Genomic DNA, 72,089 nt, shown 5'->3' on the forward strand with positions numbered 1-72,089 from the left:
TGTCACAAAGTCAAAGACTTTTTGACATATTTTAATCTTTAACTTTTTTCTAAGAGTTAGAATAGGATATAGTGAAAAATCAATTTTAAGATGGGACATTTTCATATTACAGAGACTCGGGTCAATCAAGTGTGCTAGCATGGCACAAAGTTATAAATTCCTTATATGAAAAACATTCTTTCTTTGATTCCTTCTTTTATAATGTGACAATACACTTTACTACACTTGTTCAAAAAGTAAATATTGCATAATTATAAATTCTGGGTCCCATAGTAAATTCTTTAGAAAATGTTTTTTAACCCTTTGTCAATTTTAAGGACACATTTTGAGGTAGTAAGGTGGGGCTGTAAGAGAAATTCCATTCTCAGGAGTTGTTAAAATTCCATTCTCAATAGTTGTTAAAATTTCGGGGAATTTTTGAACAACATTTATAACTAAGGATACAAGGGTGATAAAGATGATATTTCTAAAATGATTACTTGAGGCTGTCAATTGCCTGATTAAATCTTTTCATTTTTTTCAAGAATAAAGTTCAGATTTTGCATATTCTAGAAGATTGATCTGCTTTCTATTGATATTTCACCACCATCTTTTTCTGGTAAGCATTAAGTCAAGCTATATTCAATATCTCAAGTGATTCATATTCATTTATCCCACCAGTCACTCCACTTGCAAACCTATGATAACATTTCCCTGCAGACCTGGGGCTTCTTGCTGTCTAGGATGGAAACATTTGCTAGTTCAGAACAGAGTCATTTTTAAGAGTAAAGAAATTCTTTGGGAGGTAAACCTTCCTGAAGAGACAAGCAGACCTGAGAAGCTGAGAAATTCAAGGAGAAAGAACATTTGAGCAACTGGATCTGGCCATACTTAAAGTCAAAACTATACCATCTGACTTCCCACATACAAATGACAAATAATTTCTTTCACTTGTGCCTATACTTTTATATACTTACTTATATTTTCATTTTTCTAATTATCCCCTACATTTTCTTAAGATAGGGATTCTAAATTTAGTGTGCATAAGAATCCCTGGAGAAGTTAGTGACAGATTTATGGCTTTTCTTTTAGAATTCCTGTTTTAACCATTTGGGGAAAGAACCCAGGAATTTACATTTTTTAGCCAATATTTCATGTGTTTCTTATATATCTGAGATTTTCATACTTTAAGGAAAATTGGTTTTAAGGATTAAGAAATTATGTGTTTTGATAGTACTTGAAAAACATCAGCCACAAATATCAATAACATTGTCTGGTACAAATATTAAGTATTCTTCTTATCTCTCCAAGTATATATACAATGAATAGCACTTGCTTTACTCAATCAGATAACTGAAAATAAGAATCAATGACTGTATCCTTAGAGAGGCATCCTTCTGATCAATAGCCATTGGCTGTTTTTACCTAACACTCAACACCAGGCACACTAACAAATAATCATTGAAATTAATGACTTTATATTGTCCTAGGTTCAGGACAGCTGTTTCAGAATCTTCTAATATGAACTGATACTTTTCACTGCTGATGGCAACCATGGCCCATGCTATCATGCCATCTGCTCAGCTCTCACTCACCAGCAGCTGCTGCTCTTGCTTTGGCACCATCTGCCTGGCTATCTCTGCCTCCCATCTGTACTACTCCTTGGCAATGCTAAAATTACAACACATTTCACCCCCACTCCTAAAGAGAGGAATTCCTTAGTCATTTCTCCTTTTACATATAGGGAAGCCCTTTGTGAAACCTCTATAGGGCTCACTCTCCTTTCTTCTCAGACATAACAATTTCATAGTATCAATGATTTCTTAAATTGTGGGAGAAACAGTCTTATTTGTCACAGCAGAAATGCAGATACAAGTATAATAACATTTAGAGTTTAGATAATGTTTGTGCTTAGAAAATACTAATAATAATAAAATAATTTTTAAGAACTAAAATATTTTACTAGTTATAAAGAAGCAAATGAACTCTTAGAGATTTTTGCAATGTAAATATATTTGCTATATGTATATATAAACAAATGTGTTGACTATAAGCTTATCATATATTTGATTAACAAACAAATATGAAAACAGTAGTATACTACTATCAGTGAAAAATATGAAATTTTAGAAACATTAACCCAGTTTGGGAAATATGTAGAAATGATTGTAATATAAGATATAGAAAGATCAATTAAGTCTTTGGAAGAGGAATTTATCTGGTTGTCCAGTGGTTACAGCTTCACCTTCCAATGCAGGGGATGTGGGTTCAATCCTTGGTCGAGGAGCTGAGATCCCACATACATCACAACCAAAAACCCAAAACATAAAACAGAAGCAATACTGTAATATATTCAATAAAGACTTAGGGGGGAAAAAAGTATTTAGAAGAGTTAATCTCTGAAACACGTCTCCAGTACCCTCCTTTATTTCTAAAGGCAGATGACTCCTTTACAACAGAAAATAGAAGATTTATAAATTAAAGAAATTAAATAAGAAGAGTTTTGGATTCAGGGGTATGAAATGAAGCACAAGGCAAAGATGAAATATATGGAAAAATTAAAAGAAGATATTTCATAATAATATCTATATATGGAATCAGAATTCTAAGTTCTAATCTTCCTCCAAACAGGTAATTTAATAACTATCCATAAACTTTAAATTCAAAGGTTATTTTCCCCTTTGGTGGTGGCAAAGGAAAACCTCCACATTTTTATATTTGAGGTGTTTAAAGAAATTTTTAAGAGAGAAAATCATGATAACCTTATTACATCAAACAGAAAATAATCCAGAATTAGTAAAGACAGACTTTTGACTGAAAGACTATTGCAAGGGAGGGGGAAAGGCTATTGCCTGGAGAAGAGACCAGAACTAAGTATGAGGGCTGTAGGATTTCTAATGGCTGGGTGAGCTAGACAAAAAGTTGGAGAAGATTGGGAGGTGGTCAAATGCTACCTGTGTTTGTGAACTGGTTTTATCCAAAGGAGAAATAAACTTCTCCTATCTTTAGGACAGGAGGTAGTTTTATAGCTCAGAGCAAGGCATCCCATCACAGAGTCCCACCTTCCATAGAAACAGAGAAAGAGTAATGCCATTTTTAAAGAAATATTAATAATTGAAAATAATGCTGATAAGACTAGGAATTTTATCTAGGCACATTCTGTAGAAGGTAAAGAATAATCTTTTCTACTGTAGAGGAAGACGTTCATCCTTTAAACAAAGAAGCAAGCTGGGACTCAGCAAACTTTGACAAACAGTGATTTCACTGTCTAGAATAAACTGATACCTGAAGATAAAATTATTCTATTTCTCCTTGGGAAAAAAATAACATACAGATGTATTTCTCTGTCACTGTTTTTCCTTGTATAGACTTTACTAGTGATAATAGTTGTAACTTTTTCTTTCATTTTTTCAGATTTATTAATTTTTATATATTTAACAAAATACAGATGTTACTATGTTCTGGGACATTGATCTAAATGCTTAACAGATATTAATTCATTCAATCATAACAACCTCCCTAAATAGGTTTTATTAGTACCTCCCTTTATAAACAAGGAAATTAAGACACAGAAAGGTTTAGTTGTTCAGGATACGTTGATGAATGGCAGGGCACAGACTATGCTATTTTGATGAAAGAACTAAAAACTATTTAAGTCACACAACATGGAGCAACAAAACTGAAAATGGAACCCAGAGATTTCTATGCTTTGTTTCCTATTTGATTAAGTTTTGCCTTTAAAACTACCTTTTGTTGGAAGAAAATCTGACCAACAAACTCAGAAACAAAACATGCCTACCCTTTAGAAATGATAGCACCAGATTAAGACAGAAAGTTAATTATGAAAGGAAGAATAAATGTGGGAAAACCAGAGTAGCTTTCTTCAAGTAGATTCATTCTTGTGTCTTCTTAGGTGCAGCCCACCCCACTCCAGCAGAAAAGAAAACAAACAAAAAGCAACCTTTAAAGGGATTGTGTCTATGGCTGGATTCACTTAGAAATTTTATTTTCTTATAACTTAAGTGCAATAAAATGTGTTTTTCTAAAAAAAAAAACAAAACAAAAAAAAACAGGAAGTTGAGCAATACAGACAAAAGATAAAAACATAAAATCTAAAGGTTTCCCAAGTGGTTCAGTGGTAAAGAATCCACCTGCTAGTGCAGAAGATATAGGTTCGATCCCTGATCCAGGAAGATCCCACATGCCACGGAGCAACTAAAGCCATGTACTATAACTATTGAGCCTGTGCTCTAGAACCTGGGACTCACAGCTACTGAGATGTGTGTGCTGCAACTGCTGGACCTGTGTGCCCTAGAGCTCACGCTCTGCAACAAAAGAAGGCACCCCAATGAGAAGCCGCGAGTAACTCCTGCTCATGTCAACTAGAGAAAAATCCCAGCACAGCCAAAATTAATAAACAAATAAATGTTTAAAATAAAAATTAAAAAGTAGGATTTCTTCCATACATAAGGAAGATCTACATCTGTAACTAACCTAATAAGAAACACTGTTTATAAATTACTTTTTGTGTGTAGAACATTTGTTTATTTTTGTTAATTTTTATTGAAGAATAATAAAAATGGTACTTTACAATTCTGTGTTAGTTTCTGCTGTCCAGCAAAGACAGAATCTACTATACATATACATATATTCCATATTTTCCTTGGATTTCCTCCCCAATTAGGTCACTACAGAGCATTGAGTAGAGTTCTCTGTGCTGTAACTCTTAATCAAAATTACCTAAATCCTTTGTAACGAGAAAAACATGAAAGGTGGAAAGATAAGAATTGACAGGCAAACACAAACGTTTGAAGAAATTAATTGAATGGCAATGTGGAACTGTATCTGAATTCTATGTTCCTAGAAAGTAGCAACTATCAAGAGATCCCCAAGCATGTGCTGATTCCAAGAAAAGATTAGCCACAAAGGACTATCCTACTCTTACATATTCAGAAACATGGCACTTTCCCTCCTTCCTCCTGACTCTCATACACTTGTGTATGATTCCTTTGTTTACTTGACTCTGTAAAACTCCAGACTCCCTTTCTTTCAGGTGATCTTCTCCTGTTTCCCTATCACAGGAGGCTGAATTCAGTTATCTCCTTAACTGTCCTATATGCCTTTGTCTTTCACACAGCACAACTTTCTACAGCTGTGTACATCCCTTTTACAACAATTAACTAGCAATTTCTGGACGTAGGAAAACATTTTATACTGACACAAGGAAAGTCAGGGTTTTCTTAACTGTAGACACACTAGCTCCCAGGCAGACAAATGCGTGAGAGCTTATAGCTTCAGTTCTACAACCTCAGCCACAAATCACAAGTAAACAGACACAAAAGCCTTGCACATTCCTTCCCAGCAGGCATAAACTTTATTTCTTTGAGCTGGCAACCAGAAATATCATTGAAAATGACTAACAAACTGCATTCTCCATCATCTCACATCTAGTGAAGATCAGATTAATACCATTGATCAACCAAGAACACCAAATGGTCAGATGATAAAACTGAATTATCAATGATTGCTTCCACCCACCAATGGGGAATCACTTAGTGGCTGTGATGAATGAGAAATAAAAATGAAAACACGGAATCAGAAGAGAGGAGGGGAAAAAGAGTAAACGAGGGTCATAGGCTTTAAAACTTCATTGTCATTTGGAATTCACTTTAGGAGCAAAGAAAACCATGCCTGTGGTTAAGAATCCCAGTAAGGACTCTTCTACATCAGTGCACTTTACCAGACTGACAGGTAAATCCATGGGTATCTTGGGGTCATCTCTAAAAGAAAAGCTACATTGATGTTTGATTCCTCTATGGTCAAGTCTACCTGCTGCTAAGTCTACCCTCACAGATTGAGCTTCCCAGTGAGCGTCTGTAGTGTTGTTTCACTCTTAAATATAAGCTGACTGTCATAGATCAGCAAATATTTTGAGCATAAGAATAAAAGATATCAAAGCCAACAAACAAGGAAAGTCATTATAAAGTAAAAAGAGCCAATTCAGTTTACAGGTTTTTAAAAAGGGAGAAAAAAAATGATTTTGCATATTATACAAATATGTTCATTGTGCTATCTTATCCACCCCTACCAGAAGCAGCTATCAAATGATTTACTCAACAAACAAATGCAGAGCTTTCCAAATGAAGACTAAATGGTTAAGAAAGCAAGTGAGAACAAAGAAGTAGGTAGGATCACCTTTTGAGGGAAGTGATTTGTTAACTAATAATATGAAATATATCCCCAAAGCTATATAGAATTGTTGAGGAATTCTGGATTTGATAGTGTATTCAGTACTTTCACAAATATTTGACATTATTGAAATATAGCACATTAGAGATTTATTTCAGGCTTTTCTACTGTTCATCCTAACAGAGAATCTAAATACTTAAAATAAGTCACAAATTATTTGCTTCTAGAAGTTAGAGGTCATATTTTCATTCATATTCTAAATTTAAGATCTAGAAGTACTGAATAGTATGCTATATAACCCATGTAGGATAGTTCTCCATTTCCCAGGGTTAGAGGAGGCTGCTGAAAGAGAGGCAATTGGGGAAGTAAATAGGAGTGATGTGTTATGCTACCTCCAGTTCGGTGAGTTATCTGCTCTGGCTACACATCTAGAGAGAAAGATTAATCTTTCTACTAACTATTGAGAAGCTGGGGAGCCCACCTCTGCATTCAAATATTTTGTGCACCAATAATATACAAAACTTAGGGATTTACTTAGTGGAGGCTTAAGGAGTTTTGTTTCTTTTTTGCATTTTTGAATTTAACATTTTCTAATTTCTCTACCTCTCTCTTTCTTTTTTCCTGATTCTCTAAGTGACCTGTACCTTTCTTCTGTTGTCTTGTCTTTAAGTATTTCCTACCCAATATTCCTTGAAAATAATTGTATCCTCTTGTTCTTTTTCCTTTTTTACTCTGCCAGTGCAAGCCTCCTCTTAATGCTGAATATAAAAGAAATCTTTCTCTCCCTGGACTTTTGTCAGGTCTGAAGTTGGGAGGGATAAATTCTGCTCCTGTAGGAAAGTGAAAAAGTGAAAGTGTTAGGTGCTCAGTCGTGTTCAACTCTTAACTCTTTGGGACTGCATGGGCTGTAGCTTGCCAGGCTCCTCTGTCCATGGAATTCTCCAGGCAAGAATACTGGAGTGGGTAGCCATTCCCTTCTCCAGGGAATCTTCCCAACTCAGGGATCTAATCCAGGTCTCCTACATTGAAGGCAGATTCTTTATTGTCTGAGCCACCAGGGAAGCTCCAGGGAAGCACCAAGAAAGCTCCCATAGGAAGATGATGACATTTTCAATGTTAATCTAACCCCATGCATTCTTAGTTCACCTTAATTCAATTCTCTGATGTCTCCTTAAAATGAAGACTTCACAAACTCTCACCTGGAGTATAAAACAATGAAGAAGAACTGATGGAGAATAATAAGAGACATAGTGGAAAAGAAAAATTTCACCTAACATTTGCTAAAAATATCAAGGAAAACTGTATTTAAGACTGTTGCAGTAAGGGTCAAGATTATATTGCAAGAGAAAAGAAAGATTGGACTCGATTCTGTTAAAACAAAAGACAGAGGATTTTAAATGCTGGCGTGAACTAATGGAAAAGTACTAGAGGACATGAGGGGGTAGGTCAGTTAATGTGATTAGTAATTTACAACAGTGTGTTTACTAATTGTTGCTTATTGAAATTGGGCATCTATCCTCCCACAGGGACCCATAGGCAGTGGCTCTATTTTCCTTGATGGTTACATTTCAAAGTATGGTTCCAAGGTATTTGAGAAAGAGATTCCTGGGTACTAAAGGTTTCACAGTCAAAGAGGAGAAAAAGAATTTACAATTGCAAGTTTTCTAAAGTAAATGCTCTAATAAAAGGGAACATGTCTTGCTTTGTGTGAGAGCAGATATAAGCACAGTTATAAGAATATAAAAAAGGAAAAAAAAAGAATATAAAAAAGGAATGGCAACCCATTCCAGTACTCTTGCCTGGAGAATTCCACAGACAGAAGAGCTGAGTAGGCTACAGTCCACGGGATCACAAAGAGTTAGACACGACTGTGCAACTAACTTTCCAAAAAGAATGATAAAAGAAAAGAAAATGTTATCTACCCAAGAACTGGAACAGAAAAGGAGGCTTCTTGAGCAGAGAACATCAATCATTAACCTAATCCAAACATGGGACACCAAGTCTAATTTTTTTGTTATGTTCTTCTAACCATTACTTTGCTAACAAAGGTCCATCTAGTCAAGGCTATGGTTTTTCCAGCAGTCATGTATGGATGTGAGAGTTGGACTGTGAAGAAGGCTGAGCGCCGAAGAATTGATGTTTTTGAACTGTGGTGTTGGAGAAGACTCTTGAGAGTCCCTTGGACTGCAAGGAGAGCCAACCAGTCCATTCTGAAGGAGATCAGCCCTGGGATTTCTTTGGAAGGAATGATGCTAAAGCTGAAACTCCAGTACTTTGGCCACCTCATGCGAAGAGTTGACTCATTGGAAAAGACTCTGATGCTGGGAGGGATTGCGGGCAGGAGGAGAAGGGGACGACAGAGGATGAGATGGCTGGATGGCATCACTGACTCGATGGACATGAGTCTGAGTGAACTCCGGGAGTTGGTGATGGACAGGAAGGCCTGGCGTGCTGCGATTCATGGGGTTGCAAAGAGTCAGACACGACTGAGTGACTGAACTGACTGAACCATGAAATATATGGTTTTGTAGTTTATTTATTATATATTTCATGAATGTGGGCACATCTAACAAACTGAGCAGTACTAAATTGAGTTACCAACACTCCAGATTTTTCAGTCCAGTGTTTCATCACAGATTTATTCCTTTGTGCAAAAGGCCTTTCTAGTCTGTTCAAGTATTATTGAATCCATTGTATGGCATTGATGACCAGTTTATGAATTAGCTAGAAATAGCACTCTCACTAAAAATATGTCAGGAAGAAATGGTTTTTTTATTTTTGGTTTTTGGTTTCATTATATTTATCTGTTTTAAAATTATTGTGCTTTCTGAAATTTTTGGTAGCCAATTATTAAGTAAACAATTGATGTTTTTAAATTTTTTAAGATGCATATGTTTTAACAAACATGATGTGCTTGCTTATAAACATATTAGTCTTCATCTATCTCCCAAAGATTTTATGTGATAAATCGAATTCTATTCTGTTCTATCATTTTGTTATATCATATGTTAGACCAATGTGTCTCGATTTTCTGTTTTAGGAAAAAAAAAAGTCATGGCAGATTATTTCATACTATGTTAAGAAGCTTAAACAGAAAAAGGACAATGTATGAAAATAAGAAAGATGTGAATGAAGCAGCCAACTGGCATCCATACATGGGACTCATATGCAAATCAAGTTATTCTGTGCTTTCCAACACGTCCCAAATTCTTTTAAAACCATATTTTAAGCTGGATAGCAACTCTTTATGAAGACATCAGTGACAAAAATACAGACAGCATTGTGTTGGGTAGAGCAATGCCAGGAGTTGACAGGACCAACAGATAAAACCAAAGCAATTAAGTTTCCATAAACACTTGACTTGGTGTTGAATCAACACTCTTCTTTCTAAACAGCAGTGTAGCAAGACATAAATGACAAATCATACATTTCCAATCTATAAACCATGCTGGTTTGATGAAGTAACAGAATTCTTTTTCCGGCTCTTCTTTTTACAATGTGAAAGAAAAATAAATGCTCAATAATTTGTGAGTTTTACTTCAGAGATGTGAATTTCTCCGTCTACAAAATATTAGAAGAATTATAGAAAAGCTTTGGCATGTTTCCAACTTACTACCATCCATCTCCAGCAACAACAACAAATTCTTATGGCTAGAGGTGAGCAAGTTTTGAATGACATTTAGTCATTCTTTCTCGCAAACTGTTTTCCAGGCGTTCATTATCAACTCTTTGGCAAAGTGAGAATGCTGTCTCAAGAGCCTTCCATATCCCTGTTCTTTTTTATTTCATTTCCCCCACCTCAACACATAACACAAAATAACTCAAGACTATATACACTATCTACCTTATCTCCCTTACTTTGTTCCCTTGTAGATATTCAACTGACCTTGTTCAGAAAGAGCTAAGGAATATATTTTTATTAAACAATAATGTTTTCTTTCTTCCAAAGAAGAAAGTGATAATAAACTTCCAATATAAATGGAAGTGTATAATATATAGACAGACTTCCATTTACATAATACTATATAGAGACTTCAATATAAGTGGCAAGATGCTCAGGTAAACAAACATTTTCCAAGTTTTCAGAACAATAAAACAAAAGCATCTGATTATACCTAGTTTCAGACTGATTTTATACACTCCCATATAATTTCTGTCTGTGTAGCAATGTCCTTCTTTGCTTTAAAAGTCTTATGTATTTGTCCTTATCTGGCTCATATGCAGTATTTAATACTTTAGTATTTAATATTTCCAGACATTTCAAGGCAGTTAATCCATGTCATGTCTGACAAATGACATGGACATTTTTTATTAGACAAAATTTTATTAGAACGCTCTCATATTGTAGGTAGCTTTCCTGTTGTACAAGATGTTCCTTAGGAAAACTGATTGCTTCTCTTTTCATTCCCAGAATTTCAAATTGTCTGGCATTTATAGTGCAGTTGCCATGAATGCATTGTATGTACTTTATACCAGGTGATAGATTGCAAACTTCAGGAGATTGTGAGCAGTTTATGTATTTGATTATTCTAGGTTTCTGTATGTCTAGAGGAAGGCATGGCACATATTAACATCTTAGTAAATATTTAAATAAATATTTATTTACTAAGATGCAAGCATGCAAAGAAAGCCGATAAGTTGCTTCTCTTTTCTGGGCCATGCGGTCATTTTGAGTGTCCTGCTATCTATACTGGCTCCGCTAAATCATGCAGCTAATCTCTGCAGTTTGTTCCAAGTGTGGCAGTTTAAGACTGGTGAGGTTCATAGATGACGTTATCTGGATTACAAATGAGAAATGCATCCACAATTGTGACTTGTAGTTTTCACAGGCTCTAGATTAGTTCTGATTATTATGTGTTCATGCCACTTGTCTACTGTAAATTTCTGACTCTCTTGTAAACATTTTCACTGAGCTGACTTTCTCATAGAGCAAATCTCTCATGTGGAGTTCTGTGTAAAGGCAATATACTGTACAGCCAAATATCTGGTTCTCATCATAACACTGACAAACTGTGTGAACTGGGGTAAGTTATGTATGTCTTTAAGTGTCGGTTTAATTATCTGACAAGTGAGATTAATGATACATGACTACTTAATAGCATCGTCATAATGTTAAATAAGAGATTCTGTACAGCCTTATCTTAACAACATTCATCGTAATATAAATGTTAGTTGGAGAACAGACTTGTGATTGCTAAAGAGGAAGGGGAGTGGGGGAGGTATAGAGACGAAGTTTGGTGTGAAAAGATGCAAACTAGTACATATAGAATGAATAAACAACAAGAGCCTATTGTTAGCACAGGGAGCTATATTCAATATCCTGTGATAAACTATCATGGAAAAGAATATAAAAAAGAATGTACATATATATATAACTGAATCACTTTGCTGTATAAACAGAAATCAACACAACATTGTAAATTAGCTATACTTCAATTAAAAAGTTTAAAAAAATATGGTATAACCACTTTGGGGAAAAGAAAATTAAGTATTAGTTATTTCCATGCTTTTAATAAACTTAGACATACTATACAAGTGTAATATTACTTATTCAGATCATTCTCCAGAATTTCTTGTAGCAAGACTAAGAAGAAATTAATTTTCATGTAGGGCCAAACACCACGTGGTTATACACATCTTAAAGCGCCAAGGCAGGCATCTTTTATTTCAGGAACTGTGATACGGCTTCCAAAGCAACCAGCCCGTCATAAGGCAGTGGCCCTCTGGCTCTTTTATAACTGAAGGCAGGCTAGTTTCATATTTTACCTGAGGAGTAAACAGGCATGGATTTAAAACAGTTAAACCATAAAACACATTAACAGTTTATGCAATCCTGTTTACATATCCCATTATATTACACTGGTCCATTTATCTAGGGTGGTGCCATTAGTGGGATTCCCAGTTGTCTCAGTGGTAAAGAATCTACCTGCCAATGCAGGAGGCAAAAGAGATACAGGTTCAATCACTGGGTTGGGAAGATCCACTGGAGAAGGAAATGGCAACCCATTTCCCAGACTAAGAGAAAAGATTTACAGTATGTATATTTGACAAATACTTTATATCAAGAATATGTAGAGAATTCTTACAAATCAATAAGAAAAATGCAGCCAACCTAATTATAACAGAGTGAAAAGTCTGACAGACACTTCACAGAAGATAATATGGAAGTGGCTGACAATTATATAAAAATGTGTTCCATATCATTAGTAAGTAGACAAATACAAATTAAAAACCATGATGAAACATAAACGTAATGAGTATTTTTTTTTAATAATACCAAGTATGGGTGAGGATATGAAGCTGGTAGAAGCATAAAAGTACATATTTCTACAACCCCTTTGGAAAAATATTTGATAGTACTTGATGAAGGAAAACATATGTATATAGTATAACCCAATAATTCCATTTCTATGTCCCCAAAAAGTAAATAATAATATGTACCAGAAGGCATACAGAAAAGTGTCCATAGAAATTTTATTTGTAATAGCTCTAAACTGAAAACAAACCAAATGTTAGTTAATAATAAATAATTCTAATTCCTGCATACTACCTAGTTATTAGCAAAAATAAACTTCTTTACATGCAACATGGATGGATTTCATAGGCATAATATTAAGTGAAAATGTTTATATGCTAACTATATTCTGTCTATGTAAGCTTATAAAGTTGATTAAATTATGGAAATCAGAATGATTCTTACTCTTGGGAGTTACTCGAAAGAATTAGGCATTTTCTTGAGTGCTGAAACTATTATATGAATATTACTTTTGGTGGTGGCTATTATTTTTAAATTCACAAATTCACTGAGGTAAAGAAAATAAAAAGGACTGGTGACCTAATTTGGTAGAGTTCATTCTTATGAACTCTTCGGTTGAAGGAAGGAAGAGACTGTTCTTGTAAGTACTTTCTGAGCAGGACATGGTCTAGCAATTTAATCTATATATGAGAATGAATTCCCAAGGGCATGCCAGAGGGCAGGACTTGGTTCTCCTTAGTGTTTTCCTTCATTTTTGATCTTTCCTCCTACCAAATTAAGTGACAAATAGCCAAGTTCTGTTTATTTGTTAATAAGACCTACAATCTGAAACAGAAATGTAGGGAAAATTAATTTTTTAAAGTGTATCAAGTTTCTAATATCAGAAGAGACTTTAAGAGTTTGGGCTTAAAATTGTCTATTGCTTATGAAATAATTGTGTTAAGGAGGGACTGAAGCTAAAGTTAGTGAGGTGATATGTCAGCTGCTTCTGTAATACTTCTGTTCAGAAAAAAACTGCCTTTACCTAAGTAAAGGAAATGGAATTTCATAGTTACAATGGCCTTGTTATACGTAGATTTTCAGACCTCCAGTCAATAGAGAATCATTTAGATCATTCTGGAGGTTTGGCCCTGGTCCTGAAACTTTTCCTGTATTAATTCTCCAGTGGATAAGTCTCAGTGGGTCCCTAGAGTCTCTTACCCTAGGTCCACTTATTTTTTCCACCCCTACAACCTCTACTCAACCTCTGAGTCATGCTCTCCAGTTCTATTTATTTCTGCACATTGATCATTTTGCCAGAATCTCTGCTTGCCAAAATCTCCACCTGATGCCTGTTGCTTTCTAGTACCTTAACCCAAGCATCAGACTCTAAGGGCTACTCCAGAGCCCAAAATCAGTACATTCATAAAAATTTCAGGCCAACAAGGATACATGTATAATTACCTGAATCCAATCCTCATTCTAAAATTCTTACTATATCACTGATGCCCAAGTGTTAACCTTTATCTTTCTGTTTTGACTGTTTCTCCAAATGAATATTTGAACTTTAAGTAAAGGTAGCCTCCCATTTTCCTGGTACCCTTGATCTCTGAGGAGCTTTATGTTGAATGCACACATTCTACTTATTCATAGACCCAAGCCAAAACTTAGGCTCAAAAATTTGCATGTCCCTTTAGCTTAGTTGCCCTTAACATCAACCAAAGTTCTTTGGAGGAGCCTAACATGTTAAGGTAACAATAATCCCAGATCACACTGACTATCCCCTAAACAGTCTCAAGAGGTCATGATAAGCTTCTTTATAAGTTGTTTTCAGTTCTTGTACAGGATATAATATCTAGCATTAAATCATCAATTGTATCAAATTCCTTATGTGTCATTATAAACCAATAATTTTTTACCTACTTATGACAGAAGATACTACATCTGTATATAAAATATCCAGGTTCTATTTATCTATTTTCAATAATATGGGGGATACTGTATGTCTTCAAAAGCTATCTATCAGAATTATAACCCTTTTGTATAATATGGCATGGCTTTTAAGTTTGGATTATAAAGTCCACCGAGCAAATTGCAGCATTCCAAAAATAACAGTAGTAGTTAACTCTCAAGAGTTGGTTGTCTCTTGTACTCTATAAATTTGAAAGCCATCTATATCTCCAACATGTTGGATTTCATTCTAAGCAAAAACAAATTGATTTTCAGAGAATTTGTGGATTTATTGGTGTTAGAGCTAATAAGAGAACCAAGGACAAATCATTAGTATTTAAACTCCAGGATCAGTATGACTTTTATTATATCACATTTATTAATTAACAGATTGTGTGTGTCTGAAATAGGCAATTATTTCAACTGTACAAAATATAATTTATTTAATAAATATTTATTGAGCACTTATTATGTATCAGGTTTACTTAGATTAATATTAATTTTGAATAATGTCAAAAGAAAAAAGTGCAAGAATTTCAATCAATTTCAAATTCTGAAGCTCAAATCCTATGATAATTTATGAAAAATATCCTAAAAATGGCAGGATATTTGTTTTAAAATATTTATAATAACATAACAGTACTTGTAGAGAAAAATATTAAAGCTTAAAATCAGACTTAGTCAAAATCTTAAGCTAATTACAGGTTATTCACATTATCAAAACAATGATCATAAGGAATATATAATAATAGAAATTCTGGGGGAAACAGGATACAATTTTTGTATGTATTATGGATATTATGGATAAATCTGAATATTGAATTTATACATAAGAAAAAAGACTTGAAAGACAAAATCTGAATTATCAATTCCAATTGTTTGATTGGTGTGAAATAATTTTTTTGGTCTTTCTTAAACTTTTATGACAGTTTTTTGAGGTACATGCGAGTATATATCTGCAAAATTATCATAACAATTAAGATAATGAGCATTCACAACACCCCCCTAAAATTTTCCCCTAGGAAAAGATGTAGAGATATAGTGTAAGGGATATAAATGCTAACTTGTGTGTATATATCAACGTACTATAGTTCAGAAGATTTTTATTCTATTTTTTTCTTCAGTTAACTTGGAAAAAAAATTGCTTTATTGGATTGTTGAGAATTAAGTAACAGAATAAGTTTTATATTTCATCTGTGTTACTGTGTATTTTAGGGTTTGAGGGTTTGTAACATTTTGGAGGCAGAAACAGAGGAAGGGAAAGAAAGATATGAGAAAAAGCAGTAAAGGACAGATCGCTTATGTGCGTATGTTCCCTGAAAGAACTGATTTACAAATTCCTCTCATACAAACATGTTTGGCAGTGTGTAAGGAAAGTTTAACAGCAATGGCAAACTTCATTGTTTGTATTATTCTGCACAAATCATCTAACGTGCTCTTTGAAAGTCTTCTTTAAAATGAGAACCAAACAGCCCCTTCTGCTTCCCACTCAGCAGGATTGATTCAGAACTAAACTTGGAAGACTGTAAAAAGAAGGTATCAACCAAATTTAATAACCTATATTTATTAATATACTAGCATCAGCAAACCGTATTAGACAGAAATAAAATAGAGAGTATATTCACTATGATTTGCTCCACTCACAATGACAACCATTCTTGACAGAGTGATCAGACTTTACAGAATATCTCTAAATCATGTATGTAAATCATTTGCACGAACATCACACCCCCTTGCTATCAGCTCAGTTCACTTCAGTCGCTCAGTTGTGTCCGACTCTTTGCGACCCCATGAACCGCAGCACACCAGGCCTCCCTGTCCATCACCAACTCCCGGAGTCCACCCAAACCCATGTCCATTGAGTCGGTGATGCCATCCAACCATCTCCTCCTTTGTCGTCCCCTTCTCTTCCTGCCCTCAATCTTTCCCAGCAACAGGGTCTTTTCCAATGAGTCAGCTCTGCACATGGGTGGCCAAAGTATGCTATAGGCAATAGAAAATTCAAATCTAATCTTGCTGTATTTATATTAGTTTCCTGTTGCTACTGTAACAAATTCCTATAAGCTCAGAATCTTAAAACAGTACACATTTACTATTTGTATAGTCTGGAGCTCAGGAGTCCAAATGGGTCTCATTGAGCTAAAATCAAGATTCAGCAAGAAGAATTCAAGGGAGAATTTATTTCCTTGCTTTCGCCTACTTTCAACAGGTTGTCCATATTCTTTGGCTCATAGTCCTTCCTTCTGTCTTCAAAATCAGTCGTGGCTAACTGAGCCTTCCTCATCGTCCATCACTGATACTGCCTCTCTCTTTCACATCTGCTTCCCAGGTGGCACTAGTGGTAAAGAACCCACCTGCTAATGCAGGAGGACATAAGAGACATGGGTTCAATCCCTGAGTCGGGAAGATCCCTGGAGGAGAGCATGGCAACTCACTCCAATATTGTTGTCTGGAGGACCCTATGGACAGAGGAGCCTGCTGCCTATAGTCCAGAGGGTCACAGAGTTGGGCACAACTGAAGCAAATTAGCAAACATTCTCGGGATTACATTGAATTCACATAGATAAGCCAGGACACTATCCCAACTCTAAAGTCAACTGATAAGCAATTTGAACTTTATCCGATACCTTAATTCTCTTTTGTCACACAAAGTAACATATTCAGAGACTCCAGGAATTAACATTAACTTCTGTTATTCTCCCAATCATAGTTCTCTCTTCCTCTCTTGGTACCAATGACTAGCATATTAAAACCTTGCTCTGATCCTGCAGGTCTCTTTTTGCAAAAAAAAATTAAAAACACAGATGCATGTAAAAGCGTTTCCCAAAAAGACTAATGACAAAACATTATCCCCACAAGTCGGCAACAGTCTAAAATTATGTTACTTTTCTTACAGGGATGACAATGAAATGCTTCTTGTTTCTGGCCATTGCTGCTGGCTGCCTGCCTGTTTTGATTATAAAAGTATGTGAGGATTGTATATTTTATGATTACTTTTGAGAGGAGGATAAGAGCTAACTCTGTGCTAGAACTTATTTTGTTGCAGGCACTATTGTGAGGATGCTATGCCCAGTTGGCAGCTAAAGTCCACAGGGTCGCAAAGAGTCAGACACGACTAAAGCAGCTGAGCACACAGAGGCACATGCCAGGTATTCACCTAGTTCTCACCATAGCTCTATTAGGCAAGTACTATTCTTAATCTCATATTACAGAGAAAGAAACCAAACATAAGAGGTTAAGTCATGTGTCCAAGGTCAGGTAACTTGGAAGTGGCAGAGCCTGAAGGTAAATCTAAGCAGTTTTACTTCATAAGCCCATGCCTATATCATTAAACTTCTCTGAATAATTCAAAAAGCTAAAAATGTAGAGTGGGAATTACTTCTTTACAACTGATCCATGCATTTTCCATGACAAAGTGGGAAAAATATTGTTTTTTAGTTTTTATCCAGAAAAGGTAAGTATTTAATCAATGTCCCAACTGAGCTTTCTGATTTATGACTATAACAAGAATTTAACACATCCAAATTAAATATAAAATGAAAAGTGCCAGGACTTTCATCAAAGTCCAGTGGTTTGGAGTCCACATTTCCACTGCAGGGGGCTTTGGTTCTGCCCCTGTCTGGAAATTAAGATCCCACAAGCCTTGCATCACAACCAAAAATAAAAATTGAAATATGCCAACAGCAAGGAGAGAAACGTGAGGAGCTGTTAGCAATCGAGTCTAAATGGAGTCTTGAATCTCACTACTTATTAAAAACAAGAGTTTCAACATTCACAGAACAGAAATTAAACATTTAATGGTATATAAGAAGAAATAAATTCTGAGTATTTTACAAGTCATTCAGTAATATGTACCTGTAAAAAATCTCAGTGATATAAGGAAAATATTACATTGCAATGTACTGAAAATATTTTTTATGATGAACTGGTTAATAGTTTTGGTATAGAACATGAGTGGTTTTTATAATTTCACATGCTAGATAAAGTCAAAAGTGGAAAAAAGTGAAAGCCGCTTAATTCAATAAATGAAAGAAAATCCACATACATTAGATTATTGGGGTGCTGGTGTGGATCTTATCACTTACACTTCTTTCCCCATGAGAAATCAGATGGAGCTCTTGCATGATACCCAACAATCCTCTGGTAAGTTAAAAGTACTGCATTTTGAAGTGATCATCAGATATAGGCTGCAACCTTTATGGTAGAAAACTAAAAGCCTCAGAAGAGAAGTTTAAGAGACTAAAGTTCAAGGGCCCAGGATATGAGATGGTTGAGTCATCCATGTGAATGCTGATGTCACTCCTGTTGACTGCAGAATTTGGGGTAGACAAGATGAATTGTTTCAGGAGACCCAATTTGTATCAATGAGAGGAATTCACAGGAAAATCACTATAGGAAAGTAAATGTTTGGAGGTGAGATAGCTAGAGCTAAATGACATGAATTTCACTGAAGCAGCATATTTTAAGAGGAGCAGGGAGAGTTATCATATAGAACTTAAGGAAATTCTTGTGGGTTCCCAGTTCAGTTCAGTTCAGTCACTCAGTCGTGTCCAACTCTTTGTACTGCAGCCTGCCCAGCTTCTGTGTCCATCACCAACTCCAAGAGCTTGCTCAAACTCATGCCCATTAAGTCAATGATGCCATCTGACCATCTCATCCTCAGTCATCCCCTTCTCCCTCTGCCTTCAATCTTTCCCAGCATCAGGGTCTTTTTGAATGAGTCAGTTCTTCTCATCAGGTGCCCAAAATATTGGAGCTTCAGCTTCAGCTTCAGTTCTTCCAATTGAAAGGTTGTTCCTGAGCCATGAAAGACACAGGGATTCCTGGCCTCCAGAAGAGAGGAATTCAATCCAGGGCCAGTGACGAGGCTTGATCACTCAGAGCTTTTGTGTAATCAAGTTTTATTAAAGTAAAAAAGAGAAAGAGAAAGCTTCTGACATAGACATCAGAAGGGGGCAGAAAGAGTGCTCCCTTGCTAGTCTCTAGCAGGATGTTATATAGCTGCTAGCAGGCTGCTAATTAGAGAAAGGAAATGTCTCAAAACTCAGAGTGGCACCAGGCTCCTCACCCACAACATGAATTTTGAGATAATATTGGCACAAGGTGAGTCACCCCAGGGCCATAAGATGATTGACATGATTCTTGAAGAAAGGCAAGTTTCCAAGCAAATATATGGTTTCATTAACATAGATTAGGAGAACAATGGTATGAGTAATAACATACTGGTTTGTCAAGTCAGTTCTGAGTCTTAGATGGAATCAATTTGAAGACAGAGTCTAGGGTAAATATGTAGTTCATTAACATAGCTTAAGAAAAACATTTCCATAAGAAAAACCGCATTGGTTAGCTCAAGGTTTGAGAAAAGTTAAGTTTAGGTGGAACCAGGTGTCATCATGGGATCAGAGAATTTTAAGAGAAACCTCCTTTTAATTTTGTATGCTGCTGCTAAGTTGCTTTTGTCGTGTCCGGCTCTGTGCGATCCCTGAGACAGCAGCCCACCAGGCTCCCCGTCCCTGGGATTCTCCAGGCAAGAACACTGGAGTGGGTTGCCATTTCCTTCTCCAGTGCATGAACGTGAAAAGGGAAAGTGAAGTCGCTCAGTCATGTCCGACTCTTTGCAACCCCATGGACTACAGCCCATTGGGCTCCTCCGTCCATGGGGTTTTCCAGGCAAGAGTACTGGAGTGGGGTGCCATCGCCCTCTCCGTTAATTTTGTATAGAGTAGGGAAAAAAATCTGACACTTGTAGTTTGTTTCCTCCTGCCACTTCAAGAGAGAGAAAAAACATCTGACACTTGAAGCCTATTTCCTCCACTTGGAGACCCCTAGCCTTGGAGATCCAACCAGTCTATCCTAAATGAAATCAGTCCTGTGGCATCCGGTCCCATCACTTCATGGCAAATAGACTAGGAAGCAATGGAAACAGTGACAGACTTTATTTTGGGGATCTCCAAAATAACTGCAGATGGTGACTGCAGCCATGAAATTAAAAGATGTTTGCTCCTTGGAAAAAAAGCTATGACCAACCTAGACAGCATATTAAAAAGCAGAGACATTACTTTGCCAACAAAGGTCCGTCTAGTCAAAGCTATGGTTTTTCCAATAGTCATGTACGGATGTGAGAGTCGGACTATAAAGAAAGCTGAGGGCCAAAGAATTGATGCTTTTGAACTGTGCTTTGAAGAAGACTCTTGAGAATCCCTTGGACAGCAAAGAGATCCAACCAGTCCATCCTAAAGGAGATCAATCCTGAGTATTCATTGGAAGGATTGATACTGAAGCTGAAACTCCAATATGTTGGCCACCTGATGCGAAGAACTGACTCATTAGAAAAGACCCTGATGCTGGGAAAGATTGAAGGCGGGAGGAGTGGGAAAGATTAAGGCGGGAGGAGAAGGAGACGACAGAGGATGAGATGTTTGGATGGCATCACCAACTCAATGGACATGAGTTTGAATAAGCTCCAGGAGTTGGTGATGGACAGGGAAGCCTGGCGGGCTGCAGTCCATGGGGTTGTAAAGAGTCGGACACAACTGAGCAACTGAACTGAACTGAACTGAACCTTCCTGCCTGTTATTCTCTCACAATGAATATTTAAGACCGATTTCCTTTAGGACTTAGTTTGATCTCCTTGCTGTCCAACAGACTCTCTAGAGTTTTCACCAACACCACAGTTCAAAAACATCAATTTTTCGGCCCTCAGCTTTCTTTATGGTCCAACTCTCACATCCATACATGACTATTGGAAAAACCATAGCTTGACTAGATGGACCTTTGTTGGCAAAGTAATGTCTCTGCTTTTTACTATGCTGTCTAGCTTGGTCATGATTTCTCTCTCAAGGAGCAAATGTCTTTTAATTTCATAGCTGCAGTCATCATCTGCAGAGATTTTGGAGCCCAAGAAATAAAGCCTGTCACTGTTTCTATTGTTTCTTAATCTGTTTGCCATGAAGTGATGGGATCGAATCCCATGATCTTAGTTTTTTGAATGCTGAGTTTTAAGCCAGCTTTTTCACTCTCCTCTTTCACCTTCATCACAAGACTCTTTAGTTCCTCTTTGCTTTGGTGTCATCTGTACATCTGAGGTTACTGATATTTTCCCCAGCAATCTTTATTCAAGCTTGTGCTTTATCCAGCCTGACATTTCACAGGATGTACTTTGCACATACATTAAATAAGCAGGGTGACAATATACAGCCTTGACGTCCTCCTTTCCCAATTTGGAACCAGTTTGTTGTTCCATGTCCGGTTCTAATATTTTTTCTGGACCTGCATGCAGGTTTCTCAGAAGGCAGGTAAGGTGGTCTGGTATTCCCATATCTTTAAGAATTTTCCACAGTTTGTTGTAATCCACATAGTCAAAGGCTTTAGGGTAGTCAATGAAGCAGAAGTAAATGATTTTCTGGAATTCTCTTGCTTATTCTATCATCCACCGGATATTGGCAGTTTGACCCCTCTAATCTAGCTCAGGATACCTGCAGTATGACAGGAAAATAGCACCTTATGAGTGTGTTTTTGAAGAAATGACATCCACAGGGGACAGTTTCTAGAGAAGTATAATGATTTTATAGTTTTGTCTTCTCCCAATATCCTTAAATTTTTAAACAAAATATAAGATAAGAACTACTATATTTGAGCAAAGTATGGCTGAATCCTATCCATTCAGAAACTGTTGATAGTCCTGTGGTAGTTGAGAAATACATAGATACCACTCAAATTATGCCACATAAGTTTTTCACTTTAAAAAAATAGTATAAAATACATGTGAATCACACACACGCATAAAAGAAGATGTTCTTTACACAAACTAATACTAACCTAAAATATTAAAGCCATTAATTGTTCTCCTTAGTGTGCTACAGGATAAAAGGTAAACAAATGAAACATTTTAGTTTGTAGTTGACTTGAATTCTATATTGTGTGTACATATGCTGATACAAATATCAATGTTTTCTCATATGAATCAGACAAAGATGCACAATCTGGGCTGAAGGTTTTGTCCTCAGTGATGAATATTTAGATTCTCCCAGACACATACCTTTAAACAATATTCAAGTATGAGTGGTTTATTTGGGATGCAAAGAGAACACTTGCAGGAGGTGGGGTGGAGAATGCACCAAGGAAGGGAAGTCAGGCAGTAAAAGGTATAATAGTATCAAAACATTTTCCACTATGGTTCGTATTGCCCAATAAAAGTGCCTCAATATGGTCCAAAATACCAATTATAAATCTGAAAAACAATCCTATCATAGTGCACTGTTCTGTAGACTTGTGTAATGTCAGATCGATATTCAAAAGTCCTCAAAACTAATACTGGAGCAACGGAAACTAGCTTACTGAGATGTCTTAGAGTGAAAAGTGCTGTAGAGCATTGTTTATTCAACATAAACTATAAATTTATCTCACAAAGTCTACAAGTAATATACTATGTATTACAAATTCCACTTAAAAGAAGCAAGATTAATTAGTAATTTTCTGGTCACAGACAAAACCAGCCAAAGTTCCATATGATACACTCCTTACAGAACTGGAGGCTGTCCAAGAAGAAATTGTTACTGCACATAACATCCTCAGGAGAGGAGTGTCTCCACCAGCCAGCAACATGCTGAAAATGGTAAGATTAATTAAACAGCAACCATGATGATGCCAATGATAGTAATGGTGTTTACTGAGATTTTATTAAGTTCTATTTGGTTTCCATATACTAAAAGTCTGGTCTTCACAAATAAACCTATAATGCAGCAGAAGAAGAAACAGAGGCTCAGAGGAGGTAAGTAGCTTTCCCAAACTCACAGAATTAGTAAGTGACAGAGCCACATCCATCGCAGGAAGTGTAATTTCATTCTTAATGGGCCCTAGGACAGTGTTTCTCAAACTCTAGTATGCTTGAGTCAGCTAAAGAATTTAATGAAGCTCAGGACCCTGGGCCCCACACTCTGAGGTCTGATTCAGGAGGTCTGAGATGGATACCATTCCAAGCTTCCAGATAATGCTGATGCTGCCAGTCAGTATCATCAGTATGGCAGATGCTACAGGTGCTTTAACAATGCATTTGGAGAGGCATCGCATAGCTGTCTTCATTGGGCAGTGGCCCAGAGGCTAAGATGCTCTGAGAATCAAGATGCCCATGTTCTAACCTGGTGGTGCTGCTAGATGAGCAAATATTGGCAAATCTGTTTCCTTGTTTCAAACACTAGTGGTAAAGAATTCTCTTGCAAATGCAGGAGACTTAAGAGACCTGAGTTCGATCCCTGGGTTGAAAAGATCCCCTGGAGTAGGAAATGGCAACCCACTCCAATATTCTTGCCTGAAAACTACAATGGACAGAGAAGCCTAGTGGGCTACAGGCCAAAGGGTCACAAAGAGTCAGACATGACTAAAGCAACTTAGCATATAAGAAAAGAGAAATTGTCTTTCCTCTGTAAACCTGTGGTGTGAGCAAAGTGTTATCAAACAAACAAATGTAGGGACTGTTCAGATGTATTAGGTGACTAGCCTCACCTATATTATATCCCAGAAGTATCACTCCGGTTTGGGGGATCCTAAACTTGGTTGTTTAGCCCCAGACTAGCCTAGAATAACAAGGGTTAGAAAGAACGCAGGCACTGGGAACTGAGTCTAGGGAACAGTTTTCTCAGGCAAATGACAAAAAAAAGAGGAAAAGAGTAAGTGGAAAAATGACCTTGAAATATATCTCTTGGTCATCTTAGAACCCAAAATAATAAAAGCCAGCATCTAGCATAGGCATTTTTGCATTGTGAGTATTGTAACTGACAGCATATTATACTTACTATAGTTTGAAAGGCATTCTTCTAGAATCTTATGGCATTCAGTTCAGTTCAGTCACTCAGTCGTGTCTGACTTTTTGCAACCGCATGAACCACAGCACGCCAGGCCTCCCTGTTCATCACCAACTCCTGGAGTCCACCCAAACTCATGTCCATCGAGTCGGTGATGCCATCCAACCATCTCTTCCTCTGTCATCCCCTTCTCCTCCTGCCCTCAATCTTTCCCAGCATCAGGGTCTTTTCAAATGAGTCAACTCTTCGTATCAGGTGGCCAAAGTATTGGAGTTTCAGCTTCAACATCAGTCCTTCCAATGAACACCCAGGACTGATGTCCTTTAGGATGGACTGGTTGGATCTCCTTGCAGTCCAAGGGACTCTCAAGAGTCTTCTCCAACACCACAGTTTAAAAGCATCAATTCTTTGGTGCTCAGCTTTCTCTGTAGTCCAACTCTCACATCCATACATGACCACTGGAAAAACCATAGCCTTGATTAGATGGACATTTGTTGGAAAAGTAATGTCTCTGCTTTTTAATATGCTGTTTAGGATGGTCATAACTTTCCTTCCAAGGAGTAAGCAGTTTTTAATTTCATGGCTGCAATCACCATCTGCAGTGATTTTGCAGCTCAGAAAAATAAAGTCAGCCACTGTTTCCCCATCTATTTCCCATGAAGTGATGGGACCAGATGCCATGATCTTAGCTTTCTGAATGTTGAGCTTTAAGCCAACTTTTTCACTCTCCTCTTTCACTTTCATCAACTGGCTCTTTAGTTCTTCTTCACTTTCGGGCATAAGGGTGGTGTCATCTGCATATCTGAGGTTATTGATATCTATCCCAGCAATCTTGATTCCATCTTGTGCTTCCTCCAGCCCAGCGTTTCTCACGATGTACTCTGCATATAAGTTAAATAAGCAGGGTGACAATATACAGCCTTGACGTACTCCTTTTCCTATTTGGAACCAGTCTGTTTTTCCATGTTCAGTTCTAACTGTTGCTTCCTGACCTGCATATAGGTTTCTCAAGAGGCAGGTCAGGTGGTCTGGTATTCCCATCTCTTTCAGAATTTTCTACAATTTGTTGTGATCCACACAGTCAAAGGCTTTGGCATAGTCAAGAAAGTGGAAATAGATGTTTTTCTGGAACTCTTACTTTTTCCATGAGCCAGTGGATGTTGGCAATTTGATCTCTAGTTCCTCTGCCTTTTCTAAAACCAGCTTGAACATCTGAAAGTTCACGGTTCATGTATTGCTGAAGCCTTATTGCATTATTTCATTTAATTCTCTCAATCATCTTGTGATGTAAATGATACTATCATCTCTGTTTTACATATGGTAAATCTGAACATCAGATAAATTAGATATCTCATCCAAAGTCTTAAGTACTGGCTAAAAACAGATTCAAATATGAATGGCCAGCTCCAGGGACCAGCTCTTAACACTTTACCTTCCTTAGGACAAACAGGGTTCTAAATCCTCAGTTTCCAGATGAGCAAATAAGTGTAGCTAGGAGGTAGTGAAGAAGTTATAGATTGAATGGAAAATATAGTCTCTGATTTCAGAGACTTTATTATTGTGTATTCAAGGTAAATACAGAGGAAATATTAGAACATAGTATTAAATATATGGGCTTCCCTAGTAGCTCTGCTGGTAAAAAATCTACCTGCAATGCAGGAGACCCCAGTTCAACTCCTGGGTCAAGAAGATCCCCTGGAGAAGGGATAGGCTACCCACTCCAATATTCTTGGGCTTCCCTGATGGCTCAGACAGTAAAGAATCTGCTTGTAATGAGGGAGACCTGGTTTCAATCCGTGGATTGGGAAGATCCCCTGGTGGAGGGCATGGCAACCCACTCCAGTATTCTTGCCTGGGGAATCCCCATGTAGACTGGCAGGCTACAGTCCATGGGGTTTCAAGGGGTCTAACACAACTAAGTGACTAAGCACAGCACAGCATTGAATATATAGAATATATAAAATTAATATATTTAAGTGTGAAGATGCAAAGGTATGAGAGATCAATAATATGATAAATTAAGTGCACCAGTAAAACTGAGTAACATTTTAAAAGACAATATGGGAGTTGAGTTTTTCCGTAAATAATGCATAGAGCATGGAGAGAAAGGAACTGAGAGAATTATTGTAGAGCTTAAAAGCCAATCACAAATGCCAGGCAAAAATTTTCCAGAAAAGAAAAACAAAAGTTTCTGCACATAAAGTTGGAATTTTATTTAAACAGAACCATTTACTAAAGCCAGAACTTGTAATTTTGCTGCAATAACCACACATACTTACTTTTGATTTAACTTATGATGTATAATAAAAACATTTGTATCTTACCAACATTACTCAGAGGCACTATCCCAAAGAGCTTCCTCAAAGAAGTCTGAACCACAGACTATTTGTAATTAAGGTTTCAGGTACTTTACACAAGAAGATAAACAGACTCTGAGATGGAGATTAGCATGTATGATGTTTATTGAGGAACAATTTCCCGATTCACAGAGATCTGTGGATGTGGATAAAAAAGTGGCATAGAGTGTACAAAGAAGTTGGGTTATGGGTTTAGGCCCAACAAAAGCCTCCACTAACCCCATGGGAAGCTGTACAACTAGGATGGCTCAGTAGACCTTGTCCTGAGTTGGAGGGAGGTTGCATGGCATTTATAGTTACTATAGCTATGTGCTTGTGCTGTTAGATATGTGCTGCCCTAGGCAAGTAAGTATGCTCATGAATAAGGACAACATGTGTTAAAAAGGACAGTAGAGCTTTCTGTGGGCAAGACTCTCAGCTCAAAAGGAAATAAGTGCTTCAGTTCTGAAAGTGATCTGGGTATGGGCGGTGCATGTTAGCATGCACAACGAACAGTCAGCAGTAAATTAGCCAGATAAGTTCCAGTTCTAAACACTTGATAACCTGGTTAGAATAGGCAAGATTTTATATTTGTGAGTTCAGTGACGTTATTCCCACTGCCAGGAGATATTATGCCCTGATGAGATGTTTTATGCCATCTCTACTTTTTTAATTAGATGTATCCATCATTGAAATATATCGTACATCTTTTTTTTTTTCCTTTTCTTTCCTCAAGGGCTAGGTTTTTTTTTTCTTTTTTTCTTTCTTTTTTTTAATTGGGGTATTGTTACAATGCTGTGTTAGTTTCTGCTGTACCACAAAGTGAATCAATGATACATATATATCCTCTTTTTTGGATTTCCTTCCCATTTAGGTCATCACAGAGCATTGGGTAGAGCTCCTTGTTTTACAGTCAGTTCTCATTAGTTATCTATTTTATTTATACTTAGTAGTGTATGTATATGTATATATATATATATATATATATATATATATATATATATATATACACACACACACACACACACACACATATATATATAGTGTATGTCTGTTCCAATCTCCCAACTCATTCCACTCCCCTTTCCCCCCTTGGTATTCATATGTTTGTTTTCTATGTCTGGGTCTCTATTTATGCTCTGCAAATAAGTTCATGTATACCATTTTTCTGGATTCCAGGTATATGCATTAATATATGATATTTTTTTTTTCTCTTTTGACTTACTTCACTCTGGAAATACATCTTTTCTTGCATGAAAGAAGCAAACCCCACAAAACCACATTTTTACCTTGACCCCAAGCTTAACCTCACAATTTAAGCAGTTCATCAACCTGGGGGGTAATTCTATAAAACTAACACAGATGGCAGCCTATGCATATGAGATAACGTTCTTCAATGGCAGGGAAAATATTGAAAATCTAAGTTAGGGCATCATTGAAAAATTATTTTCAAGAGTAGCTGGATGATTTACATAAAAGCCCATAGTAAACAAGAAATGCTGCAACTTTTTTTCAGTAATAATGTGTTTTGTGCAGGTTTGGGGACAATCTTTTAAGAGGATGTACATAATGTGAGAATGAAAGAGTGTCTGGGAGAACATTTGTCACAGTCTCATAACAAGGGATGTAGACTTTCTGTTTTTCATCTTATTTGGAGAAAAACCCAACAAAATGCTTCAACTTAGCACAATCGACACACATCAAGAGTTAGGAGCACACGCTCCAGAGCCAGAAGAACTTGGATTCCAATTTTCTTTCTTCCACTTATAGATGGTATTATCCTGAAAAGCATTATCCTATGAGTAAAGATGAGAGAATATACATAAAGAATTGGTGACAGATCCTTGCATGTATGTTAGTTATGATTTGCTATTATTATTCATAATTTAGATGGAGTTATGTGACACTATATTTGTTTCTAATCACAGCAATACTGATTTATTGAGCATGTAGCCTAAGATTTATTATATCATACTTGTATTGCATGAATTATCCAAATTAAAAACTTAAAATTTTTGAACAAACTATTGTGTATGAATTAGGGGGCATATTTTACAGATGAAGAAACTGTGATTCAAAGAGATTTAATAATGTGTCAAAGGTAAAACTATTAATAAATAATGGGATGGATTTCTAACTTGTCTATTTTAATGGAAGCATTTACTTAAATGCTAATATTTCAGAAAAAGAAGCTACATCTGAATATTATTATCAAGTTTTGATCTTGTAAGTTCAAGGGTTAAAACAACGGACTGAAAGATTTGTCTTCCTCTTCCAACCAAAATATTTAAAAGAGGTGCTTTCAAACAAAATATTTAAGAGAATTAAATTGTTAGCCTACACAATTGAGAATATTGCTAGCCTTGGATTTTTAGAAAGAATGAACTAGAATCTTATCAGAGAAATGTTATTAAGGCCATGTGCTTGTATTTCACTTGTAGAATTGGAGTGAAGAAGCTGCACAAAATGCCAGAATGTTGTCAAAGGATTGTGAATTGGTACAAAGCAATGCACTCAAGAGGCGAATTACAAGTAGGTATACAACTCACCTTTTTGCTCAAAAGTCCTCAGGAATTGTTCAGTAACTTGGTAAGGGTAAGTTAAGTCATCTAGCTTGTATCTACACTTACCCCATAAATGGCAATGAATAGTGACTCATAGCACTGTTTCATTACAGATAATTTTTAAATTTGGATATTCAAATTTTCAAATTCCTGATTCTGATCACCAAAAGAAAAGAGTCAAAGCTCTCAGTATCATAGGATAGTTGAATACAATAATAACAGATGAAAAGCTGTATAGCTAGAAGGTTTCCACTCCATGTAGTTATTTTGTGCATGTATGCTAAGTCACTTCAGTCATGTTCGACTCTGTGTGACCCTATGGACTATAGCCCACCAGGTCCTCTGTCCGTGGGATTCTCCAGGCAAGAATACTGGAGTGGGATCCTCTCCATCCCCTCCTCCAGGCGATTTTCCCAACCCAGGGATGTAACCCGCAGCTCTTACATCTCCTGCACTGACAGGCAGATTCTTTACCACCAGCGCCACCTGGGAAGCCCATAGTTATTTCAGCTACTCACAATATTACCATGGGACTATGTTTACCTTTGGAACGAGCTATCTTTATTTGAGAAGTGAGTCATATTCAACTCTATGGAGCTGCCCATAAGAACAAGTTTAGACGCTCAAAAATAAACCCATCTCATGGCATATATATTAGGTAGATCACTGCTAGTTTCCTGAAAAGCCATTAGTGTCTCCTACATGAGCAGACATTAATAACACTTTGTATTTTAAGATTTTGGGGCATCTTTACTCAATGCTGTTAAGCTGTGAATTGGCAATATGAGTCTTCCCTGCCCCAGAGGAAGGCAGATTACTACCAAACATCACGTTTGATTGAGAGCCCACATCACAAGTGAATGGATGGCCAAATGAGCAAATGTTTATTCCAAGGTCTTTGCATGATGAATACTTCGTGTGGTTGCTTTCGAGGCATGGACTTGGTTACAACTCATAGACTGTTCTGATTGGTTTCGTCTTTCTCCATCAGCTTGGACACGGCAGAAACTAAAATGTTGGTTGATCTGATTTCCAAGCTTGCAGATCATTTCCTACCGTCAGTTTTCAGCAAACCTGAGCACCACATGTTTATTCATTAATGAGAAAGAAAATTGTTAGCCAAATACAGCTGAGTTGGCCTCCTCTTGTCAAACATTGCTTGGATGACCAGTGAAACATTTCTAAAAAAGTGAGGAAAGTATCCTTGTAAAATGTTTCCAAGCTTCGTAAAGTATAACCTAGTCCTTTTTCCTCCTCTTAGATACTTTTTGTGGAGAAAATATGCATCTGACATCTTATCCTATCTCATGGTCAAATGTGATCAGGATCTGGTACAGTGAGTCTAAATATTTCCAGTATGGGGAATGGACATTGACAGATGATGACGTGACAACTGACCATTACACTCAGGTAAGCTGTGTGCTGGCCAATATACCTGTTGATTAAGTGACTCTAAGGGTGTGTGGAAAATAGGCAAATAAGAACCATGGGAAATCATTCTATCCACTTTTTGCAAATTTACAGTCTTTAATGATACTTCTTAACTTTTAGTGGGAAATAATACTTGGAAACAATTATCTGGGATCTGGGTATGTTCAAGGATTTCTTTAGTTTAGAAAAAACTAAAGAAGGGGTTGGAGAAGGAGGCTGAACCATGATACCTTCAAGAGCTGAAGGAGATGAACACAGAGGGAAGGGCCTTATCATTGGAGCCATATTAGCTATTATAAATGTTATCTTGTATTTTGAATGTAGTAGAAGTCATTAAACAGAAGAATGATTTAACCTGATTCACACTTTTAAAATACCACTGGGCTTCAGTGTAGGTAATAAATTAATTCTACAAAAATGACTTTGAATATCTAAATCAGGTGATTTATTTTCCAACAAGATGTAAATTAACAAAACTCATCCAGAATGGATAGATTTAAATACTTAATATGCAAGAAATACAAATGATAAAACAATGTTATGCCCCAAGCAGAAGCCTCAGCTGTGACACAAAATCTGTAATAAAATCTACTCACAATAAAACCTACTTAAGATTAATGTTAAAAGCTTACAAAGATAGCACATTTAAGAAACATAAACTTAATCACTTATTCTAAAGCAAAGCAGACATTTCTAAATAAAGACTAGCAAGTAGAATACTTCTTCCTTATTATTATTATTATTTACCTGGCCACGTGGCATGTGGGATCTTAATTCCCCAAAAAGAGATCAAACCCACACCCTGCACAGTGGAAGTGCAGTCTTAACCACTGCACCACCAGGGACATGCTTATAGCATTCTTATTTTAAGATTGATATCATTGGACACAAGTGGTATGTGCCAGGAATCTGAGAATACTATAGCATTAGACTTTCACTGTTCACTTTCATGCATTGGAGAAGGAAATGGCAATCCACTCCAGTGTTCTCGCCTGGAGAATCCCAGGGACAGGGGAGCCTGGTGGGCTGCCGTCTATGGGGTCGCTAAGAGTCGGACACGACTGAGCAACTTCACTTTCACTTTTAACTTTCATGCACTGGAGAAGGAAATGGCAACCCACTCCAGTGTTCTTGCCTGGAGAATCCCAGGGACGGGGGAGCCTGATGGGCTGCCGTCTATGGGGTCGCACAGAAACGGACATGACTGAAGTGACTTAGCAGCAGCAGACCATTTATTTATAATTTATGCTATCAGAGGATAAAAATAAAATTATTACCCAGAGAGCTGAAAATATGACAATGTGAGACAACAATTCCTACTTTCCTTTTCTTTTAGGTAAAAGTAGACTAGACCCACTATTTCCATCAAAAGAACATGAGCTCTATTACTCTGAAACAGTAATTTAGTATTTCTTCTTCCAAACACTTGAAAGGTTTTTTTATTCAATCCCCACCATATACCTATGAGGTAGAAGCTAGTATTATTATATTTCATTTTACAGAGAATAAAATGAGATTTCGAGACATAAAACAAGCTGGTAAATACCATCCCACCAGGAAGTGGCAGAGATGGATTTTGAACCTGACTTATTTTTTTTCTCAAGGGCCAACTCACTGTTCTCCACCATGACATTTTTTTGATGATTAAGCAAGGTTGCTGCCATGCTCTAATTTTTATGCAATCACCAAACAGTCTTCATCATGTTACTATATTTTCCATATAGATTTGATAAGAACAACATAACTCAGGGTCAGTGATGGCACCCAAGTATGCATATATGTATGCACGATATCTAGACTCATGGGAATCTTCTGTTTCTATGACCTCCTAACAAGCCATGCTCAAAGCATCCTAAAAGGATGTGTGTTTCTTTTCTTTTATTTTCTTTTTTACTTTACAATATTGTATTGGTTTTGCCATACATCAACATGCATCTGCCATGGGTGTACACGTGTTCCCCATCATGAACCCCCCTCCCACCTCCCACCCCATACCATCCCTCTGGGTCATCCCAGTGCACCAGCCCCAAGCTTCCTGTATCCTGCATAGAAACTGGACTGGTGATTTGTTTCTTATATGATATTATACATGTTTTAATGCCATTCTCCCAAATCATCCCCCCCTCCCTTTCCCACAGAGTCCAAAAGACTGTTCTATACATCTGTGTCTCTTTTGCTGTCTCACATACAGGGTTGTCGTTACCATCTTTCTAAATTCCATATATATGTGTTAGTATACTGTATTGGTGTTTTTCTTTCTGGCTTACTTCACTCTGTATAATAGGCTCCACTTTCATCCACCTCATTAGAACTGATTCAAATGTATTCTTTTTAATGGCTGAGTAATACTCCATTGTGTATATGTACCACAGCTTTCTTATCCATTCATCTGCTGATGGACATCTAGGTTGCTTCCATGTCCTGGCTATTATAAACAGTGCTGCGATGAACATTGGGGTACACGTGTCTCTTTCAATTCTGGTTTCCTCGGTGTGCATGCCCAGCAGTGGGATTGCTGGATCATAAGGCAGTTCTATTTCCAGTTTTTTAAGGAATCTCCACACTGTTCTCCATAGTGGCTGTACTAGTTTGCATTCCTACCAACAGTGTAAGAGGGTTCCCTTTTCTCCACACCCTCTCCAGCATTTATTGCTTGTAGACTTTTGGATCGCAGCCATTCTGACTGGTGTGAAATGGTACCTCATAGTGGTTTTGATTTGCATTTCTCTGATAATGAGTGATGTTGAGCATCTTTTCATGTGTTTGTTAGCCATCTGTATGTCTTCTTTGGAGAAATGTCTATTTAGTTCTTTGGCCCATTTTTTGATTGGATCGTTTATTTTTCTGGAATTGAGCTGCAGGAGTTGCTTGTATATTTTTGAGATTAGTTGTTTTTCAGTTGCTTCATTTGCTATTATTTTATCCCATTCTGAAGGCTGTGTTTTCATCTTGCTTATAGTTTCCTTTGATGTGCAGAAGCTTTTAAGTTTAATTAGATCCCATTTATTTTTGCTTTTATTTCCAATATTCTGGGAGGTGGGTCATAGAGGATCCTTCTGTGATGTATATCGGAGAGTGTTTTGCCTATGTTCTCCTCTAAGAGTTTTATAGTTTCTGGTCTTATGTTTAGATCTTTAATCCATTTTGAGTTTATTTTTGTGTATGGTGTTAGAAAGTGTTCTAGTTTCATTCTTTTACAACTGGTTGACCAGTTTTCCCAGCACCACTTGTTAAAGAGATGGTCTTTTCTCCACTGTATATTCTTGCCTCCTTTGTCAAAGATGAGATGTCCATAGGTGTGTGGGTTTATCTCTAGGCTTTCTATTTTGTTCCATTGATCTATATTTCTGTCTTTGTGCCAGTATCATACTGTCTTGATGAGTGTGGCCTTGTAGTAGAGCCTAAAGTCAGGCAGGTTGATTCCTCCAGCTCCATTCTTCTTTCTCAAGATCGCTTTGGCTATTTGAGGTTTTTTGTATTTCCATACAAATTGTGAAGTTATTTGTTCTAGCTCTGTGAAAAATACTATTGGTAGTTTGATAGGGATTGCATTGAATCTATAGATTGCTTTGGGTAGTATACTCATTTTCACTATATTGATTCTTCTGATCCATGAACACAGTATATTTCTCCATCTATTAGTGTCCTCTTTGATTTCTTTCATCAGTGTTTTATAGTTTTCTATATATAGGCCTTTAGTTTCTTTAGGTAGATATATTCATAAGTATTTTATTCTTTTCGTTGCAATGGTGAATGGAATTGTTTCCTTAATGTCTCTATTTTCTCATTATTAGTGTATAGGAATGCAAGGGATTTCTGTGTGTTGATTTTATATCCTGCAACTTTACTATATTCATTGATTAGCTCTAGTAATTTTGTTTATTTTCAATCATGGATAACAATATTCATATTGTAATCATGTAACAAAACACCAAATTATTAATATAATAATCTTATCTTTACAGGTTGTTTGGGCCACTTCTTATCTTATTGGCTGTGGCATGTCATCGTGTCATAAAGGAATTCACTATCTCTACATTTGTCACTATTGTCATGAGTATGTATTATACAGCTTTAGTTTCACATAACTTTTAGAAATACATTTCCCTTACATCATCTAGTTTCTCAAAAATCATTTGTTTTAAATTATTTTAACTGATTTTCAAGAGTGAGGAAATTTTTATTTGCATTTTTCAAAAAGGAATTTTATTAGACCACGTTTTCCTTTGTTCTTTTTTAAGGGGAAATGATCCTGACAAGAAGAATGTACCTTATAATAAGGGAAGTCCATGTGGAGACTGTCCAAATAACTGTGAAGATAAACTATGTAGTAAGTTTTACATCTCAGTGTGCTTAATATTGATCATTGATCTAGGAGCCATGGGTCATTAAAATCAAATGTTTAATAGTATTACAATTTTCTATAATATTACTTTTTTCTCAATCATCCCAAAGGAATAATTAACATTATCTGATTTCCCTTCCCCCACTCCCAAAGTGACCCAGAAGACCAATGATTAAATCTATTAGATTGGAAATTAGAACATCCATGTCTAAACTCAACTTTCCACCCTAAAACTTAAAGTTCTCACCCTATAATAAGGGCATCTTGGATAAGATGTTAATATAATTTTTTTTCTGCTCTTTATATAAAAACTTTCTTGGCTCTGTTATTGCAGCCCTGAAGTTAGACATCTTGCTTTCAGGTTACCAGGATTCTCAGGTTGCTCTTTGGCCATAACCCCTCTACCTGCCTGTCCACTTATCAGAACAGGTAGTAATTTTTTACTGAGTGATCTGTATACTTTTAAGTTTCCATGGACACATTGGAAGACATGAGCTGATGATCATACTATTTACCATACATCTTTTTATTTCTTAAGCAAATCTTACCTAAAATGTAGTATTAACTAAATGGGTTCCAATTCCATGTTCATTTCCTTAGGTAACAAAAGTGTCTTTTTTTGAAGTTTTCTTCAGGCATAATTTACTAGTCCATGGGGATATGTTTGTAACTTAACTTTCAGTAAGTTTATGGAGAAATAATAAACCTCCCTCCCCCCCACCAAAAAATATCCTTTATCTGCAGATTTGGAAGACTAAAATGTTTATTTTCCTTCACCTGACCACTCCATTCCATTTGCTTTTAAAGCAAGGAAAAATGCAATCTCTTTTCCTTTATCAATTTCTCTGTCATTCTTCTCCTTCTTTTCCTTCTTCTTCTTCCTGTCACTTTAGTAACTCATTTCTGAAAATAAATGTAGCTGAAGAAAGATAAAATATCTACTAATTATCTTTGCTACAGGGTAATGGGGTAGTTTTTTGTTTTGTTTTGTTTTGTTTTTTTATCCAAGAGACAAAATCAATGTCTAGAATGGAATGAAAAATGCCATAGAAATAAAATGAGAGTAGAAAGAAAAAAAGTATTACTTAATAATATTGACCCTATAACACAGAATATACATCTCTTAAGCCTTTTACTCACCTACAAATGCATAAGAAGATGAGAGATGAGCCTTTGAGTCGATATGGTATAACCTTGCTTTTTCCTTTCAGCAAACCCCTGCATCTACTACGATGAATACAATAACTGTAATACACAAACTCAACGTCTTGGCTGCAACCACCTGTCAGTTCAAAGACTCTGCAAAGCTAGTTGTATGTGTCAAACTGAGATAAAATAGCCTTTTTCATTTGCAACTGTAATGTGCTGTTGGATCATCCTTCCTTTGCTCCAGCAGCTTCTGATGCATTTCATCTGGTTTTAATTACACCTAAGATACTAATTTTCACTAATCATATATAAGTGTAGTCACTCAGTTGTGTCTGACTCTCTGCAATCCCATGGATCATATATGGGCATCAGTATATTTACAACAATACCCTTCACTCTTGTTCTGATACATTGTGAAGCAACATTGTTTTAAACTTTCTTAAAACTGGAGTGAAATATGATTGATGAAATGTGATAGAACCATGAAATATGGAATGAAATATGATTTAAATATGAAAAGTTCAACACCTGCCTCATATTTAAATCATGTGATGTCTAGTTCTCAGGTTGAGATGATTCAATGGATTGGATAACTGATTCAGTAAACTGTGCTAAAGGAGGGTCTTTCCCTGTTTAACTTCTTCTCCTGCTTTCCCAGGTCTCCAACTTCCCTGGTATTTGTCTTCCTTGCACAATTAACATACACTAATAATTCATCTCTTCTTAACTTCATGTCTACCTTAAATTAACCATTAAAATAATCCACAAAGCAAACAAAGAGTCCAGTCTCATTACTTGAAAGGTAAATGTTGGTTAATGGGAAATGGTTTAAGGTCTCACTGTTTCTCTGCCATATCTATACACATTTGTAAAGCAGGGCAAGAAAACTGTGTGAGTGCTTAGTTTAACAAAATAAATATTCAGCATGGATTACATGCAAGGGGTAATCCATACATAAAGGATATTCCCTCCTTTATTTCCAACTGAACTGGAATATTAAAGAAACCTGGTGAGGCATATGGCTACACAGAGAGCACAATACGTGATATTTTGTTTCATTTCAGGTATTTTTTTGGTAAATGTGCTCTTTCTTTCTGAAAGCTTATATAAAAGAAAATTCTCTAGGTTTTTATCATTTGTCATACCAAGTAAAAGAAAGAAGCAGTAGAAATGGTTTTACTTCAAGGCTGAAAAATTTTTGTGTTACCCCAAATGAGCTTCGTACTGCGAAATTATCTCCAAGTAGGTGTGACACAAGCATATAGTGTGCCGAACTGAAACAAATACACTGCCAGATATTTCTCCAGCAATGGTGAGTTTATTCAGATTCAGCTGAGAATTGCAATTTGGAGTGGGCAGCTACGGGGAGCCACATGAAAGTCCGCGCTTCGCAAGGAAGGGAGATGCCTTTACAGGGAGGAAAGGAACTAGGAAGGACTACAGTAAACAGAGTTCATGGCTCTTTATTGGGAAGTCTTTGAAGGAAAGAAGAGGGAGCTTTCTTTTTCTTGATGGGCTCTGCTACCGCTGTAGGGCATGAAAGCCACCCTCGTCATGTCTCCTGACTCTACTTCACTGAGGTTTCTGTTTATGAATCTTTCACAAGATCAACTTTTTGACTACTTCCCAACATCATTCCAATGACCCCAGCTTATCAGAAGTGTTTGTGGACACAGCAGCACTCTTTCCTGTAGACTTGAAATTTCATGGTATACCCAAGGTCTATGTCAGGGGGAGTCTATGTCAAGACTGGACTCAGGAACTCAAATACATTGTTCTATTAAAAACAAATGTATGTGAAGATAGCCCACACTCTGTTTATGGAATGTGTATCACTTTAAATGTACTTGCTTTCACTTAAAAAAAGAAAACAAGCAGATGTGTGTGTGTGTGCACACACATATGCTCATGTCCAGAAACCCTGAAAAGCAAAGGTAGTAAAGAGCATCCTTGGTGGCAAAAACCTAGTTAGGTTGTTGGGTTTGTAGTGCAGAGCAAATGGGCACAAAAATGGATTCAGATCACAAGGAAACTCAAAGTCTTGGCTTAATGCAACAGGCAAATGTAATAGATCTTGATTCTCAATTAAAAGACCTCTATAATAAAAACTCATTTCTATGCAGATGTATATGGAGGCATGTGTTTAAAATGCTCCAAGATATGCAGATAGACAAGTGCTTATTTTGGGAATCATTTTTCTAAGCATTTGGCAGCCTGATCATAACAGCAAGATTTCTTCATGGCATTAGTATTCTCTTTGCCAGAAAATCTTATACCCTGTTTGGATATTTTCTGTCAATTCAACTCATTCAGGCACATATAGTTTGATAGAAATATGTATTTTCTAAACTACACATACTGGGAAAAAAAGAAATATATCTTGTGGTGTGTAATAATTAAAAGCTGTAGAACCATGTTTCTGTCTCTGCACCAGGCTGTATTTATCCCAGTTTAGAAAGTTCATTCACATAAAGACTAATTCCAGGAAATGACCACAAGATGGCAGCATATGCATATGATTACTAAACATTTGAAGCCAAGGAAAAACAACTGTTACGCTATTTTTAAATTATTCTTTAAAAAGTAGCTCAATGATTTTCATAAAAAGATTATGATGAAGACAAAATAAAACAGCCTCCACGCTTTGTGAGCAATAGGTCACTCTTTTAAGTGGATGTACCCAAAAAAGGATAACTCTAATAGTGTTAGATTATTCATCCCACACCTATTGATAAAGAGGTTCTTCCTTTCATCTTACTTGTAGATTAGCTGTTGCTGACATCGACCTGATAACATATCTGCATCTCAGTTTCCTCATTTGCAAATGCGGATAATAATAGCACCTTCCTTGTAGAGCTGCTGTGAGGATAAAATATGGGAAAATATATACAGAATTCCTAACAGATCCTGACATGTTGTGTTAGCTATTAACTTTTATTATTTTTATCATTCACAAGTTTTGTTCAAGCTGGATTTAGAAAAGGCAGCAGAGCCAGAGATCAGTTTGCCAACATCCATCAGATCATCGAAAAAGCAAGAGAGTTCCAGAAAAACATCTACATTTACTTTATTGCCTATGCCAAAGACTTTGACTGTGTGGATCACAGTAAACTGTGGGAAATTCTTCAAGAGGTGGGAATACCAGACCACCTGACCTGCCTCCTGAGAAACCTGTATGCAGGTCAAGAAGCAACAGTTAGAACTGGACATGGAACAACAGACAAGTTGCAAATCCGGAAAGGAGTACGTCAAGGCTGTATATTGTCACCCTGCTTATTTAACTTATATGCAGAGTACATCATACAAAATGCCAGGCTGGATGAAACACAAGCTGGAATCAAGATTTCCAGGAGAAATATCAATAACCTCAGATACCCAGATGACACCACCCTTATGGCAGAAAGCAAAGAACAGCTAAAGAGCCTCTTGATGAAGTGAAAGAGGAGAGTGAAAAAGTTGGCTTAAAACTCAACAGAAAACTAAGATCAAGGCATCCGGTCCCATCACTTCATGGCAAATAGATGGGGAGACAATGGAAACAGTGACAGACTTGGATTTTGGGCTCCAAGATCACTGCAGATGGTGACTGCAGCCATGAAATTAAAAGATGCTTGCCCCTTGGAAGAAAAGCTATGACCAACCTAGTCAGCGTATTAAAAAGCAAAGACATTTCTTTGCCAACAAAAGTTCGTCTAATCAAAGCTATGGTTTTTCCAGTAGTCATGTATGATGTGAGAGTTGGACCATAAAGAAAGCTAAGGGCTGAAGAATTGATGCTTTTGAACTGTGGAGTTGGAGAAAATTCTTGAGAGTCCCTTGGACTGCATGGAGATCAAACCAGTCAATCCTAAAGGAAATCAGTCCTGAATATTCATTGGAAGGACTGATGCTAAAAGCTGAAGCTCCACTATTTCGGCCACCTGATGCAAAGAACTGACTCATTGGAAAATACCCTGATGCTGGGCAACATTGAAGGCAGGAGAAGTGGACCTTAGAGGATGAGATGGTTGGATGGCATCACCGACTCGACGGACATCAGTTTGCGTGAACTTCGGGAGTTGGTGATGGAGAGGGAGTCCTGGCAGTCCATGGGGTCACAGAGTCGGACATGACTGAGCGACTGAACTGAACTGAACTGGTGTCTCTCATGGAAATGAAGAGAATACACGGCCATTACTAAGATGAGGTGGTTTCTTTCTATTCTATTTGCTGAGTATTTATATCACAAAAGAGTATTGAATATGTGGTTATCAGCTCTTCTACAACTAGCTCTATAAAAAGAAAAACCACAATGAAACAGGTAAGAGGGGAAGAGACAGAATCTACTTAGGACCCCCAATCCCACAAGCAGGAGGGGACATCACAAGGGTAGAGGAGGAGGGTGTGCACCCCACACTAGGCACCCCTGAAGAGGGAAGGTGAGCCCCCATAACACAGTCTTTGAAAGCCAACAGGGCTTATGTCCAGAAGGGCCTGAGGGCTATAGACAACTGAGCCTCTGCTCAAACTCACTCTTTGCAAGTCCCTGCACAGGGGCAGCAGTTTGAAAAGCACCTCCACCAGACATGAAGGAAATTCATTGACTCATTTTACAGAAAGTGCCAAGGAGTGTGGATCTGTTGGAGCTATCTCCAGGGATCAAAGAGCTGGCAGGCACCATTTATCTTTCATTCTCCCTCAGCCTAACTGGCCGGGCTCTGGGGGTACCTTTCTGACATTTGCCATCTACCAGGCTAGAGTCACCTGCCTTTCCCGGTGTTCCCCTGCACATGTGCCCCTCTCAACCCACCCTCCCTGGCCAGCCCTCTTCCACAGCAGCTCTCGCCCTGCCATACCCAGTGGGCAACCTTGGCTGGGACTGGTTTTCCACACTCAGCAGATGGCCTCAGACTGAACCAGAATGCTCCTCAAAGCAGCTCCTACCCCAGAGGGGTCTAGCCCAGCCCACCAAGGCACCACCCCCAGAAGTTTGTGGCTGGACCTGGCCACCAGACATGCAGAGCTCAGGCCTGGCCTCAGAATCAGCCTTGCTGGGGGTGAGCTCACCCCACCTACCAACACATCTGCAGCAGACACAACCAGGCCTAGGAGATGCTACGCACCGGGACAGGCTGGGATCTGGGATGCTTTGCTGTGGCGACTGCACCTAGGCACACGTCTCCTTGAGAAACAAAATACAAAGAAACTGTGAGGGACTCAAAATAACTTTGTGCATGGACTATTGGGGAAAATTACGGATGACATGATACAAAAAGAACAAAAAAACCAGCTGCCCCTTCTGAAGAGCCTGGAGCAAAAACAGGGTGTCAGGAGCCAAAGCAGGGTACTGCACATGCCCTCTGCACAGAATACCACCAAAGGGTTGGGCAAGCAGCCTAAGTCGCTCTTCCAGCCTGACCCCTGGACACACCCCTACCCTCAATCCCTGTAAGGAATGAAGTTGCCCCACCTCATGGAGCAAGCATGGGAACCTGCTGTCTGTTCTCACTCCTCTGCTGCAACAGGGGCCCCCGTAAAGCCATGCCTGAATTTCTTGGGCTTCCCTGATGGTTCAGAAGGTAAAGAATTTGCCTGCAATGCAAGAGACCTGAGTTCGATCCCTGGGTTGGGAAGATCCCCTGGAGGAGGGCATGGCAACCCACTTCAGTATTCTTGCCTGTGGAATTCCATGGACAGAGGAGCCTGGTGGGCAACAACAGTCCATGGGATCACAAAGAGTCAGACACAACTGAGCAACTAACACTTTCACTTTCTTGAATTTCTTATCTGGGCACTTATCAATTTCTACTGGTTGGGGAAAGACCAAGAATTCTGATCTGTATCATTACTGATATGACTCACTGCAGGCTCAGATGACGGTCAGTATTTTTTAGCAATAAAATGTTTTTTATTAAGGTATGTGCATTTTTAATGTAGCTCGGTGGTAAAAAATCTGCCTACTAGTACAGGAGATACAGGAGACACAGGAGATGCCAGTTTGATCCCTGGGTCAGGAAGATCCCCTAGTGTGGTAAATGGTAACCCACTCCAGTATTCTTGCTGGGGAAATCCCATGGACAGAGGAATTTGGTGGGCTAGAGTCACTAAGAGTCAGACATGATTGAACACGCATGCACAAGTACATTGTTTAGACATAAAGCTAATACTACACACTTAATAAACTACAGCACTGTGTAACCATAGCTATTATATGCACTGAGAAAACAAAAAAATTCCTATGACTCACTATATTGCTATATATGCTTTATTGCAGTGGTCTGGACCAAACCTTCAGTATCTCCAAGGTATGCCTGTACTAAAGTCTGATCCTCACAGACCAGTCGATGCTATTTCAGGAGACAGAGATCAAGAGGACATAAGTAACTTTTCCCCACGTCATACAGTTAGCAAATAACAGAGCAATAATTCCAACAGACAGTCTAATTTCATTAGACAGTGCTTCTCAAATTTGAATGTATTAAGAATCAATTGAAGAACTTGGTAAAGCACACATCCCTGACCTCCATTCTCTGGGATCCTCATCTGAGATCTAGGGTGAACACCAGAGAAGGCGATGGCACCCCACTCCAGTACTCTTGCCTGGAAAATCCCATGGAAGGAGGAGCCTGGTGGGCTGCAGTCCATGGGGTCACTAGGAGTCGGGCACGACTGAGCGACTTCACTTTCACTTTTCACTTTCATGCAATGGAGAAGGAAATGGCAACCCACTCCAGTGTTCTTGCCTGGAGAATCCCAGGAACGGGGGAGCCTGGTGGGCTGCCGTCTGTGGGGTCGCACAGAGTCGGACACGACTGAAGCGGCTTAGCAGCAGCAGCAGCAGCAGCATGAACACAGGCTAGTCAGTATCCCCCGTATATCAAACTTTGTTTAACAAGTTATTTTTGGTTAACAAGATTCATTTCATGGCTCTCTTCATTGGGCAGTAGCCCAGAGATTAAGATGCTGTGAGAATTAAGACATCCAGATTCTAAGACAGTTGATGCAACCAGATAAGTAAATGTTGGCAAGTCTATTTCCCAGTTCCCGTGCATCCCATAAAGAAAGAGAGAACTTGTCTTTCTACTATAAACCTCCTGTGTGAGCCAACTAGGTGCTATGAAACCAAGTGCCAAGGTGCAAAGGTATGTTGTTCAGTTGCTAAGTCATGTCTGACTCTTTGTGATTCCATGAACTGCAGCACACCAGGCTTCCTTGTCCTTCACCATCTCTCAGAGTTTGCTCAAACTCATTGAGTTGGTGATACCATCTCATCTTCTGTCGTGCCCTTCTCCTCCTGCCTTCAATCTTTCCCAGCATCAGGGTCTTTTCCAATGAATTGGCTCTTGGCATCAGGTATGAGAGATCAACAAAATGATAAAATTAAAACATTCTTAAAACTACGTAACATGTCAAAAGGAATATAGGAGATGAACTGTCCCATAAAAATGCATAGGGCATATATGAGACAGAATTGATAAAATTAGCAGCAACATATTAAAGGAACAGGAATGGGGGTGAAGAGAAAAACACAAACGCCCCCTACTAAAAAAAAAAAAAAAGAAAGAAGAATCAGTTTATAGGATTAGAACTTGATTAAACAGAATCATTTGTTCAAGCCAGAATTCACATCTTTGGAGCAAATACAATGAACATGCTCTTGTGATTTTAATCAGAGATGTACCACACAAAACAGGAATATCTTTCCAATATTAATCAGAGGTAATGTCCTGGAGCGCTCCCTCAAAGAGGTCTGAACTACAAACTGTATATATCAAGTTGCAAGTAGGTAGGCAGAGTGTGGAATGGAGATTCCTTGGCAGGACACTTACTGGGGGAAAATCTCCAGATTTACACATCCCTGTGGACAGAGGGAGAGAAACAGGTTTGTACACCTAGAGAAGCTGGGTTGGAAGGCAGTCACAAGAGAGTCTTCGGCTAATCCCATGGTAAATCCCAAAACTGGGATGGCCCTTCAGAGTTGTCCCAGTGTGGAGAGAGGTGCCTGATAGTTACCATTCCCACAGCTATTGGTTCTTATGTGTGGGCTGTTCATGGGCGAAGTCAATTCTTAGAGAGGGCACACGGTAGGGCTGTCTGTGGGTGACTCCCAGCTACTGCGGAAGTACGTTCTGCGTTGTAGAAAGGAACCTGGGTAGCACATCACAGCATCCACTCAAGCAATCATCTGCGAGTTAGGCAGTTAAGTTCCAGTCCTATTCATCTGGTAACCTGCTCACAATAGGCAAGATTTCTTTCCTAATGATTATAATGATATTCCCATAGCTGAGTGATCCTATACCCTAAATGCAGCATGTTCTGTGATATCTATTCATTCAGTCAGATGAAGCCAGGACAAAATCAGGTATTTTCATATATGATTAGATTAAAACCTGCAAACCACATTCTTACTCTGGGGCCAGGCTAATGAGTTACTTCATTACATAGCTCAGTAAATTCCGTAACATGACGGGTAATTCTAGGAAATAACCAAAAGATGGCAGTGTATACACATGACTGTTAAATTTCTTTGGGTGCCAGGGAAAACCGAAAATCTAAGCTAGTTTGTCTCCCAAACGTTGTTCTAAAGATGAGCTAAATAATTTACACAAAATTCTAAAAAGAAAAATCCACTTTTTGTTGGTGATGTAATTGCACACAGATATAGTGAATGTAAGGAACCAAATGAATTAGCAGGTTACCAAATGAATAGGACTGGAACTTAACTTCCTAACTCACAGGTGATTGCTTGAGTGGATGCGGTGATGTGCTACCCAGGTTCTTTAAGTGGATGTACACAATGAGAAAACGAGTGTTAGGGAGATAAAATGCCCCACACCTGCTGATAAAGAGGTTCTCCATCTTGTGTAATAGCTGTTCCTGACATCTGCGTGATAACATATCTGAGACTCAGTTTCCTCTTTTGAAATGGGGATAATAGCACCTCCCTTGTAGAGCTGCTGCCAAGAAAAAATAAGGGAAATGTTTATATACAGATCCTGATATTGTATTCACTATTCATGTTTACTTTTCACATGTCAATTGGCATACTAACACTATACCTGCTTCTCATCCAAGTTGTCGTTTATTAATTGCGTGTGTAGTACCACATTTAGAACTTCACAATTGTATTGCATGGGGTATCTTATTAAATCTTTGGAGCAAGCTTTGAGTATGAACAAATGGGTCACATTTACAGATGCAGAAGCTGAAATACAAAGAGATCAAAAATCATGCCAAAGGTAAAACTGCTTATAAATGATTAGAATGAATTCCTAATCCTGGTTGCATTTACGAGAAGGCATAGTGCCAGGGACAGGGAAGAAAGAATTAAAGCAGGAAACAATACCTCTGACTTTTAACTTCATCTTCTCTCCACAATCCCTCGTGACACAGTGTGTTCACCTCAGGCTTCTGAATTACTCACATTCACATTCTCCTGATGTGAGGCAGAAATCAGCATGGCCTGGATTGCTGAAGACTTACATTGCTTGACATGGAGAAGCAGCTCTATGACATTAGTTGGCCACTGCAGATTTTAAACGTATTAAAGCCAAGGGATGTATACACGTTTCTGTGTTCTTCTAAGTTGTATTCATCTTATCGGTGTGGAGAGTTCAGATAAGAGTTCGAGTATTTTTGAGAGAAGAGACAGACATTGTGAAGATGAAGGCAGGGACAATTGTTGGGTGGACTCCCCAGATTTGACTGCTACATACCGTGAACTACTCTGAACTGGCAGTCATGGCCACTCCATTGAGAACCTGAGATGCAGGAGGCGACTGGGGTTGAAATAGAGGGAGGAGACTGAAACTGCACAATTGTAGACCACGGAGACAGTGTGGGACTCAGATCTATAAACTAGCAATGCAGGTCTTCTCATCCCAGGGAAAGGTAGACCACCCTGGAATACCATGCTCACTCAGGAGCCCACACCATGAGTGGATGGCTAAGTGAATAAATGTTTCTATCAAGGGCATGCATGGTGAGCACCTCTGAGTGGCTGGTTTCAAGGCACCAGCCTTGTTACAACTCTTCAGCTCAGTTCAGTTCAGTTCAGTCACTCAGTCGTGTCCGACTCTTTGCGACCCCGTGGACTGCAGCACACCAGGCCTCCCTGTCCATCACCAACTCCTGGAGTTTACCCACACTCATGTCCATTGAGTCGGTGATGCCATCCAACCATCTCATCCTCTGTTATCCCCTTCTCCTCCTGCCTTCAATCTTTCCCAGCATCAGGGTCTTTTCAAATGAGTCAGTTCTTGGCATCAGGTGGCCGAAGTATTGGAGTTTCAGCTTCAACATCAGTCCTTCCAATGAACACTTGGGACTGATCTCCTTTAGGGTGGACTGGTTGGATCTCCTTGCAGTCCAAGGGACCCTCAAGAGTCTTCTCCAACACCACAGTTCAAAAGCATCAATTCTTTGGCACTCAGCTTTCTTCACAGTCCAACTTTCACATCCATACATGACTACTGGAAAAACCATAGCCTTGACTAGATGGACCTTTGTTCGCAAAGTAATGTCTCTGCTTTTGAATATGCTGTCTAGGTTGGTCATAACTTTCCTTCCAAGGAGTAAGCGTCTTTTAATTTCTTGGCTGCAGTCACCATCTGCAGTGATTTTGGAGAACAAAAAATAAAGTCTGCCACAGTTTCCACTGTTTCCCCATCTACTTGCCATTAAGTGATGGGACTGAATGCCATAATCTTTGTTTTCTGAATGTTGAGCTTTAAGCCAACTTTTTCACTCTCCTCTTTGACTTTCATCAAGAGGCCTTTTAGTTCTTCTTCACTTTTTACAACTCATAAGCCTCTCTGGTTTGCTTTCAACCTTTTCCATCCAGCTCAGCCTGCTATTGGCAGAGACTAAAATGACTGATCTGATTGCAAAGTTTGCATGTCAACTCCTCACCAAACATGAGTTCCACAAATTTATTCATGACAGGAGAGAATATTGCCAGGACAGATACAACTGAGTTTGCCTCCTCTTATAGGATGTCATTTACAAGATCAGTGACGTATTTTTTAAATAAAAACAAGAAAATATCCTTGAATAATACGCCAAATTTTTGTAGAATTAGCCCTATTTCCTCTTTTCAGAGTATTTTTGGAAGTCATTAGAAACAGACAGATTGAATTTCATGGTCAAATGCAATTGAAAGCTGTTGCTATGAATCTATTTTTTGAAGGAGGAACGGACATCGCCAGATGAGAACATAGTCACTAACTATTATAAACAGGCAAACTGTGCACTGGAAAATGTACACATTGCTTCAGTGGCTATAAGCATATGTGACGAAAAGGTGGGAACAACTGAAATCATTCTACCCGCTTGTTGCAAATTACACTTTCTGAATTACTTATAACTAAAATGACTTATAATTTGGAATCCATTGAAATATGGTTCCCTCAATATATGACTTGGGGCTTCACTAGAGCCTCAGTGGTAAAGAATCCACCTGCCAATGCAGAAGATGCAGGTTCGATCCCTGGGTTGGGAATATTCTCTGGAGAAGGAAATGGCTACCCACTCTAGTATTCTTGGCTGGAAGATCACCTGGACAGAGAAGCCTGGCAGGCTACAGTTCATGGGGTCACAAAGAGTTGGACACGACTTGGTGACTAAACAAAAACAACAACCCCATTATAGTACAGAGATTCCCATAAAACAAACCATGTTTACCATTATATGGCATTAATGTTCAGTGGTATAAAGTCAGTTCACATCGTTGTACAACCATCATGATCATTCGTCTACAGAACATTTTAATCTTCCTAAACTTAACATCTGTCCCCAGGAAACAATAACTCTTCATTTTCCCCTTCCCCCAGTTCTTGGAATGTATACTCAACTTTCTGTATTTATCAGTCTGATTATCCTAAGTTCCTCATAGAAGTGGAAACATACGTATTTGTCTTTTTGTGATTAGCTTATTTCATAAAGCAAATACATTCAAATATGTGCTCTTTCATTTTGCAGCGTATGTCAGAATATCAATCCTTTTTAATGCAGAATTCCATATTATGTAATATGCCACCTTTTGTTTATACACTTGTTGTCAATGACCATTTGGGTTGTTTATACCTTTTGGCCTTTAAGATTATGCCACCATGAACATGTGTGAGCAAATGTCTCTGAGTTCCTGCTTTTTGCTGGATCATTGGTAATTCTTTTTTAAATTTTTGGGGAAACAACTGTACTCTTTTCCACAGCAACTGCATGATTTACATTACCGCCCACAGCAGCAGAGCAACTTCATGTTCACTTTTTTCACTTTTCAATTTATCTATTTTTCCTGTCTTGCCTGTGCTTCAGGTCTCACAGAAGAATTCACTGTTAAATCCACTGCCATGAAGCTTTTCCTTTAAGAGTTTTACAGTCTAGCTCTTATGTTTAGGTCTTCAATCCATTTAGAGTTAATTTTTAATATGGTATAAAATGAGGGTACAGTTTCTGTCCTTACCATATGTATATTCAGTTTGTCCAACACCACTCGTTGAAAAGACTGTCTTTCTCCATAGCATTGAATGATGTAGGATCCTTCTTGAAAATCATTTTGTCATATGTTTTAAGGGTTTATTTCTGGGTTTTCTGTCTTTTCCATTATACTGTATATCTGTCTTTATGCTGAAACTACATTGCTTTTTTAAATGTTTTGTTTTTTGACAAACTGGTTCATTTTTTATTTTTATTAACATTTTATTGAAATACAGTTGATTTGCAATATCATAATAGTTTCAAGTGTACAACATAGTGAATCACAATTTTAAAAGTTTACATTTCATTTATAGTTATTACAAAATATCAGTAATATTATTACCTGTGCTGTACAATATATCCTTGTAGCTTATTTTATACATAGTAGTTTGTGCCTCTTACACCTTACTCTATCTTGTCCCTCCCCGCATTCTTCTCCTGACTGGTAAACATTAGTTTATTCTCAATATCTGTGAGTCGGTTTCTTTTTTGTTATCTTCACTAGTTTGTTGTATTTTTTAGACTCCATATATAAGTGACATCATACAGTAGTTGTATTTCTCTGTCTGACTTATTTCACTTAGCATAATACTCTCCAAGTCCATCCCTGGTGCTGCAAATGGCAAACGTTTATTCTTTTTATGGTTGAGTAGTATTCCATTGTACATATATACTGCATCTTCTTTATCCATTCAACTGTTAATGAACTCTGAGGTTGCTTCCATATCTTGGCTACTGTAAGTAATTCTGCTTTGAATATCTGGATACATATATCCTTTCCAATTACTGTTTTTTGTGTTTTCTTCAGATATATACCCAGAATTACTGGTTCATGTTGTATTTATATTTTTAGAGGAAATTCCATACTGTTTTCCATAGTGGCTATGCCAACTTATATTATGACAACTAAAAGCTGTCACTTGTCGTCTGGTTTGGCAAGAATTGAGTGATTAGCCACTGTAGTTGATGACCTTCAACACTGAAAGGAGTTCAGGGTGGAGATCAGGAATGAGGCACTCTGTGATCTGGGAAAACTGGCAGAACAGGCCTCTAAATAGTGAGATATTGTCAGGAGAAAATTTTATGGACACAATTTCTTGCATTTTCTCATATTTAGAAAAGCTTTAAAATCATTATCAGAGACTTACATACGCTCCTTGAGACTAGCAGCAATCTTCTACTGAAACATGTGCCAAAATTACATATATATACTAATGTCCCCCCACCATCTCTTTGGAGCAGTTTGTCAGAGCTTCCTGAGAGTCTGTCTCCCAGGCTATAGCTCTCAATAAGCCCCAAATAAAACTGAACTCACAGCTCAGTGAGTGCATTCTTTTTTCAGTTGACAATGCCTACTAACAGGATACAAGGGTTTCCTTTTTTCCAGATCCTCAAATGCTAGTATATTCTCTTTTGATGATAACCATTCTGACAGGTGTGAGGTGATATATCTTTATGGTTTTGACTTCTCTGATGATTGGCAATGTTGAGCATTTTCTCCTATGCCTGTTGGCCGTGTGTACATCTTCTTTGTCAAAATGTCTTTCCGGGTCTTCTGCCCATTTTTAATTGGGTTGTTTGTGTTTTTGATATTGAATTGTATGAGCTATTTGCATATTTTGGCTATTAACCACTACTTGGTCATTTGCAAATATCTATAGATTATGTTTTAGATTATCTTTTGTTGGTGGTTTCCTTTGCTGTGTAAAAGCTTTTAAGGCTAACTAGGTCCTATTTGCTTATTTTTTATTTGATTTCCTTTGTCTGAGGTGGCAGATCCAAAAATTTATTGCTACGATTTATGTCATGGAGTGTTCCATCTGTTTTCTTCTAGTTTTATAGTTTCCAGTCTTCCATTTAATTCTTTAATCAATTTGAATTTACTTTGTATATAGTGTGAGAAAATGTTCTCATTTAATTCTTTGACATGTAGCTGTCCCAGAACCACTTACTGAAGAGACCATCTTCTCTCCATTATATATTCTTTCCCCCTTTGTCATAGATTAATTAAACAGAATTATTTTCAACTCTCTGTCCAGTTCCACTGATCTGTGTGTCTGTTTTGGTGCCAGTACTATATTCAATTAATATAACTTTGTACACATTGTGTTTATACAATACACCATATGCATTTAAAATTACATTTTGTTTATAGTCAACTCTGGGCAAATATTTATAAATTAATTGCATACAATGTTTTTTTATTTCTGCTTTTCATGTGTTTATAGAAATTATAATGAATACATGGAATCACTTCCAACTTAGTAATATTTACCTTGCAATTGTAAGGAGATCAAACCAGTCCATCCTAAAGGAAATCGGTCCTGAATATTCATTGGAATGATTGAGGCTGAAACTGAAGCTCCAATACTTTAGGCACCTGATGTGAAGAACTGACTCATTGGAAAAGACCCTGATACTGGGAAAGATTGAAGGCAGAAGTGAACGACAGAGGATGAGACAGTTGGATAGTATCACCAACTCGATGAACATGAGTTTGAACAAGCTCCAGGAGTTGGTGATGGACAGGGAAGCCTGGTGTGCTATAGACGACTGAGCGACTGGACTGGCTGACCTGCAATTAATGAGGCTGAACTCTGTGCTTGCTTTGCTATGATATATGAAAGCACATGGGATGTTACAGGGCAAATTTTTTAAGACATTGAATATACTTCTTTAGCCATAAAATATTAATTATAAAATGTTATATAAACATTCTAAAAATTATATATGATTTTTATTATGCAGACTGTTTTTTACTATATCACAACTGTGATTAAACATCAGCCCAAAATCACTGCAGATGGTGACTGCAGCCATGAAATTAAAAGACGCTTACTCCTTGGAAGGAAAGTTATGACCAACCTAGACAGCATATTCAAAAGCAGAGACATTACTTTGCCAAGAAAGTTTCATCTAGTCAAGGCTATGGTTTTTCCTGTGGTCATGTATGGATGTGAGAGTTGGACTGTGAAGAAGGCTGAGGGCCGAAGAATTGATGCTTTTGAACTGTGGTGTTGGAGAAGACTCTTGAGGGTCCCTTGGACTGCAAGGAGATCCAACTAGTCCATTCTGAAGGAGATCAGCCCTGGGATTTCTTTGGAAGGAATGATGCTAAAGCTGAAACTCCAGTACTTTGGCCACCTCACGCGAAGAGTTGACTCATTGGAAAAGACTCTGATGCTGGGAGGGAATGGGGGCAAGAGGAGAAGGGGACGACAGAGGATGAGACGGCTAGATGGCATCACTGACTCGATGGACCTGAGTCTCAGTGAACTCCGGGAGTTGGTGATGGACAGGGAGGCCTGGCGTGCTGCGATTCATGGGGTCGAAAAGAGTCGGACACAACTGAGCGACTGATCTGATCTGATCTGATCTAGGATGATGAAAAAGTTTGTTTTAGGAACACTCAGTAGTTGGTTGTCCTAGTCACATTCTCGGATTTCCTACTGAAAGTTGTGAATTCTGCAAAAAATAAAAAACCACACACTGTCAGATGCCAGCATCAGTTGCTCATGTATGCTCACCTTACAGGTGCCCAGGAGACAAACACACTGCCCAGTTTTCATCTCGCACTTCCCCAATGGGCTCACCTATTGACCAGGGATTTAGGATGCTATTATGAAGCCAGTCAGTTGCACGTGCCTACACTGTGGGCAGGAAACAGGGTGTTTCCCTAATAAAACCAGGAAGTGTGTTGACTAACTCAAGTGGGAGCCACTTGTATTTTCCTCTTAGCCACCAGCACAGTCTACACTCCCTTCTTCCTGTTGGTGCCATCTATAACCTAAGGCATCTTCCCTGCAAACAACTGTCATTTCCTGACAAATGGAAGAAAAATCTGAAGTCCCACACAGCTGTCTGCCTTGCCATTGATGTTATAGCATAATAGTTATGGGAGTCTGGGATCCCTGGCCCATGGCGTGTAATTGTAAGACACTTACACAGGTTTGTGGAGTTCTTTTTGACTTTTAATTAACCAATTCCTTAGTCTTACAATGAAAATACTCAGAGCAAAATTTCTTAAATGTTGTAAATGCATCTTTTGAAAAACAAATCTGTTAATGAGCTTGACCCTCTGGCTTCTACACAGTATTTGGTTACAATTTTAACTGCAAGAATCACTTCAGAAATATTATTTTGAAACAAATGGTTTTTATAACACATTGTTTTGTTTGTTTTAGAAGGTGACTGCCTACAATTTGGTTCCTTTGGAAAAAATAAAACATAACATAACCTTAGCAAGACATCAATCCTCTCCTAGGATTTGTTTGACATAGAAATGGTTTATCTTTTTTATTTATAATGATTCTTTTTTTAACTTAAAAAATAATTTATTTTTGGCTGTGCTGGGTCTTCATTGCTACATGGGCTTTTCTTTAGTTGCAACGAGTGGGGGCTGCTCTCTAGTGGCAGGGTGTGGGCTTCTCATTACGGTGGCTTCCCTTGTGGAGCGTGAGCTCTAGGACATGCAGGTTTCAGTAGCTGTGGCACATGGGTTCCATAGTTGCAGCTTCCAGGCTTTAGAGCACAGGTTCAATAGTCATGGCACATGGGTTTAGTTGCTTTGCAGCACGTGGGATCTTCCCAGCTCAGGGATCGAACTTGTGTCTCCTGCACTGGCAGGCAGATTCTTCACCACTGAACCACCAGGGAGGCCCCTTTAATGATTCTTATTTACTTCATTTTAGTAATATTAAAGTCCCTATCTAAGACTTATATCATAGGTTAGTTTTATGCAGGGCTTACCTTAATCAATAACTGATAACAGAGATTGGTAATTTGCATGCAAAAGTCCTACAAGAGTATCTGTTTGTGACGTGGGCAATTCAGCCATTTAATTTTGGCCACATGTTTATCTGTTGTAGAAAAGGACAAATAAATAAGGAAGTCAATAAAATAATAAGCAGATAAAATACAAACTTTAAAAGGTATGCATTGCTCATATAACTGCAATGTATTGCAAAACTTTTTAGCTTTTTGAAACTAGTTCTACAGTGACTCATGTGTTACAAGCACATAACTTCCCCTTCTTTGTCTTTAAGAACAATCCCAAGTGCTTACTAAAAATGTTTAGAATGAAAAAAAAATGGCTTTTAAACTTTACAATTCACTAGAATTTTTGAAAGAGAGATTGATTGCTTCATAAAAAGTAAGCCTAATATTTACTGAGAGATTAGTCTCTATTGGTCATAAAACAAGTGATTCAGTTAGCTTATACTCATATAGATTTTTACCTCAGTACCCAGAACTCTGTACATTTCACAGAGAAATGTATACTTCACATATATTGTCAACAGAAAAGTTAAATGAAACTAAAATGAGCAAAATATGTTAAATGCCTTATTAATAGAATAATAGGTTATATCCATATCTTATTACTTAAATCAAAGTCTTGTTTTCAACATCTACAAAATTTAAGAACAGCCATTGAGAAATAAAAACAGCTGAGGAGTCACTAAAAGACCAGCTGGATTTGTGAGGAGGGTGCCTGCAGCAGGGTAAGGAGGGTAACGGGGAGTTACTAACCAATGGGTATAGAGTTTCAGTTATGCCAAATAAGTCCTAGAGACCAACTATACACCATTGTTCCTATGGTTAGCAATTCTGTGTTGTGTACTCAAAAATTTTCTAAGAGGATATATCTTATTAAGTGTTCTAATCACTTAAAAAGTAATAAATGAAAAGGGTAGAAGAAAACTTTGAAGATAATGGGTGTGCTTATGGTGTTAAGTTGTGGTGATGGTTACATGAGTGTATCTCCCATCTCATCAAGTTGTATACCTCAAATATGTACAGCTTTCCATATGTCAATCATATCTCAATAAAGTGTTTCATTTTAAAAAAAGAGAGAGACAGAAGAAACTGTGGGGGAAAAATAGACATGATGGAGAAGCAGTTATTGGATATCTTGACAAACAAAATCCGAAAACTTCTGGGCCAGAGCAACAGCAGGATATAGCACTGTCTACACACCTATGTAAACATAGGTAAATATTTGCTACAATAAAACACACATTTCAGGATGACGTAGACATGGGGTGACAGGAATAAAAGCAGTGAAAGTGACAAGGAGGCCTCCTCTGTTTACGCTTTTCTCTCGTATCAACAACTACTAAACATCATGCGTGCATGCTCAGTCACTTCAGTCATGTCCAACTCTTTGTGACTCCACAGACTGTAGGCACCAGGCTCTTCTGTCTATGGGATTCTCCTGGCAAGAATACTGGAGCGGGCTGCCCCTTCCTCCAGGGGATCTTCCTGACGCAGGGACTGAACTCGTGGCTGTTTGCGTCTCTTGGTTGCAGGCAGATTCTTTACCCACTGAGCCACCTGGGAAGCCCATTAAACATCATGCTAGCCCCTAAAAAATATATACTTGTTGCCATGCACTGTCAACTTCTTCTGCTAATATTAAAATAAGAATTCAACTTTTTTCAGTATATTGACTGATAAAGCATGGCAACTAGGGGTAAATGTTGGTGTTTTAGCATTTTCATCTAGTAGGTGATGTTATCAATTGTATAATACATAATTATTGTATAAGCCAGTAAATAGGAAAAAGAAAAAAAAAATTACTGTGAAATGTCTTCAATACCAGGATCATCCTAATTTCAAAGAAGATAAATTGTGAAAAAAGCAGAGTATCTGAAACATGCCTGATATTATAACAAGTGTTCAAAATATTACTGAAAGTTTCTATCAAAACAATTTAAGACATGATTAAAAAAAAAAAGGAAAGAGAAACTTAAGTGATTAAATGATCACTTAAGTCATTTGTTTGTTGCTTCTTTTGAGTTTTCTCTTTAAGAAACTTCAATAAAGAAGTCCAATATAAAATCAACCTATCAACATAAACAATGTTTTGCAATATTGGCAGTAACTATGGAATAATATAAAAATCAAGTTACCATTTGTAATAACATTAAAAACTCTAGAAATTGTGATCATTACTTATTTGGACAAGTTTTACTAAGATTGAAATACTATTTAGTTCCCCAAATTCATTTAAATATTCTGGTAGAACAAACCTGTCCCGAGTTGCTTTACTTTTTTACAAAAGACAGCCTTAGTGAGATTTAAATACCTTTATTTAACTTCATTTAAATGATATGTTGCCTAGATATAAAGATTTTGGTAAAAAGTTGTCTTTTGCTTATTGAACTCTCAATCTGAAGCTTTTTCCTTGCATGTGATCTGCTTTTTCATTTTATAAACTTCAAAAAAAATTTTTTTCTTTCCCTGTCTTAATTCCCTTAGCATAATACCCTCAGGTATCATACATGTTGTGGCAAATGACAGAATTTCCTTCTTTTCTATGTCTGAATAATATTCCATTGTACATATATACCACATCTCCTTTACCCATTCTCTATTTGAAAGTTGTTAAGAGAATAAATCACAAAGCTTTCATCACAAGAAAACAACATTTGTAACGGTGTGTGGTGATGGGTGTTAACTAGACGTTGTGGCAATCACTTTGCAATATACCCATATACTGAATCATTATGTGGTACACCTGAAACAAATACAATGTTAGATGTCAATTATATGTAAATATAAATAAATAAACAATAGAACTGTAAAAGATTGTTTCTTGACATAGACGTTCCTAAATGTTGTTTCCAGAGTGTGTGTTTGTTTCAAGTCTGTTTGTACTATATTATGGGCTCTTTTAGCCTGAGACCTAACATGTTTATTCAAGTACAGGATATCACTTTTTTACAACTGTTCTATCACCTTCATGCTCTCTCTATCCCTTTATGACATCTCTGTGATGTATAAACAATTGTTAGTTCCCACACACCTGACTTTGTCCTTACTCTCTTCCTCTTGGTCCTTTTTAAATGTATTATGTAACGATTCCTCCACAAATTATCTGATCACTAATTCATTCTTTAGTTACTTTTTTATCTATTTTACTATGCAACCTATCACTTTGAGTTATACGTTTCAGCATCTTTTACGTCCAATGTGTTCCAGTGTTTATGCTTTTTAGCTGCTTCATCAGCCTTCCTACTTACATTATCTTTTTTGCTTTAAGATTATTTTCCCATTTATTTTAATCTTGCGTCTAATTCTCATGAATTTGACTTCTGAGTATATTGTTCTGTTTATTGCCTTTCTCTTTTAGTGTGGGAGCACTCAGATATATTGAATTTTTCCCCTATAAATACTTTTTTTGCCTTGATTACTAACATCAGCAGGGTGAACCAAACTCAGGTGCTAATTTCATTTGTGTGTGTATGTGTGTGTTGAAACTGGAAGAAAATATCAAACAAAAAACCTCTTACATTGCAATGATTCCCTTTTCCTTATTCCTATTTCCACTATGGGTATTATCTGTTCTCTAGGAAATATTACAGTTCATCCACTTTAATAACTTCTATCCTCATATCATCAGTTGAAAGGAGAGACTGCCAAACTGAAGTATAACTGTTCTTGACTCCTCACTTTAGTCTAACCCCAGCACCATCCTCATATTCTTCTACAATAAGAGAATTAGAACCAATTCCAAGACACTGGTTTAATGCTTCTTGTGTGGGGTTTCTTTCTCCCTTTTTTTCTGTTTCTTTCTCACTTGACATTTTTTTTTTTCTTTTGCTGAGTTGGGAACCCAGAACTTACTCATCAAGGCTCACGAGTTGTACACTCTTGCTGCTGTTTCTATTCATTCTCTCCTGGTCACACTCGCTGCAACAGGACACACGGGAGAGAAACAGTGCAACAAAAATCCTCCAACAGTAGTCCAGTAGCTCTTCTTGGGCTTTGGATTTCTCCCTTTCCTTCTCCCTTTCTGGCCCCCCTTTCCACACCCCTTGCCTTAAGAAACACAAGAGCTCAATAATCTTAGGTTCCCGTAGGCCTCCTGTAGGTTTGGTAGCTGCTAACTCTTCAGAGTCCCTTGGACTGCAAGGAGATCCAACCAGTCCATTCTGAAGGAGATCAGCCCTGGGATTTCTTTGGAAGGAATGATGCTAAAGCTGAAACTCCAGTACTTTGGCCACCTCATGCAAAGAGTTGACTCATTGGAAAAGACTCTGATGCTGGGAGGGATTGGGGGCAGGAGAAGAAGGGGACACCAGAGGATGAGATGGCTGGATGGCATCACCGACTCGATGGATATGAGTCTGAGTAAACTCTGGGAGTTGATGATGGACAGGGAGGCCTGGCGTGCTGCAATTCATGGGGTTGCAAAGAGTCGGACATGACTGAGCGACTGAATTGAACTGAACTGAACTGAAAGGAAATCTACTTAATCACACGGGCATCTCCAGGACTAGATAAGAGAGAGATAACCAGCATCTATGGCAAACGTCTCCATCTTGTACAGAAGTTATGGATGTCTGGCCATATGTTAATATGTATTCTTCCACAACATTTTCTTATGTTGAGTTCTCAAAATCAACCAATTATTACAATGTATACATTTAACAATTGATAAAATGTATTCATTGGCTAATCTATAGATAATGTTACTGCATGAGTTATAGCTTGTGGAATCTCAGGGACTGAACCCAGGCCCAGGCAGTGAAATTCCAGAATACTAACCACTAGACTACCAGGGAACTTCTCAATGAGTTATTTTCAAACTCACTCTGAACTGAGCAGAAAGTTACAGTTTTTATACCTAAACCAATCAGCCACTTATACTTTCTCCAAAAATAAAAACTCTCACTCATTTTCAATTCAAATATATGTTTTCATCCTCATGAAACCATGCTCTTTTCAGATGAATTTTAAAGTTATGCTGGTAGTGAAACAGAGAAAGAGGAGACAAAAAGATAAGCATCTTCATCATAATTTCGTAGCCTGAAAGAAATGTCACCACTACCTTGAGTGCTTTACTGGCACTCTCTCTGCTGTGATCTTACGGGCTTCTCTTGAACAAGCCACCATCGTTCCCTCCCAGTAGTCTGAGAATGGAAGAAACAAGGTAACGATAATATGCTATTCCCACCCCACACCAGACAATATGGCTAAAGCCAAAGTCTAACACAAAACCATGCTCTTAACAGAGATATCTGTCAAGACGAGGAATAAAACAGAAGCATATTATATTGCCTTGAATAAACAAGGTGTCAGAGACCCATTACTTCAAATCTTTCCTTTAATGGGGCACTGCACAAGTTTTTATTCACAATATAATCAGTATTTGACAGAATGAGGGCATTTTTTTTTCTTTTAAAAGAATTTTTAAAATTGTTAAAAGGCATGTGGGAAAGAACCAGCAGGAAGTGTATACCTCAGAACCGTTCCAATTGCAGTTTCTTCACCTCTTCAACAGTCACCCCCAAGCTGCCAGTTCCGGGTTCACCTTCAGGGCCGGCAGTTAGAATCTGCACGACGCAGCACTCCAAATTCAGACTGACAGGACCATTGACAAATCGCGAAGCCGGTTTCCTTTCCCTGGTCCAATCATGGCTGGCCTCGTGAGAGAGCTAGTGCCGGGAAGAAAGGGGCAGGCCAAGGGGAAAGGCGTTAGAAAACACCACCCACCCAACATCTCACCAGCAGTAAAGTGGTTCTCTTCGACACCGGGATCTATGTGTTAACCTGTCTTTGTATCGTCAAGATGTCTCTTTCTAAGAAGTTAACTTTGGACAAAGTGGATGTGAAAGGGAAGCGAGTCGTCATGAGAGTTGACTTCAATGTCCCCATGAAGAAGAACCAGATTACGAACAACCAAAGAATCAAGGCCTCTCTCCCAAGCATCAAATACTGTCTGGATAATGGAGCCAAGTCAGTAGTTCTTATGAGTCATTTAGGTAGACCTGATGGTGTTCCGATGCCTGATAAATACTCTTTAGAGCCTGTTGCTGCTGAACTCAAATCCTTGTTGGGCAAAGACGTTCTGTTCCTAAAGGACTGTGTGGGTCCGGAAGTGGAAAAGGCTTGTGCCAACCCAGACACCGGTACAGTCATCTTGCTGGAGAACCTGCGCTTTCATGTGGAAGAAGAAGGGAAGGGCCAAGATCCTTCTGGAAATAAGCTTAAAGCTGAGCCAGATAAAATAGAAGCCTTCCGAGCATCCCTCTCCAAGCTAGGGGATGTGTATGTCAATGATGCTTTTGGCACAGCTCACCGGGCCCACAGTTCCATGGTGGGAGTGAATCTTCCCCAGAAGGCATCTGGATTCCTGATGAAAAAGGAGCTAGATTACTTCTCCAAAGCCTTGGAAAACCCAGAGAGACCATTTCTGGCTATACTTGGTGGAGCCAAAGTGGCAGACAAGATCCAACTCATCAAAAATATGCTGGACAAAGTCAATGAGATGATTATTGGTGGGGGAATGGCTTACACCTTCCTTAAGGTATTGAACAACATGGAAATTGGTGCTTCCTTGTTCGATGAAGAGGGAGCCAAGATTGTCAAAGAAATTATGACCAAAGCTGGAAAAAATAGTGTGAACATTACCTTTCCTGTTGACTTTGTCACTGCTGACAAGTTTGAGGAGAATGCTAAGGTTGGCCAAGCCACTGTAGCATCAGGGATACCTGCCGGCTGGATGGGTTTGGACTGTGGACCTGAGACCATTAAGAAGTATGCAGATGTGGTGGGGCGAGCCAAGTTAATTGTGTGGAATGGACCTGTAGGGGTATTTGAATGGGATGCTTTTGCTAAAGGAACAAAAGCCCTCATGGATGAAGTTGTGAAAGCCACTTCCAAGGGCTGTATCACCATTATAGGAGGTGGAGACACTGCTACTTGCTGTGCCAAATGGAACACTGAAGATAAAGTCAGTCACGTGAGCACTGGAGGAGGTGCCAGTCTGGAGCTTCTGGAAGGTAAAGTCCTTCCTGGAGTGAATGCCCTCAGCAATCTGTAGTTGACAAAGTGTCCCTTCCTACTCTTTTCTGTCCACAGCCTTTAAGTAAACTTAGTACTTTCACATCTCAACTCAACTTTCATTAAAATGAACTTTTAAGTCAAAACTCAGGCAATATAACCGAAGTATGGACTGACCCTCAGAAACTCGTAACATCAGCACAGCAATGCACTCATTTCAGTTATGTCATGCATTTGCTTACTCTCTTCAAGTTCTCATTTGAACTTTACCGTTGTGATTCACAGAAAGTGAGTTACTTATTAAAGTGAGTTGAATAAGCTAAAGCTCTCTCTCTTAATTTTAGACCAACTTTATTATTGTTTCACTACTTGAACCATGGAAACAAGATAGAAAAGGTTGCTGAGGAAGGGCAGGATAGAAGCTGACAAATTATTAAACATATTAAACAATGTATACCTGTGGCGGATTCATTTTGATATTTGGCAAAACTAATACAATTATGTAAAGATTAAAAATAATATAAAATTTAAAAAAAGTGAAATAAATGATCATATTAAATACATATTATTATAAATAAATAATACTGAAAATTAAAAAAAAACATATTAAACAATGAAAGAGCCCAAATAAACTGAGAAAAGTAATTACATTTAAGAACTTGTGGGTACCATTAAAGCTCTGCTAAGGGGAAATTTTTTACTAAATAAGAAAAAGAAATAAAAGATACATATTAAACCTGAGAAATTAAAAGGGAAAAAAATTAAACCCAAGGAAGGAAATACAGCTGTGTGTGCAGATATACAAGAGTGCACATACATGTCTGTTAGAATGGGAACTAAAAATTAAATCCAGATTTCAAATAAAGAAGTAATTGCTTTATTTTTAAAGTGGGTATTATTTAATAAATAGATAACATAACTGCTAAATCTTAAAACTGGATTTTTGAGATAAATAAAAATTATGTGCATATACATAGTTTAGTTATGGGGAAAAGTACAGATGTGAAAGCACTTCCATATTAGAAAATACAATAATAAAATACTAAGAAATGTACAAGAAATGAAAATGCTTATTGGGAATATTTTGCTTAATTCTGTGAACCAAGAGCTAGTCCAGGGCAATGCTGCTAACAAATTAAGAGAGAAAATGAGCAGCAATTTATCCCAGCTGTCATGGCCTTTGTCCCATAGCCTCTGATCAATTCTATATATTCAACATTCTGAATAATTAAGTTTAAAATTAAATCTTAATATACCTGAAATTTTACCATATTTCTAAGGACAATATTAATAGTGCCACAGTACCTCTAGGGAATCTGAAGGAGTTAAGATATAGACTCACGTACAAAAGAAACTGACCATTGCAGTATTTGAAGCAAGATTATAGCATGTTATTCTCTTGCATAGAAGTCTGGGTTAAATAGGTGCTCTCTTCTCCATGAGGTCATCTTGTGAAAAAACTTGCTCCTCCGAATAAGGGACTTCCATGTACCTAAGGTGTCCGTCTGAGTTTTTTTACCTGATAGGTAGCCCAAAGGGAAAGTTAGTACAAGACAGTGTATTTCTTTCAAATACCAAAAACTTGCAAGATTTTTTTTTTTCCACTTATTCTCTTGGCTGTTAGTTATGTGATAAGTCCTTTTCTGCAAGGGAAACTTGGGAATGTATTCTCTCCAGTCGAGCAACTTGTATTCAACTAAAAATCTGTTTACTGAAAGGAAGTAGATTCTGTTACTAAAAGGAAGTAGGGATAGGAATAAGTACTGGGGTAAAAGTAATGGTTTCTGATGGACTGGTACTCTGGCCACCCAAGTATCTATGTATGAGTATCCATGCATCCCCCTTCCTACATGTAGAAGACATGCCTTCTTCAAGAGGCAGAATCAAGTGTCTTATTCAGTTACTGCATTCCACTCAAAACTGGGTATCCCTGGGTGATACACAACCTTTTCTATGTGATCCATTGGGAAGTCTGGTGAGTTTAAAAAGTATAGTCATTTCTTTTTCTTACACGTCCATAGCCCCTCTCCATACAGACCCACCTGATGATACAAAAGTGGAAAAGAAATGGAATAACTGCAATAAAAATCTTCATCTAAAAAAAAATCGTTGGTTCATTACATTTATGAAATAAACATTGCTGGATAGAAATTTCTAGAACTCCTTGACGTGACAGTAGGAGAATTTCCTTGATCACCCTCTGATTTTCTTCTTTGGAAGGAAGTTACTTCATTGTCTATTTTTGGCCCCCGGTTTTATTATCCGGGAAATTTTCTTGTTTCTTAATCTTCCATGCCATCTTTTGAAGCAGATATTGGAAAGCTGGGCCACTTTAGCCACTGTACAGCTTTCCTAGCATCATCCTTGCTGATGAAGTTTAAGAAACCAAGAAATTCTTTATACAATCACACAATTAAAAGCCTTTGAAGACCAGACCTAGTGATTTTTCAACTTTCTCAAGAATCAAGATTTCTGATCTATTTAATTCCCTGTGAAAGTGTTCTTGGAAGGACAAATAGCCTTGAAGCAGGATCTTATTTCACGTTCCAGGAACTGAACCCGGCCTCCAGTCAACCAGGTAGACCACCAGGCTAGAGGCTAGAAGCAAAATTCCCTGATTCTTACCCCTCTTTGAAACCAAAAATATTTCAAGGAGGCAAAAACTGCAAAACAGATACAAAGTTTATTAATGGAAACACAGCAGGGCTGGGAGAGCACACAGAGTGACAGTTGAAGTCAGAAGCAGGGTAGAAATACACACCGGGAGAGGAATGTGGGCATCCTGAATGAGGAGTGCAGTAAGGCGATTTAAATCACTTACATAGGATAGTCCTATTTTTTTGTTTACCTTTGGGCAATTCTTTCTTTTTTCACAGCTGACTGGTCCTAAAACTCTCCCAAAAATGCATGAGCAATTTTTTGCTAAGACGGATTCCACTGCAGAGGTCTATGGCTGTATATCCATATTTATCATGAAATGGCACCCCCTTCCCTTTTTAACCCCCAGTGAGCCTTCCTGAGTTTATGCAAACAGGGAAGTTTTCCTTGACCCCAGGTGTGGCATTCTTACCTCTTTATTGCAGTAGAGCTCAGCTTCTGCCACTAGCTTTGTCCTCAGAGTGTCTGGGTGAGAACAAAGCTTCAGTTTTATTCCATTTGATGAACCCCACCTGTCCAGCCCAGAAGCCCATCTATCTCTCACATCAAAAGAACCTCACCCCAAAATCTCTTCTAGCTATAGTTCTTAATCCTTTGGCTTTTGCTTTTAATTCACTGGCTTCTTTGCTGGGTCCATTTCCCTCTTCCTCATTTTAAGTGTGGTTAACTCTTGGCCCCCTGAAAAATGTAGGCAGTGATGGAGGGGGTGGGGAAGCAATACCTATAATCACGTCTTTGCCTGTGACCTTTCCATATTTTTATCTGAAAAGTCCACATGGGGGATTTTGCGAAAAATTAAGAGTGACATTCTTTCTCCTGCTATTTGTGATATTGAGACAGTTTGCTTTTTCAACTCTGCTCTCATATTCTTGGCCTTCCTCACCTTTCCTGGTCTATTGGCCAATTTAGGTTGCAGACAACAAGCAGATTGTCCAATATTTCCTGACTGTGCTCATTGTTTGCTTAAAACTGCATGTAACAGCCAAAACATGCTGACATTCTGCTTCTTACTAAATGCTTTCCCTATGCTTTTAGGCTTTGTAAGAAAGTGTTCGGTCTATTCCATACCACAGCCAATGGTTTTACCAATTGGCACGGGAGAAAAATGGTCACCACCTTCCAGCCCTCCATGTTGTTTTACTCACTTTCCTTTACCTGACCCCTAGGTGAATGCTGTAATTCATGAGTTATATTAAGGCAGTGTCCCTCTTACAGGCAGCAGTTTCTAAACTAGCCAGTCTAACGATGAGCGATTTTCAACTGGGGACAATTTTCCCCATATTTGCAAAGAATGGAGACATTTTTGTTTGCCACAAGTAGGAGAGGTGATGGTGCTGTAGGCATCTTGCAATTGCAGCCAAGGATGCTACAAAACATCCTACAAGACATAGGACAATCTTCACAACAAAGAACTATCCCTATCAAAATGTCAACATGGACATTTTTTCTTCTTCTCGTGACATTCCAGGGTGGTTATGGGTAAGTAGACACTTCTTGAGTTCATCCCAGTACGCAGGCTAGCAGCATGACTGCCATCAGCTAACCTGGCCTCCATTTCTGGGAGTAGGAACCATACAGAAGCCCTCCTGAAGACTGTCTGAAGAATTAAAGCTCAAAAGCACATGTAATTCTGCTCAATATTCTATAATCACCCATATGGGGAAAGAACCCCCAAAAGAATTAATATATATATGTGCTGTTCTGTGCTTAGTCACTCAGTCATGTCATATTCTTCATGACCCCACAGACTGCAGCACACCAGGTTCCTTTGTCCATTGGGATTCTCCAGGCAAGAATACTGGAGTGGGTTTTTATGCCCTCCACCAGGGGATCTTCCCAACCCAGGGATCAAACCTTTACTGGCTGAGCCACCCAGAAAGCCCAAGAATACTGGCGTGGGTAGCCTATCCCTTCTCCAGGGGATCTTCCTAATTCAGGAATCAAACCGGGGTCTCCTGCATTGCAGGCAGATTCTTTACCAGCTGAGCTACCCGGGAAGCCCTAAATATATGTAAATGTATGACTGAATCCTGCAGCTAACACAACATTGTAAATCAACTATAGTCCAATAAACTTTTTTTAAAAAAAGAATTAAAGCTCATAAAAATGTTCAGAAGATATAACCTCTCATCATCTGAAAATAAACCTCATCTGGAAACTAATCTCTACCCGAATATGGCCTCTGAATGGATGGGTGTTTAAAAGCGCACACACACAAAATCAATGTCAGCTTCTGTAATGACTCCTTTCTTGCATTAAAATGTGTTCCAGTGGTTCTTTGCTACCTTTACCAAAAAAGGAAGAAAAGGGAGATTAAAGAGAACATGACGCCCTTCAGTGTCCCCAAGACAGGACAGTTTCTTCTCAGGACATTCTTCATTTTCTCTGAGGATCCTCATGTCTGTCCAGAGAAGAGCAGAGCAGGGAGTTGATTGAGAATATTTCTGTCAAGAATTCTAGTTAAATTCTATGGATATTTTAGATATTATTTTTTTCTCTGAAAACATACACAATTCTTTTCACAGAAAGCAATAGGCATAAGTTAAATGTGCTATTTATAGTGGTTGATTAAAAATTGCATCCAGAAAAGCAAAAATAACCTAAAATATTTTTAAGGATGTATTTTTAACTGAGGTGGTTACATTTGCTTAAAGCATTTAATATTTTTTTCTTATATATTCAAAAAACCTTAGAATTATTTTGGACATTATGATGTCTTTAGAAGAAACATGATTTTTGTAAGCTTATGTGTGTGGAATAAGAGAAAAGAAAAGGTATAATTATTACATGCAAGGCCAGCTGAGCTCAGGTACTAAAAGAGGGAGGGAAGGGAATATGGAAGCAGTGGAAAGAGGTCAGGAGGATATTAGAAACTGTGACAGAATAATCTGCAAGCATTGTTGACCAGTTAGAGATGGATTATCAAGAATGCATAGTGATAGAGAATAATTTTGACCACTATAGTAGAAGTAAGGGATATGATAAAGCGTATTTTAGTATTCAGTATTTTAAGAAGCATGCATACAGTCACTGGCTTTAAATGAGATAAATAAGTAATTGCTCAGAAAAACTTCAGGTCTTAAAATAAGCCATTAGCAAATAAAGCCTTTAAGTGTACTGCAGAGAGATGATATCTTACCAAAGGGATAAGGCAACGTCAACTTGCCCAGTGAGAAATACCTAGTAGCAAATTCTCAGAGGCTTGTGATTGAGAATACTTAGACCAAACAAGCTAAAGGAATCAAAACGCAAGCTGTAGAACAAGGTTCTAAATGTGTTCTTCCCAGGCTAGCAGCAAGAACACCCAGAAACTTGTTAGAAATGCAGACTACTGGGCCACCCACCAGACCTACTGAATCACAAGCTTTGGGTAGAATCCAGCAATCTGTGTTTTAACAAGCTCCCCAGTGCTCCTATCTCAGCTTTTCTGAGAACCACTGGTACGGAATAAAGATCACTTTAAACGGGAAACAGGAACCAGTGGTCATCACACTATTTCCTTGTTAGTTGAGGCAAATAATTTCACTTTTCTGAGTGCACATATCTGGAAAAAAATGTTATATTATTCGTATGTTATCTGAGATTCCTTCTAGTTCCCAAATTACATGGCTCTGAATTCCTTTTTGGTATATTTGAAACTACAAGACTCTTGAAAAAGAGGGGAAAAGGACCAAGAGTTAATAGACACTAAACTGAAAAGGGGAAAAACATCAGAAATTTGGCTTGCAATTTGACTGTACTTTGTGTATATGAAAGTGATTTCCTGTGAACTAGAGTGTCTTGAGAGCTTTCAGTTCAGTTCACTTCAGTTCAGTTGCTCAGTCATGTCCGACTCTTTGTGACCCCATGAATCGCAGCACGACAGGCCTCCCTGTCCATCACCAACTCCCGGAGTTCACTCAGACTCACGTCCATGGAGTCGGTGATGCCATCCAGCCATCTCATCCTCTGTCGTCCCCTTCTCCTCCTGCCCCCAATCCCTCCCAGCATCAGAGTCTTTTCCAATGAGTCAACTCTTTGCATGAGGTGGCCAAAGTACTGGAGTTTCAGCTTTAGCATTATTCCTTCCAAAGAACACCTAGGACTGATCTCCTTTAGAATGGACTAGTTGGATCTCCTTGCAGTCCAAGGGACTCTCAAGAGTCTTCTCCAACACCACAGTTCAAAAACATCCATTCTTCAATGCTCAGCTTTCTTCACAGTCCAACTCTCACATCCATACATGACCACTGGAAAAGCCATAGCCTTGAGAGCTTAATGAAGTACAAATAGAATGAAATATAGTGAAATATATTGAATTACTCTTTGCCTTATTAGAGTCATTTAGATTAAGAGAAAATGAGTCCAAAGTTCATGTCTGTAGGAGAAAATTGTTTATTCACAGAGGATACTTGTATATTTTAGGACTTGCTTTTATTTTTTTTCTTGTGTGGCTTTGGTGGATGTTTAAAGCTCTGATTTGGTTGCTTGTGAAGATAGAAATATAGAGTAGAAAGAGGCTTGGTGTTCATGGAATGCTCTCTTCTAGAGTTTAAGTTGGTGCATGCATCATTTTTTCAACTAGGAAAAATCATCTACAACTGAGAAGAATATGGATTTAACTGGACACGCCTAGATATTACCACCGAAAGAAGCCTTACTTTAATTTCCACTGCCCAATCCTCACATCCACAGGAAGGAATCAACCCTTGGGACTTTTGTTTCTTTATGCAAACCACTTGTTTCATGCTAAGATTATTGGGACTTTTATTGTTTACATACCCATGTCTCCCAGCTCTGGACAGCCAGAGTTTACATCTTATTCAAAGGCTCTACTCCAGGGTACCCTAACACAGTATTTAGCACATAGAAGGTTTCTGTTGATCATGTTGTATTTTATAAACTGAAAGTGTAGCTCACATGATATTTGTGGTAAAACACAAATTGCCCAGTGAGATCAGAAATGTAACAATGTTTCCTGTACCGCATAAAAGGAAATTCACTCTCACATTCAGGAAGTTTTTTTTTAACTTTCAAAAGAAACTGAATATTCCACTTAGTATGCTACAAAAAGAAAGCAAGCTGGCTAGGATACAGAACGATCAATTACTAGAGAAAAACAGTAAGATTTTTAACTTGTATATAAACAATGAGCACTTGGAGAAGGAAATGGCAACACTCCAGTATTCTTGCCTGGAAAACTCCATGGACAGAGGAGCTTGAGGCTACAGTCCATGGGGTCACACAGAGTCAGACAAGACTGAAGCGACTTAGCTTCATTACTGAAAATCACAAGAAGTTGATATCAATAATAAGCATTCTGTATATTTTACCAGAGAAAAGATATATGTATCCTTAATTTCTTCTCTACAAAGTGGAAATGATATTAAGGTATTAGTTGTGTGTGTTTATGTGAAGACGATAGGAGACAGTATTTCTAATGCACTCATCACAGTGTTTGGCAGAAAGTTCTAAGTATGTAAGCTTCTTATATCATTAATAGTAGAAGAATGGTTCATCTTTGAATTAAGAATATTTTCACAATATCAGAGTTCCCTTGGAAAGATGAAGCATTTGCATGAAATAATATGTAATTAACAAAGATATAGGCCTTAATAAAAATATTTTGATCCTTTCTCAAATTATGCTTATAACAAGCAAAGAATTAGAGGAAGCTAATTCACTTTTAGTAGAACTGACCTATAAAAGATAACTAGAGGAAAAGCATGTCTTCTCAGAGAGGAAGGTGAAGTTTGCCTGAGAAATCAGAATTATTTCCCCAAAAGTGACAAACTATTGCTACTTAAATTCTTTTGAATACTGCAAAAGTGGCCAATGCAAAAAAGAAGTCCCTTAATTATATTTTCCTGTGGTCCTGATAATGTTATGATTGAGGTTTCCAGGGTGGGAAAGACCACTAGTGCTAACACAAGTTTGTTTAAAGGTTTAATAGCACTGAGAATTTCAAATCTGAAGGTGAGACTTAGCAGAAAACCTTGCCAACAAAACAGAAATAGCTTGAATAAAGTGTGATCTAGAATTTGTGCTTTGCATAAAATATTCCAAACAAAAGTCCTTACTCACCCTCCTTGGAATGGTCAAACTGAGAAAGTGAATCAAACTGCATTAGACATACTGGGGTATTGCCGACAGACCAAAGATGTCAGTGAAAATAACATAAAAATATCTGGCAAACTTGGATGATATGCCTAAAACTGAAGCCAGAGAATTTACTCCTAACCTTTCAGTTTCTCAGTTGGGAATTCCTTGGAGGCACCCCATGGTGTTTTGGAACCTATTCTTGTAGTAATTTATAATAAAAACAATTGCATCCTGATTTGAATTCCAAAGGCTTTTTACATGCATATCTTTTACACTATGGTGAGAGTACTCAGTTCAGTTCAGTTCAGTTCAGTCGCTCAGTCGTGTCCAACTCTTTGCAACCCCATGAATGGCAGCACACCAGGCCTCCCTGTCCATCACCAACTCCCGGAGTTTACCCAAACTCATGTCCATCGAGTCAGTGATGCCCTCCAGCCATCTCATCCTCTGTTTTACCCTTCTCCTCCTGCCCCAATCCCTCCCAGCATCAGAGTCTTTTCCAATGAGTCAACTCTTCACATGAGGTGACCAAAGTATTAGAGTTTCAGCTTCAGCATCAGTCCTTCCAATGAACACCCAGGACTTATCTCCTTTAGGATGGACTGGTTGGATCTCCTGCAGTCTAAGGGACTCTCAAGAGTATTCTCCAGCACCACAGTTCAAAAGCATCAATTCTTCGGTGCTCAGCCTTCTTCACAGTCCAACTCTCACATCCATACATGACCACTGGAAAAACCATAGCCTTGACTAGATGGACTAGTCAAGGCTAGATGGACCCTTGGACTGCAAGGAGATGGCAAAGTAATATCTCTGTTGGCAAAGTCTTTGTTGGCAAACTAATGTCTCTGCTTTTTAATTTGCTATCTAGGTAGGTCATAACTTTCCTTCCAAGGAGTAAGCGTCTTTTAATTTCATGGCTGTAATCACCATCGGCAGTGATTTTGGAGCCCCCAAAAATAAAGTCTGACACTATTTCCACTGTTTCCCCATCTATTTCCCATGAAGTGATGGGACCAGATGCCATGATCTTCATTTTCAGAATTGAGCTTTAAGCCAACTTTTTCACTCTCCTCTTTCACTTTCATCAAGAGGCTTTTTAGTTCCTCTTCACTTTCTGCCATAAGGGTGGTATCATCTGCATATCTGAGGTTATTGATATTTCTCCTGGCAATCTTGATTCCAGCTTGTGCTTCTTCCAGCCCAGCGTTTCTCATGATGTACTCTGCATAGAAGTTAAATAAGCAGGGTGAAATGTACAGCCTTGACGTACTCCTTTTCCTGTTTGGAACCAGTCTGTTGTTCCATGTCCAGTTCTAACTGTTGCTTCCTGACCTGCATATAGGTTTCTCAGGAGGCAGGTCAGGTGGTCTGGTTATTCCCATCTCTTTCAGAATTTTCCACAGTTTATTGTGATCCACACAGTCAAAGGATTTGGCATAGTCAATAAAGCAGAAATAGGTGTTTTTCTGGAACTCTCTTGCTTTTTCAATGATCCAGCGGATGTTGGCAATTTGATCTCTGGTTCCTCTGCCTTTTCTAAAACCAGCTTGAACATCTGGAAGTTCAGGGTTCATGTATTGCTGAAGCCTGGCTTGGAGAATTTTGAGCATTACTTTACTAGCATGTGAGATGAGTGCAATTCAGATCAGATCAGATAAGTCGCTCAGTCGTGTCCGACTCTTTGCGACCCCATGAATCACAGCACGCCAGGTCTCCCTGTCCATCACCAACTCCTGGAGTTCACTCAGACTCACGTCCATAGAGTCAGTGATGCCATCCAGCCATCTCATCCTCTGTTGTCCCCTTCTCCTCCTGCCCCAATCTTTCCCAGCATCAGAGTCTTTTCCAATGAGTCAACTCTTCACATGAGGTGCCCAAAGTACTGGAGTTTCAGCTTTAGCATCATTCCTTCCAAAGAAATCCCAGGGCTGATCTCCTTCAGAATGGACTGGTTGGATCTCCTTGCAGTCCAAGGGACTCTCAAGAGTCTTCTCCAACACCACAGTTCAAAATCATCAATTCTTCGGCGCTCAGCCTTCTTCACAGTCCAACTCTCACATCCATACATGACCACAGGAAAAATCATAGCCTTGACTAGACGGACCTTTGTTGGCAAAGTAATGTCTCTACTTTTGAATATGCTATCTAGGTAGGTCATAATTTTCCTTCCAAGGAGTAAGCGTCTTTTAATTTCATGGCTGCAGTCACCATCTGCAGTGATTTTGGGGCCCAGAAAAATAAAGTCTAACACTGTTTCCACTGTTTCCCCCTCTATTTCCCATGAAGTGGTGGGACCGGATGCCATGATCTTCGTTTTCTGAATGTTGAACTTTAAGCCAACTTTTTCACTCTCCACTTTCACTTTCATCAAGAGGCTTTTTAGTTCCTCTTCACTTTCTGCCATAAGGGTGGTGTCATCTGCATATCTGAGGTTATTGATATTTCTCCCAGCAATCTTGATTCCAGCTTGTGTTTCTTCCAGTCCAGCGTTTGTCATGATGTATTCTGCAATTAGTTAAATAAACAGGGTGACAATATACAGCCTTGACGAACTCCTTTTCCTATTTGGAACCAGTCTGTTGTTCCATGTCCAGTTCTAACTGTTGCTTCCTGACCTGCATACAAATTTCTCAAGAGGCAGATCAGGTGGTCTGGTATTCCCATCTCTTTCAGAATTTTCCACAGTTTATTGTGATCCACACAGTCAAAGGCTTTGGCATAGTCAATAAAGCAGAAATAGATGTTTTTCTGGAACTCTCTTGCTTTTTCAATGATCCAGCGGATGTTGGCAATTTGATCTCTGGTTCCTCTGCCTTTTCTAAAACCAGCTTGAACATCAGGAAGTTCATGGTTCACATATTGCTGAAGCCTGGCTTGGAGAATTTTGAGCATTACTTTACTAGCGTGTGAGATGAGTGCAATTGTGCAGTAGTTTGATCATTCTTTGGCATTGCCTTTCTTTGGGATTGGAATGAAAACTGACCTTTTCCAGTCCTATGGCCACTGCCGAGTTTTCCAAATTTGCTGGCATGTTGAGTGCAGCACTTTCACAGCATCATCTTTCAGGATTTGAAATAGCTCAACTGGAATTCCATCACCTCCACTAGCTTTGTTCGTAGTGATGTT

The 72,089-nt window shown here is 38.1% G+C and overlaps 2 protein-coding genes across 2 annotated transcripts; both read left to right on the forward strand.

The window, feature by feature from the left end:
• The first annotated feature begins 17,251 nt into the window (after window positions 1–17,251).
• Window positions 17,252–36,168, forward strand: CRISP1 (cysteine rich secretory protein 1). Its single transcript, XM_055574658.1, has 7 exons — window positions 17,252–17,317; window positions 22,839–22,967; window positions 28,931–29,021; window positions 30,315–30,463; window positions 34,450–34,541; window positions 34,726–34,814; window positions 36,041–36,168. Exons 1-7 carry the CDS (start codon window positions 17,252–17,254, stop codon window positions 36,166–36,168), a joined length of 744 nt encoding a protein of 247 aa, XP_055430633.1.
• Window positions 36,169–59,010: 22,842 nt separating this feature from the next.
• PGK2 (phosphoglycerate kinase 2) lies at window positions 59,011–60,264 on the forward strand. Its single transcript, XM_055574659.1, has one exon. It carries the CDS (start codon window positions 59,011–59,013, stop codon window positions 60,262–60,264), a length of 1,254 nt encoding a protein of 417 aa, XP_055430634.1.
• The last annotated feature ends 11,825 nt before the right edge of the window (window positions 60,265–72,089 follow it).

This window comes from Bubalus kerabau, chromosome 3 (genome assembly GCF_029407905.1).
Source record: "Bubalus kerabau isolate K-KA32 ecotype Philippines breed swamp buffalo chromosome 3, PCC_UOA_SB_1v2, whole genome shotgun sequence".
In the NCBI taxonomy this organism is placed as follows: domain Eukaryota; kingdom Metazoa; phylum Chordata; class Mammalia; order Artiodactyla; family Bovidae; genus Bubalus; species Bubalus kerabau.

Bases quoted from the DNA above. Each gene is read 5' to 3' on its own strand.
- PGK2 (XM_055574659.1), top strand. From the start codon at position 59,011: ATGTCTCTTTCTAAGAAGTTAACTTTGGACAAAGTGGATGTGAAAGGG.
- CRISP1 (XM_055574658.1), top strand. From the start codon at position 17,252: ATGACAATGAAATGCTTCTTGTTTCTGGCCATTGCTGCTGGCTGCCTG. The intron at 22,968-28,930 runs GTAAGATTAATT...TTTCACTTGTAG, and splicing joins CCAGCAACATGCTGAAAATG to AATTGGAGTGAAGAAGCTGC. The intron at 34,542-34,725 runs GTATGTATTATA...TTCTTTTTTAAG, and splicing joins ATTTGTCACTATTGTCATGA to GGGAAATGATCCTGACAAGA.